General features: G+C 40.3%; 2 protein-coding genes across 7 annotated transcripts in view; both read left to right on the plus strand.

Annotated features, from left to right (window-relative positions):
• Nucleotides 1–15,527, plus strand: part of jcada (junctional cadherin 5 associated a) — a 47,164-nt gene extending 31,637 nt beyond the window's left edge. Inside the window, exons 5-6 of one of the 2 annotated variants that reach the window (XM_036125085.1) lie at nt 7,507–9,782; nt 11,942–15,527. In XM_036125085.1, the coding sequence (XP_035980978.1) occupies nt 7,507–9,782; nt 11,942–11,976 (2,311 nt within the window). In that variant the 3' untranslated portion in view covers nt 11,977–15,527. Of the gene's footprint in view, nt 1–7,392; nt 9,783–11,941 lie in introns of both variants that reach the window. The other variant, XM_036125086.1, reaches the window with a different exon arrangement.
• Nucleotides 15,528–35,221: 19,694 nt separating this feature from the next.
• LOC105932172 (cytochrome P450 2F2) lies at nt 35,222–51,688 on the plus strand. 5 transcript variants are annotated; one of them, XM_012871201.3, is made up of 11 exons: nt 35,225–35,632; nt 43,529–43,691; nt 46,639–46,791; nt 46,890–47,050; nt 47,316–47,384; nt 47,464–47,568; nt 48,160–48,295; nt 49,133–49,218; nt 49,455–49,556; nt 51,039–51,180; nt 51,291–51,688. In XM_012871201.3, exons 1-11 carry the CDS (start codon nt 35,459–35,461, stop codon nt 51,476–51,478), a joined length of 1,479 nt encoding a protein of 492 aa, XP_012726655.2. In that variant the 5' UTR covers nt 35,225–35,458; the 3' UTR covers nt 51,479–51,688. The 5 variants fall into 5 exon arrangements, with proteins under 5 accessions (XP_021176504.2, XP_012726655.2, XP_021176506.2 ...); XM_021320829.2 differs by lacking the exon at nt 47,316–47,384 and having other exon boundaries at nt 35,222–35,632; XM_021320831.2 differs by lacking the exon at nt 43,529–43,691 and having other exon boundaries at nt 35,562–35,632.
• The last annotated feature ends 3,312 nt before the right edge of the window (nt 51,689–55,000 follow it).

Genomic DNA, 55,000 nt, shown 5'->3' on the forward strand with positions numbered 1-55,000 from the left:
TCATGGGACCTCTTGAGTTGTAATCAACACAGCTTTTGGGCAAACCCACATTCCCCAGTTTAAGTGTGCCCTGCTTTTACACAGGTTGCCAGGTTTGTCGGGATACCCCCCATCTGCGTTTTCCTGTCACATAAACCAATATGCCTAACTTGCTCCCAGTGTTTCACTAGTAATATACCTACATAATGCATATGCTATCAATAAAACAGGAGTCATATAGGGAATATTTAAATATGCATATGGAGGGTTGGCTATATTTAGCTTAGCCGGGGGTTATGCATCTGAGAATCTGTTCAATCGGGACTGCTGGAATGTGGGATATTTTCCAGGGATGTTGCCCCATTTTAGCCAGTCTCTTTAGTTTTTTTTTTTCCTTAAGCAAAGCTGTTGAGCTTGTATATTTGCATCAGATGTGGGAGTTAGTGCTCTGTAACTAAGACAAAGTCAATACAGCTGTTCCTTGTCTACATAATTAGTCTGGGCTGCTGGATTTTCCCCAAACGTTTGTTAGGGCAAATTTCTGTTTTTCTCTCCAAACTATTTTAGCTACTGAGACAGACCTCCGAAATGTGTCAGACAACCACAATTAACCTAAGTGGTTGTACAATTTGTCAGCTGTTTTTTTTTATACTCCCCCTAGCAGTCGCTGGGATGCCACTGCTAACGGGAATGTGGTGATTTCAAAGACATATGTTCTGCAACTTCAATCTATTTGTTCACCCCCCCCCCCCAACCCAAATGCATTTAGCCTGACAGTTCTAGCCAAGGACCAGACCTATCTTTGCACTCCCTCTGGACCAGTGCTGCTTAAACCCAATTAGACTGATGATGGCAACGCATCATTAAATGCCCTCAAATTTTACAGACTGCTCTGGCTAGTAAACATTCGTTGGCCGGTAATGATCACGAATAGAAATGTCAAGGACGCTCAGCAGCCGAGGCCTCTGGAGGATGTGCACGTGTGCTTGCGTCTTGCCTACATGTTCAGTCAGCCCGCGTCACCAGGAACAGTCTGAAATGACTGCATCTCGTTCATCCGGTCTGCCATCAAAAAGCCGGCGTCATCAGCATCTGGTCTCGCGCTGAAATTCAGCTTACTCTCTGAGATTTGGAGCAAAGCGTTAAATCACAACAGAGAGACTGTCTGTAGAACGGCATCTAAAGCCCCATGAGTTCTGGACAATGCTGCAGGAATAACAGCCACAGTATGTCATTGTGTAATGTGTTCATTCTGCAAATCTCAATTACCTAACATTACACAGCTGTTTATGGTCATCTGTCTCCATCTAGTGGGAGAGGATGTCTGTTTTTAAATTCCATCTGTTTACGTTTTAGGTTTGTGCCCATTACACCCCTTATCATTATGATGGTACCTACATTCCTGTGAAAAAGTAGTTGCTCCCTTACACATTTCCTTTTTTTTTTGGGTCACACTTGCATGTTTCAGCTCATCCAACAAATGAAACATTAGGCCAACATAATCTGAGTGAACTCAAGATACAGTTTTTTTTTTTTACAGTGGTCATATTTACTGAAGGAAAAATAACTGTTCAAACCAACCTGGCCTTATGCAAGAATCTAATTACCGTGTCTAAACCTAATGAGTGGTTGTGTCATCCTTGGTGGCATGTCAGCCTTTTGTATTATAGCTCTGGATGACATGATGTCAAGGTAAATAGCCCTCTTACATTGACATCATATGCATTTAATACTGTAACATATATATGTTAATCAGCACATGAACCAGCCTTGCTTGTCCAAAAATTGAGCCATGCTCCTCTAAGATGTCAGTTATAGCTCACATGTCCATGACTGCCACAGAATGAACTGAACTACACAACCTCATGTTAAACCAAGCAGCTGGTTCACTCATCTGAGAAGGCTGATTAATTAAAGGTGCATAGTACAAGTTTTGAAGTTAAATATTATTTATTTTCTTTCCCATACATGCCCTTACAATTGTAATTGTAATTGTAAAAAACGAGTTTTCCTCTCTTTGCCTCTATGGGTTCCATTAGTCAGTTTAAGACAGAGTCATATTATCTGGGCGTGCACCTAGCTCGTTCACCTAGCTACTTTGTTGCGTCTCCACCACTATCGATGCATTAATGAGAGAACATGGCTAGCTTCCTACCCCAGAAGACATTATGCCTCTACAGAAAAGACCTGGGCAGTCGCAGCGGCAGATGCTTCTCTTCCCATGCACGTGCACAACACAGCTGTCATCCCAGCCTGTCGCCAGTAGGGGCAGACGTCTGCAAAAACCCTGGAATATGCTCCTTTAAGCTAATTACCTGGCCATGTGGCGCACTGATGGACACTGAAACATCCGTTCTAGACGGTCAGCTGATCCTTTAATGGGGGAAAATATTGAACTCAAACAAGATGGTGCCGTCACAGAAAAGCAACGTCCCCGGTCATTACGCTGCTGATTCCAGTGAACAGGTGCCGAGCTGAAATGGGAGCGTATCTAAAGTGTTACACATGAGTTAGAGACACACGGCTAGATGTTTCACAAGATACTCTTCATTTTCTCATTTTTAGATGCCAGTATACTTAGCAAAATAACAGCTTTGTTGTTGAACCGTAAATACTGACCATAAAAGACGTTAGGTCAGGTGTGCTGTGGTTTAGACGTTTAGGTGTTCTGGCTTATGTTGTGAACCCCTGAATGTGTCATGTGCTTTTGGAGTAATTCTGCTGGCCGACCAATTCTGGAACGGTTCCTCGCTGTTCCATGTTTTTGGATTTGGCTTTCCACTATAATGTCATTGTTTTAGGACTCTGGATGATCTATAAATCCTTGCATAAAGGAATAGAAGACCTTTCACTGCATGCTTCAACTTTGTGAAATGTTTTAGAGGAATGGCACACGTTAATTTAAAACTAAAAATAATCTTCCTAACATTATATCTTTTACCCCTGAATTAATTCATACAAATTAAAGGTTGGATGTTTGTAAAGGCTATTTACTCACCTAATTACTTTACCAGAGGTATTAGTTAGTAGTGAGTTCACTATAAATATAATTGAATATAACTTTATTATTTCCTTCCACTGTTGTATTGTTGTATATATTTTATTAAAAGTATTGTCAGCTCTCACTTAAGGAGATTTGCACCCAAAAGCAATCTGACAGTATGCATAAATGACATCTAAAACCTCTCAGATCCTGTCCACTTTTTTTGCATTTTGTAGGAGCTATGCTGACATTTAAAAATGTTTTTTCCTTAAAGGTTTTGTGACGGCAACAGAGGCCCGCAGCCACAATCCAAGGATGTTTCTTACTGGAGAAGGAGAGGCCAGGACTTCAGTGTGCTGTTGGACTACGCTGACATCAGGGAACCCCATGCAAAGGGACAGGGAGGGTACAACAGGCCAGAAGGGCCTCAACAGGCCAGAGGTCAGGAGCTCTCTGTTGAGGAACGTCAGAGAGCAGCTCAGGAAAGGCAGCGCTGGGCAGCCCAGGCCCAAGCGCAGGCCCTGGCCCAGGCACAGGGCCGCTCTAGAGAAAAGGAGGCGGCTCTCCAGCAATGGAGGATGGCAACTGAGAGGAAATGCCAGAGTCTGGGGACAGAGGAGTGGCATCCAGCTGTGAGCTTCAGCCGCCAGATGTCTCAGAGCGAGGGGGAGCGTTGGGCAAAAGCGCAGCAGCGGCTCCATGCCAGAACACCAGAGGGCATAGTAGTCCACCCCAGGACCAAAGCTAAGTCCCAGTCCCTACCCAGGATGTTACAACCTGAGAGCCTGCAGTACGTGGACACAGCATTGTCTGGTCAAGAAATGTACCGGCGCTTCAACGGCCACCCACTGTCCCAGCAGGACTTTTATCGCGCACCTCGCTGGCCGGAAAATGGGAGACCAGCGAGTGCCAACCAGCTCTCAATCACACCAAAGGCCCGCTTCACCCGACCCCCCAGACCTCCTTCTTATGAGATGCACCAGCAGATCAGGGGAAGCTGTGAGGTGCTGTCCGGCAGAGAATCAGTGACGCCGCAGGCAAGGGACAGAACTCCCATTCCCACATCAAGAACTAAAGACCCTCAGCTGGACTATTTTGCACAGGACTCTGGGCCCCCGGGATATATCCCTCCTCCGTCATATAAAAGAGCTCCGTTAATGGGAGGGGCGTTCCGAGGATATGGTGATGTTCCTTTTGAGTACAGGTTATTATCACTTTTTTCTTAAATTAATTAATTCAAGACAGTCTGCCACTTGCATTCCCTTAAATAAGCTTAAACATGGAGTTTAAAAGAGCCACTATTGGATTTAAATCACTAACATGCTATGTTTTTGTTTAGGTATTTTCAGACACTATTTAAAAAAAGAATATTTTAATCTGGTATTAGCATTTTCTGTAATGTATTATTTAAATGTTGGTCTCATTTTCATTAACAATGGATTTGCTGAGCAGAAATAAGGATTGAAGTAAAGTTTTCCCATTTAATATCTCTTCTCAACTGGTAATCTAAAAAGTTGCAAATTTCACTACTTCTACTAAACCAGGATAGTAAACTCATATCATTGTTATCATTGATCACCATTAGAACCCCCCCACCCCCCCTCAAAAAAAAATTACATTTGTTTGCCTCTAGAGCTGATCTGGATTTTACTGAATAATCTAGGGCCCCGGGCCCCAAAGGCAACTTCATGTGATCCTTCTCACAAAAGTTAAACATGCTCAACAGGCAGGACATATCGGTCCCATAAGATACCTTGATGAGGTATCTGATGAGGTGGCTAAGTCAGAATTTCAAACTAAAAAATGACAAATTTCAATCTGAGACTTAAGATGGACATGGAAAATATGAAGATCCTTCATTGTATTGTCTTGGTAATATGACCTACATTAACTTTGTTACATGTTTTACATGTGTTTAGCTGCTAAAATAACATTACATACCTCTTAGCATCCCTGAGCACGAACCACTTCAACCATGTGGACAAGCATACACTTTTATCCATAGTAGTTTTAGCCTTAGATTTAACCACAGCATTGCACTTACAGACATGATGTTTCCACAACACATCCATAGTGGGGTGATAATGAGATGGTTTGTTCTTGAAAAGATAACGAGGACCTATTTCTCACTAGGAAACTAATTCAGCACTTTGTTTTCTTGTGGTTCCTGAGAGATAAATGATCCAAACGGGGAAAAGTCATATTTCCTGAAATATGATGCTGAAAATGTTGTATTTCTTCTCCTACTTATGATGTGACCTGTCATTTTCTTTATCTGCTGTGTCTTTGAATGGGAGCACACGCAGTTAGTGCGGTCACAAAAATCTGGGTTTCACGCTCCCCATAGAGTTCTAGTGCGCCCTAGTGGGCAGTGACTGATGACAGGATTTACATCAAGGACAGTACAGCTGTCTGGATGGTATGGCTTTAGGCTTTACATCCTCTTAGATCCATAAAAGTGCTCATTTTGCAGAGGTTACACTTTTGGTCAAATACTGGATTTTGTGGTTGATACGACAATTGACTGTCGGTGAACAGAGAACCTCTGATAGTATTTACACTCCTGAAAAAGCTACCGTTAAACAAAAGGAGTGGAACAATCATCAGTGTGGATCCAGGTGTGCATCAAGAAAGTGATGCAGGAGGACCAGAACACACAGGGAATACAGCTTTTTCAGCCTGAAACTTTAAATACATCCAAGAAACAGAGATGTCCAAATCAAGATGTTTTTAAATGGCTGGTGTCAGGGTCCCTATGAAACACAAACCCTGATAATTTTTGCTAGTCTGTGATCTTGTGCTCTCTGCATCCATGGTGTTTGCAAGCAAGGTTTGGACCATGTGCATTGCTCACTAAACATTATTACAACAGTCTAAGTGTTGTTTCACCAGACAGCTGAAACATAAGCCTTTACATTGTATGACACTAAAAGCAAAGCACTGAGCTTAAAAAGCGTGTGAACGATTTTTTCATTTTTTCCAACTGACAAGAAATGCATTAAAATATATTATGAGCTGAATTATCAGTCATGCCAATCTGCTTTAGCAAATGGTTTCAGATGAAAATATTGTCAGCAATAACTAGATTAAAGTTTATTATATACAGAACAAAAACCAACACATCGTTCCAGTTGTTACCCCATTAAAAACAACGGCAAGTTGTTGGTTTTTAATAATAATACTTGTTAACTGATATCATATAGGACTAATCATGCAGCTGAGTAGAGCCATATGTTTATTCAAATAGATTTATGAGTAAATTAGTTGTCATGATGTTTAATGCTGTCTTTGTGTAACCCTATTCCTTTGACTTTTAGGTATAGAGGAGATATGTATCCACAGATACAAGTGGCTCCTGATGGATCTCATTGGTTCATCAGACACCCAGTTTGTTCCTGGCAAGATCCGCACAGAGAGAGAAGTGCGTCCAGCCAGAAGCAGCTTTACCCTGTGTATTCAACCCAGGAGCGTTCAGGGGGAGGAGTTCAGTATATCTCCTTCGATGATCCTCGCATCCGTCATATTTCCTCAGCCCTGGGTGGGAACTCCCTGACAGATGCCGACAAAATCCGCCACATCCGGAATGAGCTTCCCAGCGTCACCGTGTCGGAGCCTGCACCCGACGACAGTGCCTTTCTGCCCCCGCCACTGGGGCCTTTTATCTCTACCAAACTGGCAGACGAAAACAACCAGGCGTCTTCTAGCAACTTGGACAATGAAAATAAAAGGTGGCGAAGCGATTTGCACAAAGAGACAATAAGTAACTTCCGAGCACCTGACCAAAACTGCAACAATAGACATCTCAAAACTCTACCATCTCCTTCATCCCCCTCTTCAGCTTTCCACCCCCCATTATCAAGGACCTTTTCTCGTCAGGGGTCCAGTTCGGACCAGGTCTTTGCAGAGACCATCACACAAGTCAAGACAATTGTACCGGAGTCTGTACAAGAAATCCACAGGAACACCAAGAGAAGAGTGAGCGAAACCATCTTCTGCCTCGTGAGCGTCCCAGTTCACACACCGACAAACATTAGCAAAGGTTTAGCAGCCGATCAGAATAACAATGAGGCAATGCCAAACCTGACCGTTATGAACACTGACACTTTTGCTGTAGGTCTCAAAGAAAGCCCCAACATCCGTAGCAAGTCTGTAAATGAGATTCCTATCAAATCACGCTACCCTCAGTATCACACCACCAGCACATCCTCAATGAGGAATTACAAGAGAGCTCCTTTAAGAAAGGAGGTCATAGACGCCTGGGTACTCCAAGCAAATGAAGATAAAGAGCTAGGCTATAGTGGGTCTTGGCCTGGAAACCAATACCGTAATCAGGAAACTCAAACAGGTTCGCCTGTGACAGGTTTTAAAAGTCCAGAAGCCCAAAGCCCTACCAGTACCCAGGGCGCTCTTCAGCCAGCCTCAGACACAAGCATGGATGTTGATCCTGCGTCCCCTTATGGCTACCCAATGACAGGTCAAAAAAACCTTCATCCCTCCAGGAACAGCGCCTTCTCTCGTCTCAGCCTGAGTCCAACAGAAACAAAGTCCCTTCAGCACACACAGCAGGACCCACCCTCCCCTACCAAGACACAAAATCAGGGAGAACATCAGTCATCTCCAAAGAAGACCAGTCCACCAGAAAGCGAGGAACATCTGGTTTTTGGTCAGTTTCTCTTAAAGCCAGTGAACCGACGACCCTGTGATGCAATTGGTGAATTGGAGACTATTAACAAAGAGATGGAAGATACAATAAGCAAGAGGCCAAATGTGAGTCGATTTAAAAATGATCTTGACAGTATTGATGACAAACTCGTTTGGTTTAAACCAGGAGCACATTTCACTGGTGGTCCAGAACCTGGCCGAGAAGCCATTAGTCTTCCAACAGTGCACATAGAAAAGCCCAACCACATTAAAAAGAGATCAAAGTCCTTTGCTTCTAGTGCTGACCTAGAATCCGGAGAAATGAGTAAAGCATTCTCCAAGTCGCTGGCCAATAACATACCACTAACAAGTAAGCGTTCGCTGCTTCTCAACCCAGAGTGCAGCAGCAACTGTCTCTTGTCCTTTGTTCCCCCTCACGAGTCAAACCATCTCTACAGGCAGGACATCCCAGTGCCCCAAGAGTCTTTGTTGAGGGATGTGGGACTCACTGTCTACACAGAAACTCCTGGTGGTCCCGGAGAGCCAATGCAGCGCTCACTCTCAGTCCCATCTCCGCTCAGTCACAAAGATCATAGTCAGTCAGTGCCAACACTCATGAAAACTAGTGGCAGCTTTGAGCACAATTCAAAAGAAGAACTTGATCCTGAGTTGCAAGGACGCGCTAAACCAGACCTCTCACCATCCAGGGGTGAGGCAAAAAGCTGTGTAACGGAGAGGGAAAGTTGCTTATCCCCTAAGAAAGGCAATTTGCCACATGTTACAAGACGGACAATGGAGGTCTCTTACGTGTTCGCAGATGATGATGGTGATGAAAGGTGTGGACTCTCTGAACCTTTGACCTATAAAAATGACTCAACAGCAACAGATAAGCACTTAGAGACCCTACTTATTCAGGAAAAAGCTAATACTTTGCCTGCGGAGGACCTCAGCAACCTCTACGAGGTCAAATGTGCAAAAGGAATCCCTGAAAATGAATCTATCCAGGAGAGGGCTGCGCGGATCTTGGGTATTGCTGTTCCAGTAGAGGCTTTACGTGTTGCAGACAAACAGTCTGACGATGACGAGCCTGACATGGACACTGTTTTGGTTGAGCAACAGCTGAGTCCAGAAGAAGAAACAGAGCATGTGACAAGAAAGTATGCGCAAGTCAAAGAGGAATCTCTGATAGTCCAGAGAACAGATATGGAAGTTATCGAGGCGTCAGAGTCCGGTGTGGTGCAAGGGGACGAAGACAGACTAAAGCACAGCAATGACCATAGTGACGACCTACAGAACCAGTACACAGAAACTACATCAGTACTAGACCTTCCCGAGTTCCCACCAAGTAAGCTTCCCCTGTCCCTTCCAGTCACCCCTAATGAGACCTTATCAATTAGCATATGTAGTGGGGAGAAAAAAGGACGAGGCGGAACGTGCAAACTTATTGAGTCTCTGCAAGACAAGCTGAACTGTTCTGCTGCTTCATCTGCTGCAGCTTCAACCGGGTCCACTACAGATAGAACGGCCCGTCTTAAAGAACTCAACTCTGTGTCTAGAATAAGACGCCTTAGCCTGAAAAGTCCTGAGTCTGTAGAGGAATCTCAGTCTATAGGTAGCGAAGGCCTACCAATAGAGGTTTGTAAGGAGACGAGGCAGAATGTTGCTCACCGAGGCCTTGAAGAGGAGGAGCTGGAAGAGAATAGAAAAAGAAGTCACGAAGGAGATAACCAGGATGGACATGTCGACTTGGAAGATCTTGAAGAACCAAAAGAAGCAGTTGATAAGGACAGTAGGGAGGAAAAAAGGCCTGAGGAGGAGGTACACGAGATGGCCGGGGAAAGTGGACAAACAGCAAGCAGTGAGCTGAGTGAAGAAGAACATTTCAAACCAGAAACTGACGAGAGCGAGACGGAACTGAGAATTGTAGAAGATCCTGAAAACACCTCAGAGAATGTAAAAGAAGAGCACAACCCTGCATCAGTTTGTAGAGCTGAGACCACTCAACATGCAGAGGGAAGGAAGTTACCAATACCAAAGCAGCGCACCAAGCTTCAGAAGCCTCCTCTACTTCCTAAACCTCGCAGTGTTCCCAAGAGAGAAATAACTCTGCCGCTGAGCTTCAGCACCGGGACATGTGGCACCTCCGATGTGGAGGATGAAGAAATGCTCTCTGTCTCAGGTGGGTGTGAAATCATTATCCCTTTTCTTATGTGCATGTTTTTATTGGAGTAACATAAATATGTCATTTTTGTAACTTTCCATGTCTTAGAAATTACCCATTTCCTTTAAATTATATTGCAGATTAGGATAGTTCTGATTGTTAAACGTGGCTAGTAGTGTCACACAGTTCACCTGGAGTTCCTGAAGAGACATTTCAATACTCTTTCTCTGGTGGTAATCCTGACAAATATCTTCATCCTTGATGTGGTTAGAAAAATTTCCAAAGTATCAATGTCCTCCTGCAGAGCTAATGCCCTGATCCTTTATATAACATGCAGCGCCATATTATCAGTGACTTTGGAAACCTGCTTATGTTCCTCCGCAGTCATCTTTATACAGTCCAGTGAAAGAGCTGTCAACCTGCCAACCTGGCCCTACACTTGCCATAGAATGAGATATCTGACAATGGGATTTTCACATCCAGTCCAGTCATCTTTGCAGTGTTGTTGTCATTCAGAAACATCTTGAACATGAATGATCTGTTTGAAGTGATGCCATGGCTTCTTGATCAGATGCAATGTATTATGTTGGCATTTTGAATGTCTTGTAAAACAGGGGATTTTTTACCTTGTGGTGAAGGTTGATGTGTTTGTTTGTGTCCATCAATAGTGTGGTAAAAATGCAAAGATTTAAACAGTTGTTTATTTGCTTTTAAGTTTAAACTTTAACACAAAAAATCTAAACTGGCGGTTTAGATAGATTTACTTAAAACATACGCTACAAAAAATGCTACATTTAAGCATTCTGGTACTGAAATAATAGCACTTTTTACTAACAAAGTTGATTAATGGTATTTAGAATCTTACTGTGTAGTTATATATGTTGCAGAAAATATAATTACTTTTTCCAGTTTTTTATAGCATAACTAATAAGTGGTAATATTAGCTGGTTAGTCAAATTATCTTCTCAGGTAGCCAGCCTGCAGCAGGCTTCTGATTGTGGGTGGAAAACTTTAACTGTAAGATAATGATGGGTGAACTCTGAGAGTTTTATTTTTATTATTTTAACATTTTATGTGACCAAAAATGTTTTTGAACAACCAAATTAGTTTTTCTTGTGAGCTATGGAAAGGTTTGCCATTTTTAAGTCAACTGACCAATAGCAGTGGGCAGCAACACATGGGGGAGGGGGGACATATCAGCACCTTTTCTGCCGACTCATCAGAATTTAAACCAGAGGAACATTATGACAGAATACTTTAATGATTTGAAAAATCTTGATACTGATAACCAATGTAGCTTCATTGTTATCAACACATGGCCATTAGAAAGAAATACAGTCTCAAAGGTTTAGTGTCTTCATTTCATTTAATATATATATATATATATATATTACTTACATCTGCATTTGCAGTGTCTGTAGGATTACATTTTAAAAAAACTTGAAAGTAAGTATGTTAAATTCCAAAAGAAGATGCTGAGCATAGCCAAAGTGCAGCTACACAATTTCAAGGCTTAAGTTTAATTGAGAATGGTTTAACGCAACCTGGGAAATGTGAAATGTGTGTTTTTAGCAAAGCGTGACCATGTGCCTGTTGGCCTCAGTGACAGAGGTTTTAATAGTATCCTGTCCGGACTTACACAACAAAAACATGTTTGTTGTAATACATTTTGCCTTTAGAAACTTTTTTAAAAGCCTCTGTATCTCTGCACACCCATCCTGTCCAGTATGGGGTCAGAAAGGGGTCGAAAGTGTTGTCTATTTGAAACAACTAGTTCAGGCTAGTGTCAACATGGCCTACATCTGGAACGTTTGCTGGCATAAAAAGAAAATCCCGGTTTTCCCTTTTAAAGTCATGTCTTGGAGACACCGTTTCATTCTTTTGTCCCAAGTTTTGCCAAGTCAGCCTTGGCATGGAAAGGGAACACAAATGCTTTGGTCTAGGTGAAATGAAATGAAAACAAATCTGATCTTTTCAGATGAGTTTAGTAATGACTCCTGGAGCCAACCGGAGCAGGCTCTGACTACAGCTCCATCTCTCTCTCTCTCTCTCTCTCTCTCTCTCTCTCTGACAAAGCAAACATTGTTGAACTCTTCCTTCGAGGTCCTGTTTGGTAAAGGTCTGCCTTGTTTTCAGGGATGCTCTCTCATCTCTTCTTTCCTCTCATTTCTCATCAGACGCATACGACCCCAGTCGAGTAGAGCGGGTGTGACCTCCGACCACTGCCTTCACCACTGTGGAACTCCGTCTTTCTCCCGTTAACAGCTTTTTCCACCAACAAAGACTTCCATCTCCTCTCCTGGCTCAGTCTGCCCCCTCCCCTCCTCCAACGTCTCCCAGAACTGACCGTCCCGGTGCTGCGAGTACATTTTTACAGCTAATAAAAGCTACAGCAGGGTGCTGGTTCTTTAGGTCATCTTACCTGCCCCCCCAACCCCCGTTGTCTTTGCCTCTGAACTCGTTAATCTCCTCATGCAAGCGGTTTTCCTCCTGTCAGAAGTTGTCTTTTGGTTTGGAAGAATGTGTGTCATTATTCCCGTCTGTGCGTCTCGGGAACTTCCGTGTCGAAACCTGAATGTAAGAGCGCTTCTTGTTAATCGAGCGATCAAAAGAAATGTAACAGAAAAATAAAAAAAACTCAAGGTGACAGTATTGCATTACAATCAGTATTAACCTACACCAAATGTAAATAAAAGAGTTATAAGATTTTATTAAGGTTATAAAAAAAAAATCAATCTAAGACAATAAATTGAAATGTATATTTTCTTATGGGTGTTGAGAGATTAGATTTGTTTTACAAAGTGTAATCCTTATGTGTATGAGCAGTGATGAAACTCCTAACCTTTTTTCTCCTATACCTGTGTGATAGAGAATGTACTAAAAGAGTTCGGATTTCAAAGAGAAACACTGTGGTCCTTGAATAGTTTCACTCAAGAGCAATATAGTTGTCACATGCAGGGCGTCTGTGACATGATTCCAGTAGTAAGTCTATTTCAAGGCGCTAATCTCATTTGCTTTGAAGCTATACCTTTAGGTACAAGTGTTAGATTTGCACTGCAGAGATTATTGGCTCGATGTTATTCCCAAACACCTGGTAATCTCCTCACACACTCGGAGATTACGCTCAGAGCGATCCTCTGCGCGCTCCCAGTATCAGCAGCCACGCGGTGTGTCAGGAAGTGTCTTTAGTTAAACCGCGCACTGTTCCAGAAATCCTCCCATACGTGTTGTGTGGCAATCAAACGTTCTGCTGAGAAGTTTACATCCATGTCAGCTTAACCTTTTGGGCTTTTAAGGATTTATTTAAACCACCTTTCCCCCAGGGTGGAATGGTTTTATGATAAACAACATCAAAGATTAGAAATAATTAGAAATTTTGAATTATTTTTGGACTAAAGGGTCAAATTATATTTGCACAGCCTGAAATTTACCTAGATACCCCCTCTAATATTTGGTTAAATCTGCCTTAGCATGCTGGACCTCAAGCCCACACTTGGTATGGTCAACAGAATGATTCTGGTGTAATTCTGGTTGACGTTCTAAATGTTTCCTCTTATCGGAAATGGTTAAGCTTTTTCCCATAAAGGTCAGGGCTTTGGGAAGGCTACCCCCTTCACCCCCTCCAGAACCAGTGGTGGTTTGTTGAGACCATAGTCCTTTTTTTAATGGTGTACTCGTTGATTTGAGGTACATTCGAGGAGTCTGAAGGTATCGTTCCCTCCTTGTTATTCCATCCTCTCTGTGTAATGCACCAGTCCAATGCCCCTTGCAGCAGAGCGGCCCCATAGTGTGATGCTGCCTCTGCCAATGCTTAAAAGATGGTTCAGTGTTTTTAGGCTTAAAAACCTTGACTCCGCCAAGCATACACTTCTTATCATTCTCACTAAATAGTTGAGCTTTTGTCATGTTTGACCATAAAATGTTTCTCCAGAAGAAATTTTGGTTTGTTCACAAAAAAAAAACTTCTTTAAAGGTGTCCGTTTGTAGATTGAAATAATTCTTGTTTGGCACCCTCTCCATCAGAGGCATGGGGAAACTCATGTAGCCATGAACAGGGACAGCAATGTCTGGTTTATGGCAAGTTTGAGTCTTGGTGGATTCAGGGTGGTTTCTGACCATCCTAAACAGTTCCCATTCATGTGAAGGGGAAGTTTAGGTCTTCTTTATAACCACATATGAATACCTTACACACAACTTGAACACAGCTGTTTGAAGAAATTAACTCAGAATCTCCGGTTCTGTTTAAATGACTCCAAAAGGACATTCCCCTGCTGTGTACATTTACAATTCTCTAGATGTTCCCTTTAACGTTCCCATTGTTCTCGGTTGGGCTGTCGAGTGCTGCCAAACAAAGAGCCCAGAACTTTTAGCACCACTTATTCAAGGATTTAGCTAAACGTGTGCAAATATTCCAACCCTGTGTGAATAAGAGGAAATCCACAAAAATCTAAACCTATGCACCCTATTTTCTTGTTTTTTTTTTTTGTTTGTTTTTTTAAAAGGCATCAAACTTGTGTGTTGCATAAATATTCCACTGTGGTAAAATATTGCTTCCAGCAAATCATTAAAAGCCCAAAAGGTGCTGTGACATTCAAGCCCATGATGGGTTTATGCAAACTTCTGACTGGAACTGTTGAGGTTTCTTCGTCAGTTTGTGTCCTCCCTGCAGGAAAACATAGATGTAGCGTTACAGATCGCAGTGTGCCTTGGACACACTGTCTCTGTGCAGATCTTCATCTGTGTGTGTGGCCCGGTCCGGTTTGCAGTTTCAACCGGACAGCAGCAGCAGCAGCAGCTTCATTTCACATGAGCAGATAAACATATGAAACTGTTTAGGCAATAATAGTATTAAGCTAAAGACGCTTAGTAATGATGCTGTACAGAACATTGCTGTTGGAAACCTAGTCTCAGTATTTGAGTGTGTTTAATTAGTTCATGCTGACATATCAGTATTGTAAAAGTTGCGGGTAGAACTGGCAGTTGGTTAGCAATAGAAAAAAAAAAAATTGACAAACATGCCAAACCAAACTTTATGCTATGCATTGGACTTTTTTTTTTTTTTTAACCAGCAAAGTTCAAAGCTAAAATGCTATTATTCACTTTGCTTGTGCAACCATATCAGTGTGTGGTCCAGCTGTATTTGAACGGTGTGGTGAAACCTGTTTGAACCGGAGGAAGGCCTGCATGGACGCAGCTCTATCGAGGGTTCACAACGAGGTCCGGTCTTTTGTCCAGTCTCCAGCTCAGTATTCCTGCACCTCTGTTCTCCAGTGTTATCTGGTTCATCCTTGTAGCTCTTTTTTGTAACACAACGTCTTTGTAACATAATCTAGACAACTGGTGCACATCTTGCTTTGATATTTTCTATTTTCATACAGAAGTATGTACAGTTTTTTTTTCTTCTTTTTTTTGTAAGTGCCGCATCTTTCCCACTTCCATTTTTATTTTGGTGCATGTAATACGTAAAAGAAGCCACAGAGAGGGTGTATTTGAATATAATAATTGCATTTGGTACAATATAGTCTATCCAGTAAACAACTGTTATATTTCATACAATGTATATTTTATTTTACAAATGTTAAGCTACATATTTAAAGCAGAACAAGGTATTTTTAGATTATTGTGAAGACGGAGGTGTTTTTGAAGGCACAGTATTTGTCCATACTTGGTATGATTATTAAGACTGATCAGAAATCGAGACAAATCTGTGCTGTTGTACCCGTGCTGCAGACTGTTCATAAATAAAAGTCTTTGCATGAATTATTTTGCCTTCAGTTTTGTACAGTGTCTCATACTCTCCATTCTACACAAACACAAATTCAGTCTTATTACTGTTCAATGTCCACATATTTTGGAGAACTCAGTTAAGTATTCCAGTTTTAGAAGTAATCTTGCAAACATGCCAAAAATATATCTGTAAGTAGCAAAAAATGTAAGGAAAAATGTCTTTTTCTCAATTATTTCTGTCGTAATAAGCTCTCTTTGCAATAAATCTCCCACATTTGGAAAGCCTGTTTATTTCATCATATTTGTAGGGAAAACACCTTTATTAGTTGAGCAACAGAGTTGACCATGGTTTGCCCTAACGAAAAACTTGCCAATTCCTTAAACGTTTGGTGGAGGCAGTGCGATGGTGTTGGGTGGAACCTCCCTCGTTGGAACAAGGCTTGCTATCATTAACAGCAATATTAATGCAGAGAGATGTCCTGCTCAGATTCTAGTTTCCATCAACATTTTTTGATGCACATTTTAAAATATCTCATAAGAAAAGTTTCCAAATAACTTTCTGAATTTTGCCAATTTCGCAAAAATGTTTTTACGCTCACTTGATGTGGCTTTTGGATTTTGCGAAAAAGAATTAATATGAAAAGGAGAGATGGAAATATGTTAAAAAGGTCTCTGAGGCAGAGAATTTACATCACATGACTGGTCAGCTGTTTCTTCTGCCGGCGTTCTCCCAGGTATTCCCATAACAATTGTAGAATTGCATTTCTTTCTCTACATCTTGGAACTGCATGTAACATCACCATTGCTAGCTGACATGACAACAATTCTAACTTGCCCGATAGCAACACATTCCTGAAAACCTCATCTTTTTTCTTAGATGTGTGATCCATGTTAGTTTGCAACATCTACTTCCTGTTTATTACAGTTATGTAACGAAATTCCGCTCTGCGTAGCCTAGTTATTTGGATCCATACCGAAATTCTTGTATTCATCTTAAAAATGGCTAATTTTTAAAAAGCATTAAAATAAAATAAAATAAGATAATTATTAGCCAGTATGCGAACGACACAACAATGTTTATTAAAAATGAATTTCAAATTCCCATTGCTTTTTAGGCGGTCAATATATTTTCCATAGCATCTGGTCTATTTCTCAACCTTAATAAATGTGAACTTTTAGCAATTAAAAACTCCTCTTCAACTACCCTCTACAATATAACAGTAAAACAAGAAATAAAATATTTAAGAATACTTATTACAGAAAATGAAAGAAACTTGTTAAATGTGGACAGTAAACTGGCAAATTGTAAAACAATTTAAACTCGTGGCTATAAAGAGATTTCACTATATTTGGCAGAACTTTACTTACTAGAGTTGAGGGCATTTCAAGAATTCTCCACCCCACTTATTCTTTGGCATTAGAGCAATCCTTTATAATGGCTGTTAATCAATTAAATTTAAACTTTATATTGAATAACAAGGCACATTATTTAAAAAAAAATCTGTTCTACATTGAAACTACAGTAAAGGAGGCCTTAAAGCTATTGATTATGGTTGTATGAAGGGAACAATTAAATTGGCTCAATTCGAATCTGAAAAACCCAGTAGACCTGTGGTGGTTTAAAGTTCTTTTAAAAATGTGATCATAATGTGAAAAACTGAATGTAAAGTTGCCTAGTTTTCACCAGCAAATGCTTGAATACTGGTGAACGATGTACAAACATAATTTCACACCTGCCTACAGTCCTGAATTCATTTTCATTGAAGACTTGTAGTATCAGTTTGGGCCAATGGGTCCAACAGACCACAGAGTCTGACTTGCAAGAAATAGCGGTTGAAAAATGGGATGCCATCCGCACAGCAGTGTGTTACTAAACTGGTGATCATCCTGGGGAGGAAGTTTTGGCTGTGTATATACACAACTAAAGTACCTTTCTGTTCTGTTAAGCTGTCAGTTAAAGGGCTTAACTGGAAGCACCATACTCTGACAAAAAGGTAGACTTCCCTGTTGGACTGCTAAAAATTAATAAATTAAACCGCACTTCAGTCTGGATTGCATTGACTGTAATATTAGATGAAATGTATAATAGAAAAGATGTTTCAAAGTGGTGAAATTCAGGCATGTCAGCTGCAAGTAAGGGTAAAAGTCCACAACAAAAGAAGAAATGCTTTACAGTCATTAAAAAAATGTGTACTTGGTTGAAATTAAATGTGCATAAGGTGACCCAAAAGTAGAAAAAGCGCATGTAAAATTTTCATAAGAAACAGCAAACGACTGCAAATATGACTGGCAGGCCCACTGACGGTCAGAGAGGAGTGGCATCCTCTGTTGGTCTAGATACAAACGATAACATGGTGCAGAACAGCCTCCCTATCCTCTCCAGCAGGAGTTTGACTAACAGCCTTCAGGATACTGCAGATCAGAGCCAGGTCGGGGTTTAGAGTTGAGCTGATCCCATTAATCTTCAGTTGGGTAAGCATTGGGGGACCTCAACCCTTGGATAGAGTCCATCAACACATGCACCAGGTGGGAGGACTCCTCAGACTAACTCACACTGCTCTGGTGTAAATGGCAGCCTATGCAGAGATGCTGATAGCAGCTGTTAAGAAATGATGCTGAATGACTCAGGTTGTTGCAAAGACATTACCGATTTCATCATACCCATAAAGAGTTAGTAATGAATTCTGGTACATATAAGCATATAGGAGGCAAAAACTTTTAAAATGTGGGATGTTTTCTTAATAAATATGGTATTAAAAAGTGCCTACAAAATGTTTGATGGTATAAGCCTGGGCTGGTGGCATCAAATTATAAACATAGAAAATAAGCAAGCATTAGATGTTGGATGTCACAAAGCCTGAAGTGTGTTTGGTTTCAATCAAAAACAGGATAAAGGATCTATAAACCAGATCGTTTTCCGATCAAGAAGACGGTGACAACCCCTCTCCACCCGCCTGGCTGCACCCCAGTATTAAAAGAGCATCAAAAGCTGAATCATTGCTTTGAACACATTCAGACACTTGTAGGTGGAGCGTTGATTTCTCTCTCTGTATGCATCAAAGCATTGCAGCCTATGCAACATATTTTATTGTTTTATTTATCAAGCTGTTAACGTAGTGGCAGCAGCCTTTAGACATTACATCATTTATGCACAGGGCAAACAAACCAAATCAAGTCGCTTTTAAAAATGATATTTAGCTTTTCATTTTCAATTCTTTACTTCTATATATTTTTCAGCAGCTCTAGTTATTGCAGTGTATGCCATGTTTCATCCTTTTATTTTGTGGTTAAGACTTTGATGTTGCCTTTTATTTCAGGTTACTGAGGCAGTAGAGAAATGCTGGTTCCTAAACTTGCCTGGACATGACTCAAAGCTCACAGCGTCCGTGTAAACGATGCACTGCATCATACATCAGAGATTAAATCTTTATCGGTCATTTAAAGCACCCTAGATCAATCAGAAGTAACCCAGCACTCACAGTAGGAGGTCATGACGAAGAGAAAATAGTTACCCTCCCGTCCCACTCAACACTGGATACATTGTCAATCCAGCAAAGGTGTGTTATATAGCTAACTACAAATATTCCCCCAGGACCTGGACTGACTGAGGCTTATTTTTGCTCAGAGAGCTTTCCAAGGCATGTTGCTCAGTAACTCAGGAATACCCTCAGTCACTGTTCATGTATGTAACGGAGATATGCACATACACTTAGCTGAACCCATAATTTCACACTATAGCTCAGTCAGAGGCATCAGAATGACTTAAGGTCATTGAAAGGTTTATTTATTTAAAGGGACAGTGTAATACAAATTTGGCTTTAAATTAGTAAAAAACTGCCACCTCTTCTTGTGTCAAAAAAGAGTTTGTTTTGGTGGCGGCATGGCATTGACTTTACTGTGGGATGTACTATCTTGATTGTTACAGCACCACACGACGCCACCATCAAACTAAAATACAACATAAAACTCAATGTAACAGCAAGACGGCAAAACAAAGACATAAAGTTATATAACATGTAAACATGGGACCCATGCGTAGAAGTAGAAATGAGGATCACACAAACAATCTCTAGCATCCCTTGACTTCAACTCAAAGCAGCCCCTCTGGCTATAACCCGTCGTGCTCATGCTTCACAACTGGCAAGCCTCTCACACAGCTGTGCACCTCTCACAGGTGAGCCAGCAGAACCAATTTGTCCTAATAAAGATCCCTCATTAGATTTTCAAAATAAGTGTCCTGATGATGCATTAAAATCTGCATAATGCAATGGAAAATACATTCACTAATTGATGGCAGTAAAAATCAAGTATTGCTTTTCTAAATACATATTCTAACAAAGTCTAATAACCTCACATCAAAAACGAAAGCGTTCTCATAACTTAGAATTAGTAGTTTATAAATACATAGGTGTCGGTGCACCCACTGGGAGGCGCCATGTTTTGTCGTCATGTCTGATTTCAGTAACCAAAAGCGGACAAACTGTGAGTCATGGGCGTTCTCCCTATTTGTCTATGAAGATGTGCTGTCAGTGGAGGAGGAGGAGTATAAAACAAGCAAAGACGACCGTAGCTCATTCTATTTGCTGTTTTCTTTTGAAATGGAGCAAAACGGGAGTAATAGATTCATGTCTCCTTCTTTTAGTCAGCAAACGGGCTGTAGCATTTTGTACACTCTGCATTCGCTGCAAAGAGCTCTGATCCAACCCTAGATACAATGAATTACAATAATCTAAACTTGATGTAATAAATGTATGGGTGGCCCTCTCAAAATCAGACACAGGAAGATAGGACTTTAACTTAGCAAGGGACCTCAGATTGAAAAAAAAAATGGCTTTGATAACAGCGCTAACATGTTTTTCACATTTAAGTTAAACAGAGGATCAGCTATCCCACCCAGACTTTTCACAAACAGACGACAGAAGGAGGGCAGGGGACCAATCACACCGTCATGCCAAAGCAGGGGATTGCATTGACTGAACACCAGAATCTCAGTTTTTTACTTATTTAAGGTAAAAAATAATTAGCTCTCAGCCATGCCTGTATGTCCCTGAGACAATCCTGTAAAATATGTACAGCAGACTGGCTGTTATTTGTAGTTACATGTAGATAGATTTGAATGTCATCTGCAAAATAGTGAAATGAGACTTTAATAATAACAATAATAATACATTTTATTTCAACCGCCTTTCAAAACACTCAAGGACATTGTACAGGTAAAAACAATAAGTGGTAAAAGTAACATCGCCATAAGTAACAGAAAATCATAATGAAAAGATAATCTTGAACATGTGGGTTTTGAGTTTTGATTTGAACAAGGGTAAAGACTCGGTATTGCAGATGTCAGGGGGGAGTGAATTCCAGAGTGTAGGCGCAGACCTAGAAAAAGCTCTGCTCCCCATGTTGCTAAGACGGGCGGAAGGAACAAAGCACTTTGTGCTTTTTAAAGATAAAACCCAGAGGCAGCAAATGTAAGACAAAAAGAAGAGGTGCCCATATCAACCCCTGGGGCACCCCACACTACAGAGAAGGCACTAAGGGGGTAAACTGTCCTAGATTCACAGAAAAACTCCTATCGGTAAAATAGGAATGGAATGAAAAAAAAAAACTTCAACTCTAAGTATAACTATAGTTTGTTGTGAAAATGATATCCCAGTGTTCTATATTACTGATATGAACAGTTTTAGTTTCCATTTTAAATTGATAAAGTCAGATAAAATCTAACAAGGTCGTTGGATTCCACCAATTCAAGGATTTCTTCAACAAGCTATATGACTTGACATGTCTCTACTGTATGTAAAGGAAACCCAACTTCAAAATATCCAAACCAATCCTGTGATTTCAAAAATGTACTTTGGTGATCATGGTATTTTAATGTCCTACGGAAAACCATCATTCAGGGGTGAGAGTCAATCTTTTAAAGAAATTTCAGCCTTTAACACAGGACATGCTGAAATCATGAAAACATAAATTGTCAGGTGTTCAAGGTTCTTTTGGTTTGGCATCACAGCAAACATTTTATGGCTTTGTTGTTGCTGGGGTATCATTAAGGTTAATTATACACTTCTCCGTTCAGGAATACTAAACCATTGGATTGATTCAAGTAACCCCTCTGTTGTAACGCACTCTAAATCACACAATGGTATATCATTGGTACACTTTTACATCTATTTGTATGAAATGATAATGCAATACTCTTTGCATTTCAATCATCAGTTCTTGTTATCTGTCCTGAATGTTTGCATCAGACTTTGAAAAAAGGCTTTTGCCTACCTCGCCCCCACAGCATGGAGCACCCTGCAAAATGTGTTGCTGCTTGACAGCTTGATCTCTGATGAGTGATTTTAAAGTTATGTTGATGGTCTTAGAGATGAGTTATTTAAATTGTCAGTGTTGTTAATTTGATCTAATGTAGCGTGTTATGATTTATTTAAGATGTTTTTTTTATGAAAAGTTGTTTTGCTGTTTTTTATTTGATCTTATATCTTTTTTCCAGATCTCCCTTGAAAAATAGATTTTTAATCTCAATGTCGACTTTGCTGGTTAAATAAAGGGCTGATAATAATTTTAAAACTGTGTTTGCCAGAGGTAAGTAACTATAACTGTACGTACATTGTTGGCAGGCTGTTGGATTGCGCCATCTGCTGGATGATAGCGGGCATTTCACTGTTAGAAGTGAAATTCAGAGCAGCTTTTGTAGCTGTGTTGAAAGATAAGGGAAATGCAGAAATAAAAGTCACATAACATCGAGGTAAGGCAAATGAGAAATGCTTCCTTAAAGTGAGATAAGAAGCGCTTCCGTTTGTCTCGTCGAAACACGCCGAAGTCGTGAGGCGTCAACGGTCTAAATCTCAGTCTAAAAAAACTGACACGTCGGCAGTCCTATCAAAAATGAGAAGAAAAAATATCGACTGCGATGGCCGGGAATCGAACCCGGGTCACCTGCTTGGAAGGCAGCTATGCTCACCACTATACCACCATCGCACAGGCGCAAGACAGTAACACTGAGGGAGAGAGAAAACAGCCTTTTTTATGGGTGGGTTAAAATTGTGGGAGGATGCAGGATGAGATGACGTCTGCGTCTACTGGAAGCCACGAGCTCTGACGATATGAACAAACCAGGTCAGGATGGGACAGCAATAGGTTCCTTCCTTTGTATCAATGGCACATTTCTCATTATGTTGTTTTCTATATTTTTATGATGTCAAGCACACTTAAATGAGAAAACAGCTGGAGTAAGATGTTTCTGCTCCCAAATCACATCTTTAAAATATGTTCAAAGACACTATAAGCTTTTTGCTAAAGATTTATCTTAGAAACACAATACACATCTGGTATTGTGGTGGAATTATGGGAGGAGTGATCATTGGCAGATGGGTTTTCCTGACTCTGGCACAAGTTATTTTTTTTCATCACTTGTTTCTTTGCACTCTTCTCACGTTCCTTACTCTCTGTTCCTTTGCCACCCTTTTTCTTTTGTCAGGTATTCCTGCCTTCTTTCAGGGTCTGTACCCGATGAGCTCTGTAGCGTTTTTCGGCAGCAAACAATGTCTTTCCCTGACAAATACATTCATATTACTTGAGCAAACTTTTTGAAAGCGATAAATGACAGAAATCCATCATAAATTGGTGGTAAATAAGAATTAAGTGAGGAAACAAACCTTTCCGGTCCTCTCAAGTCCATCCTGTTATATGTGTTCACCCCATTCTCATGAAAAACTGTGACAGGGTGGACAGTAACAGTGGGTGACACTATCAGCCAAAATATGATATTTCCGGATTTACACTGAAAAAAAAGCCAGCGCTTGTTGACCACTGAGAAAGGGGCCTAGAAACGGTTAGTTATAAAAGAAAATGTAAAAATCATGTATCATTTACTTTACTTGACGATTTCTGCCATACCTTGGTCGATCCTGTAGTATCCTGAGGTTTATGTTCGTAAGGAGATCAAATGTAAAACACTTCAAGGAGTAGGAGTCCTTTTGCAAGACACTGTATGACTTTACTGATGTTAAAGAATCATTTTATCTCCTAAAGTTTAAAAGAATGAAATAAGTGTTAGTGATGAATAATTTTATGCTTCAAGAAAATGAGGAGAGCGTGCAGAAGAGGGAAATGTGCAGATTTTTCTCCTTGCGTCTCTGCCAGTTCTGCTCCTGTAGCGATCAACATCCCCACTGTGACTCCTACTTGTTACGCCCAATAAGGCCCGCAGCTACACTTGATCTCATCATGATGTGTTTGTTGCTCCAGAAAACGTGTTTGTCAGATTTCCTGACAGCTTTAACAATGTTCGTCCCGCTGTGCGGACCCTCTCCTTTCAGCACGCCAGTGTTTCATGAAAGCTGAAGCTTGTTTCAGACCGTCTATCAATGCTCTTCCTTCTAGTGGTGGGAAGTGTGAAGATTCAGGTATCATTGAAATGACTGTGATTTCTCAAGCAGACAAATCTTTAATGAGAATTTCATTTAATCTCATCTAAGAAAACTTTGACAAGAAGGTGGCTTTAACATCCCCACTTAAATGTACATAAGTCATCTTAAATCTCTGCTTTATTTCTTTCTTTTCTCGATCCACTGTATATATATGGACACACTGTATATACCTCATTCACCTTTTCCTCCTTTTGGCACCTTCTTTTGATTATTGAGCCAATGTAACATGTGAATTTATCCACTGTGAGATCAATAAAGTCTATCTAATCTTATCTTATCTTAAACAAACATACCTGGAATGCAAGAAGTTCACAGTACTAGACACCAAATATTTATGATGGAAATACTTACTTACTAGACATAGTAAGTATTTCCATTCAGACTTCAGAAGGCTAAATTTCAAATGCTTTGGTTTAAATTAACCCAATATTTCCAGGGTTCAAGAAGGGATTTTATTCAGTACTTTATACACTAATCCATAGAACAACTTTGCAACAGAAATTTTAGATCAATATTCGTTGACTTCACCACTTTTTCATTTTTTTCATTTTTTCTCTCCTTTTTTTCCAATAATAACAACTATTTTTGTTTTTTTTGAACAGTGGGAGCAAATCTTGTTTCTTGTTACAATTTTGAAGAACTGAAAAAACAGCTATAAATGTTGACCTGTAATTGTAACAGGATTGTCTATAGGCATACAGGCGATCGTTTTTCTGAGAAATTGTACTGCTTATGTGCAAAGAGAGCCAGGGGGAATTTTTACTGAGGCAGAAACAGCAGGCAATCAGATAAGCTAATCAGGAGAAATGAGGAACATATGGGACCGAATAAAGAGAGAGAGCAATCAGAGGAGATGTGGAGCAGCTGAGAGAATGAATTGGTAAACAGAGCGGGACACTAATGCTACATTCACACTGCAGGTCTTGATGATTAGTTCTAATTTTTTACTGAAATCTGATTTTTTTTGGGGTGGCTGTTGACACTACTATTAAATGTGCAGATAGCAGAAGGAGACATGAAACAGCAGGACACTGATTTCAGAAGTAATGGTGAATGTAATTGTTTCTAGAAGTGTTCAATAAAGTTTTGTTAAAAAAAGAAAACCCGCAAATAACCCGGCATCTCCCCTTTATTATTAAAAAGCTGTTGAGCAACAGTAGCCGACAATAATAAGACCATATCATAGCCAGACAAAATCAGGTAAGAAGACAGCATCCCAGCTATTAATAACTATCTTTTATGGAGCGCTAACTGCTACTACTGTGTGGATGTGTAGTGCGAGCCAAGAGAGTGAGGATAACAACGGATAGGGTGCGACATGACCATTCAGACTGTGGACGCCTTGAAAAAAAATCCAATATATATCTGAATTAGTACCACATATGGAAGTGGCACAAATCCGATTTTTTTTCGGGGGGGGGGGGGGGGGGGTTGAAAAAGACAAATATAGCTTGGAATATGAGCAAAAAGATTGGATTTGGGTCACATTTCCTGCAGTGAGAATGTAGCCAAAGACACTCAAGTTGGCTTCACATTCACTGCATTCCAGGTCCTCTCAAAAAAATGTAACATTCAGCAATCCACACTGGATGTTGTATGAATTGTAGGATCCAGATGACCTCCCCTCCTATTTTGAAATGTTCCAGATACACTTTACTTTAGAAGTAGAAGAATGGCAGACTGATGATTTTTTGGTTTTGATAAATCCCTGCTCATGAACATTCTTCAGGAAAACAAAACATGGCATGATCATCTGGATCAGTTTCCTCTGTAAAGTCAGATCTTTGTCATGTTATTTTTGTGGTTTTGAATCAAACAAATACAAGACTTGAAAGGAGCATAAAATTCATTCATTGTTGTCAGTTAATTTTCTCAACAGATATCAGACAGACAGACAGACAGACAGACAGACAGACAGACAGACAGACAGACAGACAGACAGACAGACAGACAGACAGATAGATAGATAGATAGATAGATAGATAGATAGATAGATAGATACATACATACATACATACATACATACATACATACATACATACATACATACATACATACATGCTAAGGATGCAAGTTATTGATGAGTTGATCTAAAATTGAGTAATCTTATCGATCGTCTAACAATTAACTGATAAGCTTCCATTTTCTTAAAAAACCTAGTTTCCGCTTGTATCAAGAGGGTCTTTCCCTCTTGAAAGGGCAATTTTTTTTACATGATGCTGAATTTTAACAGAGGTACATCATTATATTTTAACAATTTATTGTGTTACCTGTATTACATTCTGACTGAACTAGAAAAGCTGTTCCTGCGAAACAGCAGTGAGAATGCTGTTCTGCAGAATGATTTGAGCAGAAGATGCAGAAGATCCCTGCAGAAGAGAAAGACTAGCTGAAAAACACATTGAAATCAAAGCAGAACCAATGTGAACACAAAAGGACAACAGTTGAAGGATTAGAAGAATTTTATAAAAAGAATGAACTAGTTGAAGATAGCTGAAGGATGTGTTAACATTTTAAAGTTTGAATGAAGTTTCTAGGTGAAAATAAGATAAAGCAATAAGCTGTGAAAAAGCACAAAGTTTGTTGAAGAATTTGAAGGATTCTCCGTTCATTTGAACGAGAGAACAAAGGTGACAAAAACCTAAATGTTTTAAAAATTCAAAAAGTTATAATTACCAAGAGACATAGAAGTAATATCATGAAGGAGTGTCCGAGATCAGACGTGTTGAGAGTGATGTGGCCATAAACAAAAATCAAACTCCCCACTGGGATTTGAACCCAAATCTCCTGCATGAGAGGCAGGGACACTCACTGCTGTATAAGCATTCTTACTGATGAAACTTTCTTTTGGGGGTTGAGAACTAAGTTAAATTGAACTCAGAGGTTATTGAAAAATGGTCAGATAGGACAGGGTTGTGAGGAAATACGGTTCATTTTTCACAATCAATACCATGTGTCAGCACAAGGTCCAAAGTATGAAGGCAAGAGTACGCAGGCTCATGCACGTTTTGAGCAAAACCAATAGGCTATGTGCACAATGTTGCTACGCAACTTCCGCTAACTGAAAGGGGTAAGGGAGCATACTTCCGGTTAGGCTGTTCACCCACGGCAAGCAATGGCGTTCTACACGCTGCCTGCAGGACCTTCCAAAAATCACAATTAACGACGTCCTCTGGTTTATACGAACCTTGTCATCTGCTCCAAAAAAACCCAAAAAAAATAAAAAGGCTTCAAGTTTTCCGTGTCAGATTACATTGACAACTTTGAAGGTAAGTAATGTACCAGTCGGTCACTGCTGAGCTAATGTTAACTACCTAGGTAGTTTTTTTATACTGTACATATACTGTCTCGTTTTCACTTATAATATATTTGTTTTAACATAACTTCAAAGCCATTGTTTCAGATCCTGTTTCAGTGTTTTAACCACATTGTCCAACAAATACTCGTCAGGGAGAGTAAGCGTCAGGGTGGTCTGTTACAGATCGATGCGCAAAAATGATAGGCCTCAACTCAGAGTAGGGTGAAATCACATAAAATGATTATCTGTTCAATGCAAAGAGGACTATATTTTGGGGGTCTTATGTAACTCGTGTGCAGCGTAAGTTGTAAGGATTTCTAGCTGTTGCGTGTTGGAGTAGTAGCGCACAAATAAATTAACTAACTTTAGCACTAGCTTAGCTACACAAGAGCCCCCGAAGCTAGTCTGCAATGACTACAGATTTTCGTAAAAGTGTAAGTTCAAAAATATTTGACTCTGTTAATGCTAAGGCCAATTCCTAGAACTGTTCGTTGTGGTGATTTGCTTCTTTTTACTTCATTTAAAGATTGGAACACAGTGCAGTTTCCTATGGGAGCTACGTCTGTTGTTTACATTGCGTGTGTTTGGTTGGCAAATATGTTGAGAAATGTGCATCTTATGTAAGTTATGATGTCAGGGAAGTATTCATTTTTGTAAACTGAGTTTCTTCATGGTACTATTACTTATTAAAAGTATGCATGGTGCCTACCAAAGTCACTGACGTGATGATTTCACATTTGCTTGTATAAGCCTGCTCAAAGTTGTAGTTTTAGACACATTGTGATGCATAGAAAAAGCTTGAAATTAATTAAAAACTGGTCACCAAAAGCGCATTGTGCTGTAGAGATAGTTCTTACTCTGTAGACAACTGCAAACTTTCATCTATATCTTTGCAAATAGTTGTAAAAAAAAAAAGAATTGGGATGTCAACCCAAAGTGCATTCATTCATCTTTTATTAAGAACAGACGTGAGCTTAAATCGCCTAAGGTTTAAAAAAATAAGCACATTTTTGTCCTGCACTTTCTTCCAGTCTTTTTTCCACTTGTCGGCACTTTCGGCTTGCTAAAAAATTATGACATAACCATTGCATAGTTTGACAGTTTGTTTTTTATTTAGATTACATTTGAAGACTGCCTCCCGGTAGCGATCGCCGAAGTTAGGTGTTCCTGTGTGGCTGGTACAGTGCTGTGCAATCACAGTGTTGCATTACTTTACCAGACTGCATACTACTCTGCTCTGAATTTGGCTGCTGTGCCACCAGTACTAAGCTGTACTGAAACCGAACAGATCTGGCACACACCAAGGACCATGGTAAGTGAATCACATGAAAATATTTTGTATAACACACCCTCCAATTCTATTTAAAACAACATAGTAAGCTATAAAGTCATATAGTCATATTGTCAGGACAACAGATTCTTGCTGACCCATAAAATAGTGATCATATTGATATCGATAATTATCGATTCGCTGGACTTGTACCTTTTCTGTGTGTTATCATCAATGTTATTATTTTTAAGCATTTCATTTAATTGTTTTACAGGGTGTGTGACATGGTTTTTATATCTGCAACACCAAAACAGCAGCGCACAGTCGGAAATGGTGTAAGGTAATTATTGTAAATGTAAGGTTAAAGTAACAGAATATGTTCTTTGAATACTTATTTTGAGTAACATGTATTAATTTGATGTCTTATTTTTGTTTTGTGTATTTGAAGGTGCAAACGTTACAAGGCAGTGCGAGGAGACACACCAGACCCTTATGTTCTCAGAGTAGCAGAGGTGTATCAGGACTTTCAGCAGACCTTGCACCTCTCATTACTACCATGGCAATCAGTGCTGATGTCCCTTTAGTTAATTCGGCCTTTGGTAAAGTCCAGGGGCCCGTTCTTCATATGTCGCTAACTCAGTTTGCTGGATTTGATTGTTGACGATTTGCCAGTATCTTGGATTGTTTGGTTCTTCGAAACTCATCCTGGACTTGCTGTCATAGCAACATATGCGCAAGCTTAAGCCTGCTCAAGAGCTTTATAAGCAGAGGAGATAGGGAAGTCTGTCTTGTCTTGTCCATTTTTACGACGGCAACCTGTTGCGGAAGGTGCAAGAATAATTTGCAGTGTTTTTCAAATTAATGGCATATTGCACAATGGACAGGATCCTTTAGCGCAGCGCGACAGTGTAATTGTAGAGAGATTTTTCTTGGTGGCTGTTATAAACAGACACATCATTTAGCAGTGGCTTTTAAAGAGGAAAAAGTGGTGTTAGAGCCATAAATAGAAAATATTTAAGTTATTTGTATGATCGTTTGCTTTTTATTTTTTATCATATTCAGTAAGATTTGTTTAGGCCATTTTATTGTGAAGTTAAGTTTTACTTTGCAAGGCTTGCTTCCTTGCCGAGCCGTATATGGTATTAGAAAAAAACTATGGATTGGATCTTTTGTCATTACAAGTGGCTTTTTAAAATAAAGTATAATAATTAAATGCTACCATTTTGTAGAATTTTCTTGTACTTCACTTGTACTTGTCCCCATGTTCTAGTGGGTCCTGTAGAGGCTCTGACATAAAAGAACAAAGCAGTTTTAAGCAACGTACGAAGAACAGACCCCAAGAAGGCAGTCCGTTCGCTTTTCAACATCCACTACCAGTCAGTCGGGTAATAATTTGCCATGTGGATGCCCCTCCACCGCCGTCACTGCCTCTTGACCACCACCATCTCGAGCCCACCTGTGTCCAGTTTGTCTGCAGCCAACAGCAACAACTTGAACTGGAGTGTCTTGCGACAACGCTGGAACAGTTCCATCAAATTGGAGTTGCCACCAAGGAGCAGAGCGCAACAGTTGAATGGCATAATGTCAGGAGGCCCTGTGTTATATGTCATGTGAGAGGAGCCACTTCTGCTTTGAGCTTAGCACAGCGCATCAAGAAGGCAACTGCAGCCACAGCCGCCATGAAAAGGGGCCTAGCTCTTGAACCATCAGCTATCTGGGAATACTGCAGGATCAAAAACACCAACTTTTGGCCCTGTGGGTTCGTCATTCACCCTTATGCTCCATGGTTGGGCTCTTCTCCAGATGGTGTTGTTTTTGGCCCGACTGAGAGGCCAATATTTGGTTTGTTGGAAATAAAATGTCCCAATACTAAGAGTTTTGTGGATTGTCGCTATCTAAAAAAGTGTAGATTCCAAAATGTCAAAGTTGCAGGTCAAACAAATTTTGGTTTGTCTGGTTGTCTGAGCTTGTTACTATGTATTTTGTTATTTTATGTATGGCTTAGTAATGGTTTTGTACACTAATTTTCTATTTTCCTATTTAGTTAATTTTGTTCTACCATCTTACCACTATATGCCATGTTGTGGATTTAGTAGTTTTTAAGAGCTTTTTAAAAACCCGTGTTTTGCTAAGGTATCTTGCAAATGTAAGAAAAACGATGCTAAGAATTTAAACGGCACAATTAAGTTCGTTGTTTGAGTATTCCAGTTTGTTTATTAATATAAATCTCCCCAAAACAGTGTTTTGATGTAATCAGTAATAAAGAAGTATTGGTTTTATAAAGTGATAGAATTATTCTTACTATTTTCTACATATTTTATTTATTTACTATTTTCATTGCATTTATCATATATATTTACTCTTTACTACTAAGAAGTTTTAAGGTTTTACATCTCTCTCTTATAGTTGCAGAAGGCCTGCAGAAAGCAGAGAAATATGTTGTGACTATAAGTGTTTTTATGAACTCTATTCAGCCATCTGGAGTGCTGCCCTGTGTGAACTGCCTGGTTTTATCTCAAAGGTCACAGTTGTTTTGCTTATCCCTACCCCTTAGCTTAATAATGAAACCAGGGATTCCTTTTCCTAATAAATAGAGAGGAGGCGACGGATTTGCTTCAGATCGAATTTGGAGCTCTGTATAAAGCATCTCCGTTCGATCTCTTTGCAAGATTATTTGAAAACTAACATCATTGTTGTCTCTCTTTCTTGTGTTGTTAATGAATGCTTTAGGTGTTTGAACCTGACATAAAGTATTTTATTTGTGGCCTTAACAAACAAGTAACAAACTTAACAAGGGGAAAAAAGAAATAAGCACAATTCTCAATTCAGTCACTAAGGGGCAGTGAACATGAGACAGGGGAACGTTTACTATGTTCACATTTTAATAATTTCACAACTAAATTAGTTTGTGGAAAATCACCTAAGCTAACTAAACAAGGATGGAAATGGTGTAAAACAGAACTAAACCAGGTCAAACATCTGTCAAACTAGACATTTTAGCAAGTAGTCTCACTGACAAAAATAGTTCTATTACAACCGGAAGTGGATGACATCACCAAGCTTGGCCGGAAGTTAGCGGGCGCCATCTTGTGCACATAGCCTATTGAATCTAGGATAGTATTAAAGGCTACACTAAGGTTATCACATTCAGTGTCAACATGAATGTTAAAATCCCCCACTACAATAACCTTATCAGTGTTTAACACCAAATCAGATAAGAAGTCTGAGAACTGATCGAAAAACTGAGAGCAAGAGCCTGGTGGACAATACAAAACAACAAAGAGGTTTTATTGCTTTGTAGTTTGGATGAGGGAAACTGAGGGTTAAATGTTCAAAAGAATTGTAGTTATTAATTTATTAATTGGCCTGGGACTAATTAATAAATCAGACTGAAAGATGTTTGCTACTCCTCCTCCTCTTCCTGTAGTTCTGGGAATGTGGAAATTTAAACAACTGGAGGGCATTGACTCATTTATACTAACGTCCTAGTCCTCTTGTAGCCAGGTTTCTGTAAGACGAAATAACTCAATCTGATTAACAGAAATCAATTCATTCACCAAAAAGGCATTGGAGAGAGAGATCTTACATTTATTAGACCACATTTAATTGTTTTATTTTTTTGATTGAAGTTGAGTCATATTGATTTTAATGAGATTTTAATGTTTTGCTCCTTTTGGATCCGTTTTTAATCTGTTCAGTTTTGGCCATGGGAAATACACCGTCTCAATAGGGTAACGAATGGGAAAAAGTACAGAAGCTGCAGAGAGGTGTGTTAAATGACGGCTCTGCCTCCTGCTCTGGACCCTGGGTTGTCAGCATTTTAGAGAACTGATAAATCCAGCCAGATTCCTAGAAAGAAGAGCTGCACCATCCAAAGTAGGATGGATGCCATCTCTCCGGATCAGACCAGGTTTTCCCCAGAAAGTTTGCCAGTTATCAATGTAGCTCACGTCGTTTTCAAGACACCACCTGAACAACCAGCGTTTGAATGATGAAATGCGGCTAAACATGTCATCATTGGTCATCAGACACAGGAGAAAGTTCAACAGATTTATTTGGAAAGTGCGGCAGGGGTGACGATCCGGCAGTCCAAGGAGGAGGTAAGTGTGTCTCAGAACAGAGGTTGGCGGCAGCACTGTAGTTGGTAATGTTCTTCCTTGCAGCTGAACCTGGGAGGGTGGACAGGCTGGTGAAGCTTACTCCATCCAGGTTGAATAGGATGGAGGCAAAGAGCTGATCCATGAGATGGGCAGGAGTCATACACGAAAAGGCCAACAGCAAGAAGCAGAACAGTCCAAGGGGCTCGGCAGGAATAAAGCCATAAAAACAGGCCAGGTCGTGTCCAGAGTCAGAAAGCCGGTGAGTAGGCCGATGTAGGGATGAGATGAGCCGAGGCTTCGAAGCATGTGTCAGGTAATGCAGGGGGCGTTTCTGCCAAGCATGTAAAGAGGCTTGCTTCATCTAGGGGAGGAGCCGAAAATGATGATGGCCGAAGCCTCGCTACCCAGCCGTACCATTTGATGGCCTCAGAAAGTGGTTCAGATTGCCTGCAGGTTTTGAAAGGCATTTAAGCGCCTCAGTTTTCAGTTAGACGTGGATTTGTGTTGGAGAGTTGCTGTTAGTTCTCGTTTTGCAGAGTGTTGATAGTTTGGAGATAGATTAGGGTGGGTTTAGGGAGTTTATTTGAGAGAAGGACAGAGGTTTGGATAGTGAGGAGAGTATAGAGGATGGAGCCAGCTAGGAAGAGGAAGATTTCGCCAATGTGGGAACATTTCGACTTGATTTCTCCCAATAAGGTGAGGTAAATGTAAGATATTTAATGTTGCGCTGACCTGCTAGCACTGTGCCTGACAGACAATGATTAGGGCATAAATGACACGTAGGACAGCAGTTGCGGTAATTTGCAGGTATGTGTGAGACTCAGGCTGCAAACTGCGGAGAATTGAGGACCCACAGGCCTGAAGAGGCATCCAATAAGAAATAGGACTGTTATTTAAGATTTGTGCTGCTGCTGCAGTGCTTAATGTGGGATGGTTGCTATGTGTGGAGTCCTGCTTATGTGGTTTGTGCACCTGGATTTTGAAGGTGGCTGCAATGAGTCACAACAAACATGCATTTAACATTCATGTACATAATAAGCTTGGGGATATGTATGTTTATGTTATGGTTTTATATTGGGCATAGTGAAGTATGATGGCAAATGGTCCAATAGGATTTTAGATTAATTGGTGCATAAAAGTGCAAGTAATTTGAGTAAAGCTTTGCAAAAGGACATGGCAATTAGATTAGTTTAATTATTATTTATGCTGTTAAGGAATTCTTGTGTGTTGTAAATATTGGGCATGTACTAACTGTAATTTAGTCATTTTTAATTTTTAATAATTTTTTCTTGTTGTCAAAGCACCGATCACTGAGAAGAAAAATCAAAACAATTAAAGAACTGGAAAAGAATCAAATGCTGTGTCTGAGTAATTCCAGCTAGACTTAATGTTATGGGATTAACTAGATTTGCTTTCTAAGAACGGTATTTTTTGACTGTTTCTTAATTTATTCATAGGTGAAGTATCTACTGTGTTCCAAGGAGTTGGGGTACGATAACAAGTCGAAAGAAGTTGGACCAGGGTGTAGCTAGTTTGGACCAGGGTGAAAGGTGGTTTTCTGGGCAACAAGGAGGCGGCCAGCTCAGGTGGGGATGTCACGTAACGGCACCCACTTCTTTATGCAGGTCTCTGACCAAAAGAAGCTCGGCGCTGCGGAGGCCGCAGCATGAGCGGAGCAGCAGGTGTCCGGCATTATGTGGTACTCGGCGGGGGTATTTAAGCGGTCGGCTGCCAGCATAACACTGCCAGGGGGTTAACCTTCGTGGTATGACTTGTTCGGCCAACGTCAAAAGACGTTCTTCGTTCCCTACGCTAACGCATGTCTCTGCACGTTCAAGCCGCTCCGGATCCCGCTCCACAGCGCTCCTTGGTCTCTGTGCTTCCTACGACCGGCCAGCAGCGATCCCCCCGAGCCCTCGTCTATTGGACCCTGCTCACCCTCCACCGTACGGCCTCCCAGCCTCCCAGCCACCTGCTTCCCATGTGCCCTGACGATTCGCCCCTGTCCCGCAGAGCCCGTGAGCCGGCATCCCTCTGGCGGATTCCCGTCGGTAAGTTTGCGCCGGAAGATTCGCTTCCTGAGTGTATTACCGATCTAACTGTTTTCCTTTCTTCCTTAGAGTCTGACCCCGTGCTCCTCTGACCCTGACTTCCCGTTGTCTCCTATTGATCCCATTGTCTTTGTCCAGTTATTTTACAAATAAACCGCTAAACCTTGGCTTTGGTCTCCCGAGTGTCTCTGCATGTGGGCTAAGCAACTTATAACCATGACAACATATAAGATTATATTTTTCTTAGAATAATCACACACAGAACATGTTCAAAAATGTTTTACTTATTGATATTTATTTCCGTGGGCCCTAAAGGGTACCAATACATACAAGCATCACAGATTATTTTGCAGACTCTGATTATTCATTCGGCCAGTAGGTTGTTCCATGTGCAAATGAAGCCTCGTAAAATTAACCCATTTGCAGAAGCAATTGGCTGAAGTTCAATGCCTCATGAGGCCTCATTTCACAATCACTGCCAATGAGGAATCCAGCGAGAGCAAGGCGAGAGAGGAGAATCCAAAACAGGCATTGCAGAAAAGATGGCTAGATAATAACTCACCCAAGCCTCCAAGACAGTTGCATTTTAATTTACTTTACCTTTACTCTACCATTCATTTTTTTTCATTTACTTTGAATGACCTTGTGTATGAATGGTGCTGAACTTTGCCCTGGCTTACCATACATTACATAACTTTCTCTCTCTCTCTCTGCATGCTAAATGGAAGATTACAATTGCACAACCAGAAGAGTCACCACTGAGAGCTGAGCTGCAATTTCATAACTAATGCTGGTCCCATCTTCAGTTTGATTTAAATGCAGACCAACATGTTGGTTTCAGTTCTTCTGCTGGTGCTTTTTGTTTGCTTCCTTCTTTTTAAACTCACACCTTGGAGACTCAAGAACTTCCCACCAGGACCCCCTACTCTGCCTGTACTGGGTAACCTTTTGTGCCTGAATTTAAATGACCCCTTAAAGGACTTTGACAGGGTAAGCAGGACTATATAAACAAATATTTTACATCAAAATGCACACAACTTGTTTTAAGACTTGAATTACCATATGTCATTTTTTAAAAGTTTATTTAAAAGGGATCATGTACAATTAAACCATAAATGTTACCATCTGATGCCTTGTACCAGAGTCAGCGAAAAGGCTAATTTGCATCTGCAGTCCCTTTGACAAGTGTTGTGCAATTACACGCTGTTTTAAAGTTATTTAATGTTTAATAAATAACTCTCTGTCTGTTAGGTATTGTCTGGTGAATATCAGCTCTAGAGCTGATATCAGGACAATAGCTGAAAGGGATGATTCGAACGCTGCTGTTCTTTTAACAGCAAACTCTGCACACATACAGAATAAATGCCCAACTTCTCTTCAAGTTCAAGAATTTTGCAGAAATAAAATGAACATCCGGTGAACATCATTATAGAATGGTGTTCATCTGAATTAACACTATGTTTCAATCAACAAATCCTCTCTACAAGGCTAGTGAAACTTAACTAAACTACTAAGCAAAATTAAAATAAAAAGAAGCTAAGGAATTATGTACACACAAAAGACAAAATAAAGTGGTTGATCATCATCACCATCATCAGTGTTGTGCAATTATACACTGTTTAAAAGTTATTTAATGTTTAATAAATAACACTCTGTCTGTTAGGTATTGTCCGGTGAATATCAGCTCTTAAGCTGATATCAGGAAAATTGTTGAAATGGATGATTCGACCACTGGGAGATCTTTTAACAGCAAACTCTGCATACACATAGAATAAGGCGTGACAACGTCTCTTTAAGTTCTAGAATTTATTAACAGAAATAAAATGAACATCCAGAGAACATCACTATATAATGCTGTTTATCTGAATTAACACTATATTTCATTAACAAATCCTTTCTACGAGGCCAGTGAAATTTAACTAAAACTACTAAGCAAAATTAAGATAAAAAGAACCTAAGCTAAGGAACTATGTACATGCAACAACGACACAAAAAAACAAATCAAAAGTGGTTGATCATCATCAGAATACTTCAGTGAATCCTGGTTTACTGCAGATCTGACTTAAAGAACATGAAATGGAGTTAAATTAGCTTAACTAATTTAGACCAGTGACGTGCGGTGAGGTTCATAGCTGGTGAGGCACTGACGTCATCAGAATCAGATTTGCAAATAGATGCATAGATTGACAGCAGTTTACAGGTTATGTTTCACTTCTGCATCCTTACACACACAAACTGTAGCTCACAAAACACACATTTCCTTAAAAAACAAAACAAAATAAATGTTGTTACTGTCTTACCTTTACTTATAAATGAAGTCCATGCGTCGCTCCTTCTGCACAAAAACATCCGTCACTTTGCGATAGAAGTCCTCCTTATCTTCCTTCAGTTTTAAAAGTCTCTCTGTCTCAATGGAGATCACTGCCAGGGAAGAAAGCCTTCCTTGATCCGTCCTGTTCCTGCTGTATGTTTTCAGTCTCTTCAGGGCTGAGAATGACCGCTCCACTCACGCTGTAGTAGCTGGCACCGTGAGCACGAGCTGGAGCAACTTTGTCGCCTCAGGAACAGTTACAACAAGATCCTTCTCGGCCAAAAAGTTGAGAAGCTGTCCAGGAGATTTGCATTCATCCCTCACCGTTTTTGAGGGATGAATGCAAAAGAGGAAAAAAATCACTATCTCTATTATAATCTATCGCTGCACTTGACTTGCTTCCCGAATCGTTTAGCCTAGCTCGCTGTCACTTACTCGGCAGTTGAGGAGTGAACAAGACGAACGTCTGGGATCTTGAGCGCCCCCTGCCATGAGGCAAGAGAACTGCCTGCCTCACCTCGAACCTGTTCTCTGCCGTTTATAATCGCTCATTACACGAAACACGTTACACAAACACAGTTGGTGACAAAAAGCACTGTACATTATATACATAAGCTAAATTATTGGAAATAAGTTCACATATTAAATTTGTTTAAACCATTTTATTGACGCCGTACAGCAACATGCTCTCTCCGCTTAGCAGCCAGCGCAGAGCCAGGGGTTGCGCAATCCAAGGTGAGGCAGAGCTCGCTGCTGCCTCACCGGCATCGCTTCCAAGCATTTGAATGGGAAAATAAGAAAATTCAGCGATTTTGAACAAATAAAAATCGAAATTGGTGAAGCTACATGAAAAATAAATGTTTTTTAGTACAAACCACCGAATGAATATAACAATTTAAATTACTTTATGATTATATATTTTCTTTCTTTCCATGATGGCAGGTGAGGCACTGCCTCACCTGCCTCCCCTGACCGCACGTCACTGATTTAGACAACATTTGATATGTGTTTCAACCCATTCACAATGCAAATCCCGAGATGCACAAAACATTATTTGAGGAAATAACATTTTAAAGAATGATTTGTTCAGTAAAATCATTAACTTTAGGGGCGCTCGATTTTATTAATGTGATTATACCTCTGGGAGGCTAGGAGTCGCAGTAGCGATCGGTCGCTAAAATCGGCTAATCCTAAAGTTAAACAAAACTCTTTTATATTGACATTAATATTCCATATTAATGCGGCAATAACGCTCATAGCTCTATTGAACAATGGCGGAGCGAAATGAACAAGCCTTATGCTTGAAACGGGCTTTTTCTGTGCCTATCCTGGAACTGGAAGTTACCAGAAGCTAAATAGCATTTTGGCTAGCGGATTTTGGCGCTAACTTTAAAAGCTTTGGCTTTATTTTAGCGATAATGATTGGGCCGGATGACGCAAACATCAATATCCCATCAGTGTATAAAACCATTGTGGAGATAAAGTTTGTTATAACTATAAAAACGCACTCAAATTACATCAGAAATGACATGACCCGAAGAATGCTAGTGGGAGCTCGGTTGATTAGCTCTTTCTGTTTAAATACACAATGTAACCATTACACAAGCTTTCCAAATAAACCATGTGACTCTACCTGCTCATCCTCTGTCAAACCTATCAGTTCCTCGGTGTGAGTTTGGTTCACTTTGGCCATCCAAGGAAGAGCAGTGGAAAGCAGGGGAGACGTTGGTCCGTTCAGCAGCGGGCTAGCTGCTTAGCAGTAGCAGACATGCAGCCAGCTGCAACGTGGTCGGGTTCTGCTGGTCCGAGGCCCTGCAGCGGCGATTTCAGTCCAGATTTTCCACTTAGCTTGGGAAAGTGGGTCCTGTGCCGACCTTTCGGCCGCTCCACGTTGTCTGGAATCAGCTTCCAGCAACAGCTGAGAAGAATAAACAAGGCTGGTTCTGGTATTCTTTACTTCGCTACTGGTTGTGCAGAAGTCAGAAGTCCGCTCCTCAGAGGACGAGTTTCTCCCCATTGCTGTCCCAACAAAACAGCAGCAAACTGAGTTTGAGAGAGGAACATTTTTAGTCAGCTTGTGGGTCTTTTGGGCCCTGTGAGGCCCGCATGGTTCGCAAATGTGGCTGGCTTCCCCAGCCAGCCGCTCCTCCAAGGTCCCAGGCAGAAGCGGTGAAGTGTGTGAGTTTGAGTCCCATGTGGCTCGCAGGGCATGGCTGGCTGGCCCTGTCCTCCAGAGCAGACCCAGGAAGAAAAGCTAATTTTTACCCCATTTACACACCCCTTTTTTAACCGAGCCGAGACCAGTCCGAGCTTGGTAACCGAGATAACTCTGGAGTGTAAATGGTAAGCAGACTGAACTGAACCGAGCTAGACATAACCGGTTCCAGGTGTGGTCTCGGCCTGGTTTTTTTCTGTTCCGGTTATCTGATAATGAAGAGCGCATGAGCAGACCGCGTCATGCCCTTACTGTCAGCTGACTGTCTGTGTTTTTTCCGGCGTGTCTGGCTGCACGTCCGGATTCACACTCTATTCAGACAAATTTCAGACATTCATAATAATACTAGCTTCCTTACCGTGCCACACGATTTCCAGTGATGATTCTGCTTAGCAGCGTGATGAACCTCAGCGTCTGTCGTTTCCGGCATCTGTAAACCCAGAGTAGATGTGCGTTTGTCTCATCCACTTCCCAAAAGCCGACTCTCTAAGGTAAATTCACCAATGGTTGCCTTCTTCCCCTGACTCTCTGCAAACACCGAAATATCACATTAATACTCAAGCAAAACATCCTGAATGTTACGGGTGCCGCCGTTTTGATTTGCTCGGTCCCGCCTTCAATCCCAGAGAGCAGCAGTACCGCAGATCGTCACTAGGAGGCGAGGAAACCAAGGAACCAAGATAGCGTGGTGTGTAAACAGTCGTCAGAACGAGGCTCGGCTTGGTTAACTGATCCAAGCTCGGACTGGTCTCGGCTCGGATCGGTTTAACAAGGGTAGTGTAAATGGGGCTAGTGACTGAGACTGAGTCTCTGGGGTCTGCTCTCATGGCAGGGCTTCCCTGCTGTGAGGGGCTGTCTCTGCCTGAATGTGTGAAATTCATCTGCTCCAGGTCCATTTTGTTTCCTCTCCCATGTCACATGTTGTTCAGAATTCAAACTGAATTTTGCCATGGCGCGATGGCATAACATCAGCATCATCAGAATAATTCAGTGAAACTTGGTTCACTGCAGATCTGAGTTAAAGAACCAAACTTCAACTTAAAGAACATGGAATGGAGTTAAATTAGCTTAACTAATTCAGAACAACATTTGGTATGTGTTTCAACCCATTCACAATGCAAATCCTGAGGTAAACATTATTTGATGAAATAACATTTTAAAAAAGGATTTTCTCAGTAAACATGAGTAACTTTTAGAACGTTTTATTAATGCGATTGTACCTCCGGGACACTAGAGGTCGATGTTGCGATCTGTCGCTAGAATCAGCTAACCTAAAGTCATACAAAACACCTTTAAATAAGGTGACCAGATTTCTAAAATCAAATCTGGGGACATTTCTAGCTTGTGGATAAAAATCAATACACCTCATCAAGATGCAATTAGGAAATGGGGGCAGTAATGGTTTACATTTATTTTTACATATTTATTAATATTTAAACAACAAAAATCAAGTGTAAAAGCCAGGAATGTGCCTCTCCACACTTTTAGTATATCCTAAGATTAATAAAATTAATACATCAATAGTATTATTAATAGAAAACTACAACTGTGTTAGGGCAAAGTGGTGGGGGTGGGAGTGGGGGGGGGGGGGGGTGTCAAGGGTGGTTAGCAGGGCTTTCCAGTTTTGTGGGGCCCAAAGAGCTCTGCCGCCTCCTAAGGGGATAGTGACATGAGGAAAAGATAAACCAGTAAATACAAACATTTAGCCTGTGGCTGTCTGTGGAGACAGAGTCCCCCCACCTTTTAAAAAAGTGCAACAAATACTCATTCATTGTTCACATCTACATACCTATGAGCAATAGGATTTTCTGCATTCACATCAAATAGAAGAAGTAGCGGTCAAGCCCACAGGTAAAGGATGATATATGTTTCTTACTGTCAACTGGCTGCAACAGGGGCCTGTGCATCTCAAACAGGCAGATTCATTTCTCCCACTAATGGGCTATAAGCACAGCTGCACTACTTCCTGAACTTCAGCAGCTCATGTGTTTCCTGATTAATCCAGGTGTGTGTGGCTGGTTACTGAGGTCAGACACACCTGGATTAATCAGTCTGTCCAGTAATGAAAGGCAGGAAGCAAAGGAGCTGCTGAAGTTCAGGAAGAGGTGGAGCTGTGCATGGAGCCTGTTTGGGATGAGAAAATGGGTTGTGGTGGTGTGAGGTGAAAAGGTGTTAAACATGTTAAAAAAAAAAAGCACAGACTTGGAAATCCCCTTGACAAGAAGGCAAGTGATTGTGTGTGTAGTGCAGCATGAGCATGCATCAACTTACATAAAGTGTGTATAACTACATTATGTGTATGTGTATGGTAGTAGTTGATGAGCAAGTATATTGTTTGCTCCTATAAGGTGAGTTAACTCCGGTCAGTGAGTCAGCTAACATGGGATCATTTCTGGTTTCTTCAAGGCCTTCTGTCTCTGAAGAGCCATCAGCCACGGTATCCAGATGTCTGGATAAAATAAGCGGAGAAGAGGATATATTATTTGCAGAACAGAAATTTTTAAAACACAAGAAAAAAATACAACTAATCTGACTCTTCATTCTGCCACAGCTAGGGAAGTGCAGTGAAACTCATGTTCAGTGCAGAGACAATTGGGATACTCAATTCAAACCTGAGTCACTCTGTTTTACATAGTATACTTTGCACACTACATTACTCAATACGTTACTTTATCACTTAAATCATGTCAACGCTTTATCACTTAAACTTTATTAATACTCTAAGTAAAATTTTCTCCCTTCTTGTCAGCCGTTCTTTCCATGAGTGTTCCTATTTTCCTCCACTCTCATTTAATCTCCTTTCTGACTTACTATCTTGTTCCTCTTGCTCTTTACATCAGCAATTACTTGGTTTGAAGAATGCTAACTGGAGTTACCCTGTAAGCTCCATGTGTTTCAGAAACACAGTGAAAATGCATTATGTAAACCTTCTAAATAAACCATTTAACTTTCCCTGTTTATTTCTCTGCCACACCTGTCGCCGCCTCTGTGGCAGTTCGGTTCACTTTGGGCATCCACTTGGAAGCAGTTGAAACAATGCAAAGGCCAGTATGCGACTCTGTGCCCTAGCCAAAACATGGCAGTCGGAGCTAGCGGCTCCGGAGTCCTTCTTGCAGATTTTTGACCCGGTTGCAGCGAGCGATGTCAGCTCGGCTTTTGCTCTCAGCTTGGGATACTCGCTCCTGTGCTGGCTTTTGGCCGCTGCACGTTGTCTGGAATCAGCTTTCTGCAACAGCTGAGAAAAATAAACAAAGCTGGTTTTGGCATGGAGGGATTTTTAATCCGGCCTCTGACGCAGAAGTTAAGACTGCAGACTTAACTCTGATTTGGCCAGCAGGTAAGATGTCAGTCAGGTCCTCCACTCAGCGGAGGACGAGAATTCCCCATTACTGTCCCAACGAAACAGCGAGAAATGAGTTTCACTGAAAGGCACATTTTACTCAGCTTGTGAACCTTTGAGCCCCAGGAGGGCGCATGGCTGCCCCCCCGGGCAACCCTTCTCCTTCAGAGTCCCAGGCAAGAAGAGTTAAGAGAGTGAAGTCTGGTTTCATAGTAGGTACCCTGCTGAGAGAGGCTGTCTCTGCATAGATGTGTGAAATGCCTTTGCTTACAACCCATTTTGATTTGTCCTAAGTGTTGTTCCCAATTCAATTTGATTTTTTTGTCCATGGCTCGATAACACAACACAGGGCACAACTGAATTGTGCCCGGTCAAAAATCCTTAGTAATCCTTAGATTACTAAGGACTTTGATGTCTGCAAACAGACTTTCCACAGACACTATTGCAGATTGTAGACAGTGAGCTTTAACTTGCATTGCTGATAATACCCTGTTTTTGATGCAATAAATGTTCCTTGACACAAAATGTTGTACAGTACAGTAGTTTAATAGATTACAGCAAAACAAGAGCTAAGTAAGCATTTATTCCAGTTCTGTACAGCCAGATTCAGCTAACTTCCTTACAATTCAGCACACTAAAATACTCCTTAAGATCCTAAATCTCATGTCAAACTATATAGTTATATTCCTATGGTAACATTAAAAACTCAGCTATTTTTATTATTTTGCAAATAAAACACTTTGCAGTTTCTAGTTAGTTTTAACGTAAGCTTTTTCGTAATTATTTTTCTATTTTTCATGTTCTTTTTTTACATTCTCACATCTTCACATTTTGTCATGTTACAACCACAAATTGTATTTTATTATGATTTCATGTAACAAAGTTGTGCATGATAGTGAAGTGAAATTATTTTACGTTTTAAAAAAAAAATAATTGTGACATATATTTGTTTACGGCCCCCTAGTATAAAGAAGTGATGGACAAGTAAAAAACAATGTTTTTTTTCTTCTTCTCTTTCAGCTCAGGCAGTCTTATGGAAATGTCTACAGTCTGTTCTTTGGCTTAAAACCAGTGGTGGTCATCAATGGTTTTAAGACCATAAAAGAGGCGATTGTTATCAAAGCTGTCGATTTCGCTGGACGACCTCAGGACCTGTTTGTGAGTTATGTTACTCAAAGAAAGGGTAAATTTTTTTTTAGACTTTTGTTACAATCGCTTGACCTTGCTGCGGTCACCCCAGGTTATTTTACTGAATAATGTGGTGTTTCTATTGTAGACTTCTGTAGGAGTAAAAAGACTCATGAAACCATAATTATAGGGATGGTGCAGTTCCAGTACTGGACTCTCACACAACACTGACGTCATTTCCGGACGTCAGAGAGAGAGACAGACAGACAGACAGACAGACAGACAGACAGAGAGTGAGACTCAGAGCGAGGGAATGACTCGTTCATTCCTCCCACAGACCTTAAGTAGGATCAATTGTGTACACCCATTCAAGGGCGTTTACAGCATGATAACAGTGTTCCGTTCATCACATTAGTGGAGAGGATACTATAATGCAGACGTGTCCTAGCTGACATGTTTCCCCTAATCAGTCATTCCCTCCAATCTAAGTATGTCAGACTCTGTGCCTCCAGAGTCCATTTGTGTGTAATCTCCATGGTAACCGATGATGCAGTCCAGTCTCTGTAGTCACATATACCCCGTTTACACTACCCCTTTTTAACTGTGCTGAGACCAGTCCGAGCTCGGTAACCAAGATAACTATGGAGTGTAAATGGAACGCAGACTGAACTGAACCGAGCCAGACAACCGGACCGTGCTAAATGCAGACCAGTTCCATGGGTGGGCTCGGCCTGTTTTTCAGTAGCCCGGTACTTAGATAACAAAGCAGCATGAGCAGACCGCGTCATCTCCTTACAGCCAGCTGACATTTCAGACATTCATAAAAATACTAGCTTCCCTACCATGACACACAAATTCCAGTGATGCTTCTGCTTAGCAGTGTGATGAACCTCAGCGTCTGTCGTTGTTTCTTGCGTCTGTAAATCCTTATTAGACGTTTGTTTGTCTTAGCCACTTCCCAAAAGCCAACCCTATCAGGTAAATTCACCAAAAGTTGCCGTCTTCGCCTGACTCTCCGCAAACAACAAAATATAACCAAACATAACTTCCTGAATGTTACAGGCGCCGCCATCCTCATTTGCTTGATTTCATCCTTCAATCCCAGAGAGCAGTAGTACCACAGATTGTCACTAGGAGGCGAGGAAACCAGGGAACCGAGATAGCGTGATGTGTAAACGGTCGTCAGAACCAAACTTGGCTTGGTTAACTGATCCAAGCTCGGACTGAGCTCGGCATGGAGCGGTTTAACAAGGGTAGTGTAAATGAGGCTATAATCAACACCTTCAAAGTGAAAATGCAATATATTAAAAAGTACATTTGGATTTTATTTATCTGAAATAAGAACATCTAATTACTAATCCTGCAGGAAAATACTATGCCAGGGTTGCCATACAAAGGAACATGCATAAGGAATCAAAAAACTATAGAACACAGTACTTTAAAATCACAGAGTACAAAATAGGAAGTGTAGAACATACAACAGGTAAGGCACAGACAAGAGTGAATGTTCTTGTTTTATGTGAAAAAAAGATGGGAAGTTGAAGAGTTTGATGGCCACATGGAGGAAGGACTTCCTGTGGTGTTCTGTGGAACACCTTGATGGTCTCAGTCTATGACCAAAGATGCTTTGGTAGGAGTCTGGTGTGGCATGCAGGAGGTGTGAGCCACTGCTCAGGATGCAGAACAGTTTCCTCAGCATCCTCTGCTCAGTCACCTCTGCAAGAGCCTGCAGTTACACTCCCAGGACAGAGCCACTTTTCCCGATGAGCCTATTGAGTCTGTAGGCATTAGCTGTCTTCGCCCTGCTGCCACATGCACTGCAGCATAGAAGATGACATTGGATTCTGCTGAGTGGTAAAACATCTGAGGCATGCTCCTGCAGACGTTTATATACCATAATCTTCTCAGAAAGAAGATTATGGTCATTATACATGACACAGCAGGGCTGCACCTCCTTTCAGGAGTTTGTGGCTCAAGCTGTATATATGTATGTGTCATTTATCCTGCATTAACACACAAGCAACCACTACTGTATTACTCTCATTGTCAATGTTAAGAATTTTAGGGCTTTATTTCAATTGTTTTGTTTCGTTTTTCCATTTGATTGCTGATTTTTAAAATTATTCGGTTCAGTTTGTTTATATACCACCAGTTCACAACACATGTCATTTTAAAGCATTTTCCAGTCTATTCCATTGTTTCTATTACAAAAAATTGTGCTAATTAACCCCATGCAAGTGTGAAACATATTGAGCTGGTTAAAAGGTGACTTTTTAATGTTCTACCCTTTGCGTTCAAATATTTACCCATAAAGATTCCTTTGTAACAAACAAGAAAAACAGCTCCGGTTTATATCTAGTTGTGAAGAAATATACAATCAAACAAATTAGAATTATACTGGTTTAATCAAAATATACATACAGACTCTTTTACTTGGTCTAATTAGAGTTCAGTCATATTCAGTTTATCATTACTCCAAGACAATTCAAGCATATGGTAACAGTGGAGTAGAAAGACTAGATTTAAACTGGAAGGAACATCCAATGGACCTAGACATAGAATTTCTTTTTTCATAAATTGACAGCTCTTCTTTAAATATATTCATATTGAAACATTAACAAGTATTGCATTTCACACTTCCACTATATGGCAGACTTAATCTGAATTTATACTTAAAATGCTACAAATTTTAGCACTGAAGATATTTTATGGTATTGGCTTCAGCTTTGATTGTGTGTGTGTATGTGTGTGTGTGTGTGTGTGTGTGTGTGTGTGTGTGTGTGTGTGTTGTTATACATGCAGCCGAGAGAGTTTTACTGATAAACAAGGGACTTTGATCTAACCTGAGGACCTTTTTTTTGGACTAACATGTTAATTAGGTTTAGGGTGGGTTTAGGGTTAGGCCATAGAAAGCGTTGACAATAAATGGAAGTCTATGGAAGTCAAGGCACGGTCCTCACTTTGTATTTTAAACAAGTGTATGTTGTTTTTCTTCGTTGTAGGTGTTATCATGGCTGATTATGGCTCTGTTTGGAGGGACCATCGTCGCTTTGCTCTGATGACCATGAGGAACTTTGGTCTTGGAAAAAAATCCATGGAGGAAAGAATTCACGAAGAGATTCAATGTACAATCGACACACTGGTAAAAAGCCTCGGTATGACTTCTGCTGGTTTCAGTTGCTTAATTCTTCTTTTCCTTTGTAGTTTATTATCTGTTTTGTGCCATTTTTAACACAAGTTTTGTTTTTTCCAGGTGAAACCCTGAGTCCTCAGTTCACGTTTCATAATGCAGCTTCAAACATCATCTGCAAGGTTGTATTTGGAACACGTTATGAGTACGATGATGAGACGATCAAAATGATTGTTAAGTGCTTCACTGACCTGACAAAGATAATCAATGGGCCGTGGGCTATGGTAAGTAAAATCATGGTTAACGACACATAGCTGTATCAGCAACGGGATTTACTGGTTCAAACACAGAACAGGATTTAACCAACCCTTACTGTGTTAAGGTTAAATAATATCCTTGTTGGTTTTTGTTTCATTTATTATGTGAATCTAAACCAAACAGTGAGAACATGAACCTACAAAAAATGTGGACCAGTTCTCATCTTTAGAAATGGTCTCTGCTTTGTTTGAAAATAAATTATAAAAAAAAAAAAATCATCTTTCTGCACAGCTGTATAACTCCATTCCTTTGATTCGTCCTCTGCCCCTGCCCTTCAACAAGGCCTTTGAGGGCATGGAGGTAATGTAGAAAAGAGAAAACCCATGCTACACTAGACTTAACTAAAATGAAACCTAACATTTAAACATGTCTATCTTAGATGTATCTGGGTCTTGCAGCTCGTTTGGTGAACGAACACAAGAAGACCAGAGTCCCTGGAGAGCCACGGGATTTTGTCGACTGCTATCTGGATGAACTGGATCAGGTGTTCAAGCACAGAAAAGATATTGTAAAGTTTAGGGAAATAATATTGATGAGTCTGTGCTTTATTTGGAAATGTCAATTAGGTTTACTGAAAGTATTTGTGTTTGCTAAATTCCAGAATTATGAGAGAGACAGTTTTATAGATTTTTTTAAGAACTTTGTCTAAAGTCAGACATTTACATACAATGAGACCACTATGCCTTTTAAAAATGTATGTAGTTTGAGGCTACACCTCAAACTCTCTTCCTCCTTGTGTAACATCATGGAAAATCCAAAAGACATCAAATAAGATATCAGTGAGGATTCTGTACATCCACAGGTCTGGTTCATTCTTGGGATGAATTTTCAGACTAACTTTGCACAGGCAATTATATCAAATGTTAGCAAAAACGTATGTAAACCTCTGACTTTAAAGAATGCAAACAATATTGTTAATCCTTAACAAGAAGAAAAGAAGAGGCATTCCTAACTGACCTGAAACAGGATATTTTGAGCTTGATTTAAAGTCAAATAGTGATGAGTTAAGTCATTTTATATGGTGATTGACAGCTAATTTCTATTTGCCTCACAATGATTGCTGTCTGCGGTTCAGAAAGGAGAGGACTCTTCTTTCTCTGAAGAACAACTACTAAGGCACACATTTGATCTTTACATTGCTGGGACTGACACCACCTCCAACACCCTCCTCACCGGGTTTCTTTACCTCATGAACTACCCTCACATACAAGGTAAACTTAAACAAATTAAAACCAAGGTCTCCTCAATGAAGAAAATATATTTTTAATCAATATATTGGGGAATTGTTTGTTATATTGTGCAGATAGGTCTTGTGCATTTATATCACATCACCATCCATCCATCCATCCATCCATCTTTTCCATGTACTTGTCCTCTGTTTACAGAGGTCTCACATCTATGGGGGAAAGCCAGAAATCCCACTCCAAATCAAAATTTGCTGCTACACCTGGGAGATCCCAAAGCATGTTCAGAGCCAAAACATTTACACAATGCCCTCTGTACCACTTGGCACCCCTAATAAGATGTCAAAAAACTTGGAATTAAATTAATTTTTTGTTGCAGTAACATAATCTCATTCTGAAAAAGTTAGAAAATTCCGTCCAACCTTTAGATCCATAAACTTTGACAAAGCATTAGTTTTGACTAAATCCATCTGTTCACTCAAAGATTGGGTTCTACCATCTTAGAACATCTATGTCCAACATGCTGGCAAGGGGAGAAAACTTGGCTGAAACATATCAGAAAATGTATGTGTCAGGTTAAAGGGCAAGATGGATTAAATAATGACAAAATACAAAAATGTACAGCCATACACAAGGAGAACGGGTCATTGAGCACAAACAGAGAACTGGGTGGACAAAGTAAAATCAAAGGTGTGGTTTAATCAGATCCCTTCATGTGTTATTTGTTTTTCATATGTATGATCTGTGTATTATTTGTAAGCATGGTTAAATTGTAATTAATCTGACCCTGTAAATTATCAACATGCAAATATATTTTGTTAAAATATAACAGATGGGTGATAAAGTTAAATGTTTTCCCCACAGAACGGTGTCAGCAAGAGATAGACCAGGTGCTGGAGGGGAAGGATAAAGTCACTTATGATGACAGACACAACATGCCTTATATGCAGGTATTGCACATTTTTTTACACAAATTTGTCCCTGTCATTTCAAATAATTTCATAGATCATCTATAACTAAATTACATGTTGGCTGTATATGCAATGAAGATCAAATATGAAGTAATTTACCTGCTGTAAGTTTACTAATGCCATTATAATGTAATGGTTCTGGCCCTGTTCCTTGAAGGACTAAAAAAATTGTCACTCCAGTTCATGATAGATGATGTAAATTTGTCTTCCTCCAGGCTGTGATTCATGAAATTCAACGGATTGCAAACACTGTTCCTCTCAGTATTTTCCACTGCACAACTAAAGACACGGAGCTCATGGGATACTCTATCCCAAAGGTATGAGCCTAAATTGTCTTCATATATTGAAGATAAATTAACAGTACTTCCCTGTCATGGTTTGGGACTTTTGTTTGTGTTTTTGGGGCTGATCGACTTATTTGATAATAAAAAAAAATACGGTGAATAAAATTAAGTTTAACTGGTCCAGCTTTAGGTTTATTAGAAACAATCTAACTCTTGTGTCAGCAAAATTGTATTTTGATACTATGATCATGTCACACATGTCCTGTAATAGAACACTAAAGCCGACTGAAATAGTTTATAAACAAACATTGAAAGTATTTGAAAAACAAAAACGTACCATCACTGTAAGATATTAAAAAAACATGAACCATATCACTGGGACAACACTCTTAAGCACACCGAAGCCATCTTGATTTACAAAATCTTCCATGGCAATGCACCTCCTCCATCACAACAATTTGTAACTAAAAAAAAACTCAAACAGATCAACAAGAGCTGGTTCTAGAGGTGATTGTGTGGTTCCTTTTAGGAGTGCCTTTGTCAAGCCACTTTGTCTGTTTGTGCATCTCACACCTGGAATTTAATACCAAACTCGATACGTGAACTCCCGACTCTGACCTCTTTTACCAAACATCTTAAAGCTTGGCTATTGGAAGAATAGCACTGCTGCCATAACCATGCCTAAATTTGTATATTTATGTAATACTGGCAAACTGTTGGGGTAACATGCACCATTTTTTTCCTGAATTACCATATGATTACAATCATTAGAATTTAATTAAAGTAACATGTTTTTAGCATTGTGTGCTTAAAATGGCACTTTATATTGACTGTGCAATCAGGTAATTGCAAAATAATTGCACATTTAACACTGCACTTTAATCAGTTCTTCGATATCTAATTTTAGCTTCTTAACACTAATGAAATATGTATGGTGCATTGACCTCCTTGGACTTGGATCCACTATATTTTTCATTCTTCTTGTTTTCCTTTTATTTTTTATCCTATTGTTTTCAAGGAAATGCTATCTCTCTATGTAATTACTCCACCTGTTTATATTGCTCACAACCATGATGGCTCTATCCATCCATTTTCTAACATGCTTATCCCTTGTGGGGTTGCGACGGGTGCTGGTGCCTATCTCCAGCTGTCAATGGGCGAGAGGCGGGGTACACCCTGGACAGGTTGCCAGTCTATCGCAGGGTGCCATGATGGCTTACTGTTCTAATTGTTTTTACAGTTATTTTATTGATTTTATTATTTTATGTTGCTGACTCAACCTGCCAAAGGGACTACAGATGGAAATTAGCCATAGGCTATTATCTGGCATATTTACATGTACACATCCATTAATATGCATTGTTCCCTTTTTAAATAAATAAACTCAATGTCAAACACATATCTTCTACAATAAACCTTTTAAGCACAACTTCATATTTGGCTTGAATATCGGGTTCTCTGATCCGCTGTTCATTACTCTTCACTGCTTTTCTCTGCCCTTTGCTTTCTTTTCAGGGTACAGCGATCATCCAGAACCTGACCTCAGTCCTGAGTGAGGAGGGACAGTGGAAGTTCCCTCATGAATTCAACCCTGAAAACTTCCTGAATGAACAGGGAGAGTTTGTCAAACCGGAGGCATTCATGCCTTTTTCTGCGGGTAAATTGTCAAATAATGAATTTATCCTTAAAAAGGCAAATTTATAGTGTATATTGAGCTATATTATAGTAAACAAAGATTAAAACGTTGAGGTGCTTTTTGTTTCTCAGGTCCTCGGATGTGTCTCGGAGAGGGTCTGGCTCGTATGGAGCTCTTCCTCTTCATGGTGACTCTGCTGAGGAAGTTTAAGTTTATCTGGCCGGAGGATGCTGGAGAACCAGACTTTACTCCAGTCTATGGAATAACTTTGACTCCCAAACCTTATACTATGAAGGTCCAGCTGAGGTCAAAACAGTGAGGGGTTCTGAGGATGCTTAAACCTACTCTTGGCTGATTTGTCTAAAATGATGAAAACAATATTTGATTTCCTTCAAAGCACTTAGATATAATTTATCCTAAAATCTTAGAGATCATGAGATTACAGATACTGGACTGAAAAATTGGTTACCATGGAAATTACAGATAGAAGACAGACTCTGGAGGCACAGAGTCTGATAATATTTAAATTGAACAGAATGACTGATTAGGAAAAGATGTGTCAGCTAGGACACATCTACATTATAGTATGATCTTTTCCACCAATGTGATGAACACTGATATCATACTGGGCACGCCCCTGAATGGGTGTACACAAGGGCGTACCGCGCACGTGACGTCACCGTCCCAAGAGCAACACCCCTTGCCGCTTAGGTAGGACATACAGGTAGAGAGCGCCCGTAGCCACCAGCCATTACACGCGCAACAGAAACAGCGATATAACCGACATTATAGCCGTTAAACTTTCACAAGACGATGTTCCAGGCGCACGGTTTACTGGTCGCACTGTCGAAGAACACACCAACCTTCAGCTCAAACGATGGCTTGAGTGTCGAGGGCTTAAAAAGACCGGAAAACGGGCCGAGTTGATCGAACGGTAAGCTTTGTTTTTTTTCCTGCGCGGCGTTCATGGCGTCGTCGGCCATTTTTTTTTCTGTTTGTAATCACCGTCCAGGAATCGGTATATGTTGCCAATAGGTAGCTACAAAACAACTGTTTACATCTCAGCTGCCATGATAGCCTATATGCTATCATGGTAGCAGGCGCTTCTTCGATTGCTCGGTTGACAAACGTAAATGGTATTCAAAAAAAACTTTTACCTGTTCACTACTTGATGTCGCTGGAATTGGGTCAGGATGTTCTTCGGTTGGGCCCTTTCCTCCAACAAAATGCTTGCTACATATGTAGGTGAATTTGGTAACTTTTTCCGGGTTGAACTGTTGTGTAGGCCGACCGCACCGGTGTACCCAGCGCACACATTTCTCCTTGGCAGTCTTGAAGAAAACATTCTTCATATGCGGCCGATCAGCGTACCTCGAGTCGCTGTTGCACGTTCTATAGCAGCAATGTTTAAAAACCATGGTCTTAGATTTGGAAAAAGCAGTCGTTTACCGAGTAAAACCAAGGGTAACGCACGTCTCTTTTACAGCGACACAGCGGCGGACTATGCAAGCATGCCCTACTGCGTACCACGTGATGTGACGTCATCGTGACGTTACGTTTCTAAAAATAGCTCGCTCGCGGTACGCCATTGCTCCTACTTAATGTCTGTGTGAAGAATGAACGGGGCTCTCTGACATCTGGAAATCTGCCCGTCGCGTTGTTGTGTATGTGAGCCCAGTACTAAAGCTGTAAACATCCCTCTGCCTTTTAGATTAAATATCGTTTCGCTTTCAAGAGTCTTCAGCAAAGCAAGATGAAATGTAAAAATACAGTTTTATCAGGTTAGGCCCAGTTATAAGCCATTATGTTTAACCTTAACCTACAAAAGCATTAATTGGCTACATTCAGCATATGCACTTAATGATGGGATAGTGTGAATTATTTAAATAACTGATGTGTTCATTCATCTTTTTTCCGGCATTTGGCTTCACCCATCCATAAAAAAATGGGTTGACACTGATTTTTTTGTAGGTGTATAATTTGTGCCAACTGCCAACGGAGCCTCATAAGCAGCAACAGTCACAGACACAGTTCAATTCAATAACATTTTATTTATATAGCGCCAAATCATGATACATCATCTCAAGGAACTTTACAAAGTCAAATTCAATCAGATTATACAGATTGGTCAAAAAGTTTCAACCAGTAGATTGCATCAAGTCTTGACAAGCAGCATTCACTTCTCCTGAAAGAGCGTAGAGCCACAGGGGCAGTCGTCTGCATTGTCCATGGCTTTACAGCAACCCCTTATACTGAGCAAGCATGAAGCGACAGTGGAGAGGAAAACTCCCCTTTAACAGAGAGGAAAACCTCCAGCAGAACCAGGCTCAGTGTGAACGGTCATCTGGCTTGACCGACTGGGGGTTAGAGAAGACAGAGCAGAGACACAACAAGAGAGACAAAAAAAAGCACAGAAGCACACATTGATCCAGGAATCTTTTCTACGTAATATGGTAACGTCCCTGGACAATGTCACAGCTAACAGAAGACTAGACCAGGTGTACTTTCTATGACGGAACAAAAAATGATAAAGAACAAAAAGGTAAAAGATGAAATAACAATCAATCAAGCAATGCAAATTGGAGAACAGTAGGATAACTCAGCAGAGTGAGAGAAATAGACCCGATGTTGTCCAGCAGCCTAAGCCTAAAGCAGCATAACTGTAGAAGTAGCTCAGGGTAACATAAGCAACTCTAACTATAAGCTTTGTCACAAAGGAAAGTTTTAAGCCTAGTCTTAAAAGTAGACAGCGTGTCTGCCTTACAGACCAAAACTGGGAGTTGGTTCCACAGGAGAGGAGCCTGATAGCTAAAGGATCTGCCTCCCATTCTACTTTTAGAGACTCTAGGAACCGTCAGTAGACCTGCAGTCTGAGAGCGAAGTGCTCTGTTAGGAACATACAGGGTAATCAGGGCTCTGATATATGATGGAGCTTGATTATTAAGGGCTTTATACGTTAGAAGAAGAATTTTAAGTGCTATGCTTGATTTAACAGGAAGCCAATGAAGGGAAGCTAAAATTGGAGAAATATGATCCCTCTTGTTGATTTTCATCAGAACACTCTCTGCAGCATTTTGGATCAACTGAAGGCTTCAAACTGCATTTTGTGGACTTCCTGATAGTAAAAAATTACAATAGTCCAGCCTTAACAAAGTAACAAATGCATGGACTAGTTTTTCAGCATCACCCCTGGACAGAATATTTCTAATTCTGGCAATATTCTGCTGGTGAAAAAAGTATAAATGACATGTTTTGGTCAAAAATAACACTGACTTTTTACGTTATTAGCAGAGGCCAATTTAATGCCACCCGGATTAAGTGATTGATTAAGAAGTTTATGTTTTGAGAAGTCTGGTCCAAAGATTACAACTTCTGTCTTGCCAGAATTTAAAAGCAGGAAATTTAAAGTAATCCAGGTTTTGATGTCATCAAGACATGCCTGTAGTCGAAGCAATTGACTGGGTTCATCAGGATTTATGGATAAATATACACAGCAAAAAGCCAAGTGTTGATTTAATTCTGACAGAGTTGATTTTAACACTTTTTCATGGTTTATATAGGTCCACACTCTTCAGAGTTAAATTGACACAATCAAAATAGTTAAATATTTACACTGTAACAGAGTTCCTTTTTTAACTCACAAGGCAGAGTTAAAGTAAGGCTTGTGGACGTAACAGTTAACACTGTTTCAAGAACAAAAGGTAGCTATTTTGTTGGAGTTGATTTACCACCTTCAAGTGTTATCTACTTAAAAATAAGTCACTTTATGACCGGTTAACCACACATGGGCTGCTAGCTAGCACTTTGTGTAAAGTTGTTGAAAAATTGACATATTTAGCTG

Source organism: Fundulus heteroclitus, chromosome 21 (genome assembly GCF_011125445.2).
Source record: "Fundulus heteroclitus isolate FHET01 chromosome 21, MU-UCD_Fhet_4.1, whole genome shotgun sequence".
NCBI lineage: Eukaryota > Metazoa > Chordata > Actinopteri > Cyprinodontiformes > Fundulidae > Fundulus > Fundulus heteroclitus.

Excerpts from the sequence above, each read along its gene's own strand:
- LOC105932172 (XM_012871201.3), top strand. The coding sequence starts at position 35,459 with ATGCAGACCAACATGTTGGTTTCAGTTCTTCTGCTGGTGCTTTTTGTT. Across the intron at positions 35,633-43,528 it reads CCTTAAAGGACTTTGACAGG|CTCAGGCAGTCTTATGGAAA; the intron begins GTAAGCAGGACT and ends CTTCTCTTTCAG. Across the intron at positions 47,569-48,159 it reads ATCTGGATGAACTGGATCAG|AAAGGAGAGGACTCTTCTTT; the intron begins GTGTTCAAGCAC and ends TCTGCGGTTCAG.